This window comes from Berghia stephanieae, chromosome 5, assembly GCF_034508935.2.
Source record: "Berghia stephanieae isolate SIO BIC M18660-M18661 chromosome 5, UCSD_Bste_1.3, whole genome shotgun sequence".
Lineage (NCBI taxonomy): Eukaryota > Metazoa > Mollusca > Gastropoda > Nudibranchia > Aeolidiidae > Berghia > Berghia stephanieae.
In genome coordinates this window covers 36,231,794-36,303,882 of record NC_088364.1, presented here as the reverse complement: position 1 = coordinate 36,303,882, position 72,089 = coordinate 36,231,794, and the positions used below count along the sequence as shown (strand labels likewise).

Below are 72,089 nucleotides of genomic sequence, written 5' to 3'. Positions count from 1 at the left end.
GGAACTCTGTCTTGGCCTACTTGGACGACATCTGTGTACTGGGGAAGTCCTTCCAGGACCACTTCAACAACTTGAGGGAAGTGTTCACCAGACTTCGTGCCTTCCGGCTGAAGCTCAAACCCAGGAAATGTGAGCTCTTCAGGAAAGAAACTAAACTTCTTGGTAGAAGGTAGGAAGAAACCAGTTGTCTATGACAGAGGAATCAATTGCCACTGTACGGAATCGGCCAGCACCTACGTCATTAAGGGAATGGAGAAGTTTTTGGGCTTAGCTAATTACCACCGCTTCTTCGTAAAGGATTTTGCCGGAATATCAGAACCCCTCGCTCGACTTCTGAGAAAGAAAATTTTCATCTGGGGTGATGAGCAGCAGGCAGCCTTTGAGGAGATCAAGCTACGCCTTACTTCCCCACGGTCTTGGCCATTCCCACTACGACAGGCCACTTCATCCTCGATACTGATGCTTCAGATTGCGCCATCGGAGCCGAGTTGATTCAGATCCAAGAAGAGGAAGAGAAGGTGATTGCATATGGGAGCTTCACCCTGACACCCCTTCAGCGGCGCGATTGCACTACCAGGAAGGAGCTACTTGCAATTGTGCGCTTTACCAATCACTTCCGTCACTACCTCTTAGGCAGCGAATTCACTGTATGAACGGATCATCGCTGCCTTACTTGGCTCATGAACTTCAAGAGGATTGAGGGCCAACTGGCCCGATGGATCGAAGAACTCAGTCAATACAACATGAGGATAGTTCACCGCTCTGGTTCACTGCACATGAATGCTGATGCCTTATCTCGACCTCCCACGACGGACACTTGCCAACACTACCGTCCTCACAAGGCGTTATCAGAATTGCCTTGTGGCGGATGCGCATATTGCACCCGAACACAGGAGAGATGGGGAACCTTTGAATCAGAAGTAGACAACGTCGTCCCCCTCGGGTCCCCTGACACAATTGTCACTGGGTTGGATATTATAAACGAGGGCGAATGTAGGACACAGCTCAGAAGATTGGACGACACTGCCCGAATGACGTCAGGAAGGAACTGCACTATCCCCCTCGGGTCCCCTGACACAATTGTCACTGGGTCGAATATCATAAACGAGGGTGGACGCAAAGTGCGACAGATCAGAGGATCGAACTACTCTACCCGGATGACGTCAGGAGTGAGCTGTGCTGTCCCCCTCAGGTCCCCTGACACAATTGTCAATGGGTTGAATATTACAATGAGGGTGGACACAAAATACAAGTCGTAAGACAAGACGATTCGACACAAGTTGGCCTTGACGACATTGACATGGAGGATGTCAGGAAGCTGCAGTCGGATGATCATCACATGACCCACCTGCTATTATGGTTGAAATTAGGAGCAGACCCAGAAATGTCGGACTTGATGTTGCCCGGCCAGGAAGAAAAGTTCTACTGGGTGCACCGCAACCTGTTCTTCCTGATCGATGGAGCCTTATACAGAAGAGACGAAGGCCCACGAAACCTCTTTGTCATACCTACGCCTTTAACAAATTGATGTTAGGAAGGAATTGAGCACACCGGTGGAATTGGTTATACCAGGGAAACGTACAAACCCACAGTCTCCTGAAGATTATGTCAACTCTCTACAGCAGGGGTTAGAGATAGCCCACGAGACTGCGAGAACCACCCTCCGAACTGAGCTCAAGAGGACAAAGAGGGACTACGACATCAAAGCCCACGTCCATTCCTTCAAGAGGGGACAGGCGGTTTATTACCTGGTTAAATCGAATGTGAAAGGAAAGTCCAGCAAGCTGAAACCTGTATGGACTGGACCAGCCATCATCTCCACGGTCCTGACCCCCACCACATACATTGTCAAATTCAGGAACTCGGAGATTAAGACAGTCAACCATGACCACCTTAAGCCATGTTGGGACCGGACTATCCCAGCCTGGATCCGAAAGGAAAGGGAGGCCATCGAGTCTGGCCAGGAAATTACGTACTGTACTTGTGGAAAGCCGGACGATGGAGACCTCATGGTTGCGTGTGACAGGTGTTTCGACTGGTTCCACGGCAGGTGTGTCAACCTGACGAGGAACCAAGCGAGGCAACTGAACACTTTCATTTGCCCATCCTGTTCTCACTGATCTTTTTCTTTAATCTCCGCAGATGACCTCTTTCTCACGGGATGTGACCCTCTTCCGGATTTCCTGCGGTTCCGAGAAGAGATGCCGAGAGCGGCCGGCAGGCGCTCTCCTCCGGGGCGTAACCCGGAGCACGCGATTCGGAATCGCAGGCAGCCCTGGAGAAATTCCACTAGACGCTCGAGGACTCCTCCAATCACCTCGAGACTTGGGAATAGATCCCGGACCTCCGCCGTCGCCTCTAACTCTAACCAGGAACGGAGGCCCCGTGACCGTAGGAGACGGTCCCGCTCGCCCCGTCGGGCCCACAGAACTAGTACCCCGGCCTGACAGAGCCGCGATCGGCCTCCCAGCAGGCATAGGAGGGAGGACCAAGAGCAAGCCGACCGCCGAGACAGATCTCGCCGCCGCCGGGGGGACTTCCGCAGCCTGCGGAATCAGCTTAAGAGGGCCAGGCAGGAGCTGGCCTCCCTCCGGACCGAGGCGGCTGAGGTCACCCGTCTCCGGGAGGAGAATAAAAGAATGAAGGAGAGAAAGCCCTCGATGGAGCTGTCCCTCCACAGCTCTGTCTTAGACAGCTAGATGCTAGGGCGAGCAACCGTGCAAATAGAGTTATTTTTGCCCCTGCCCCAGGAAAGGGCTTTCCTTTTATTTCAGCCCTAAGTAAGGGCCTTCTTTATGTTTTGTTCGGCCCTAGGAAAGGGCCTTCATTTTTATTTTACCCCCCTTTTTTGTTGCTACGCCCTAGATAAGGGCTCCTCTCCTTTAGTTCACTGTAATACCGAGAGCTCCAGAAAGGTGCAGGTGAGTACCCCACATCCAGCCACCCTGCCCTTTTTGAGGGGGGAGCAGTGTAGGGATCTCTAGCCGTAAACAATCGTACGGCTAGTGACCTTGGCAATGGTCATTCCTACTTCCGCTCTGCCTCGTCCCGAGCTGACCCGGCTCATATAAAGCCAAGTGGACCTCGATTTAGACACACTTACCGACACACTTACCTACAGACTTACCTACACACTTACCTACAGACTACCTACTGCACACTTAAAGCTCTACACTAAACTATCTACCATACCATATCTGTTGCGACCATACCTATCTACCATTACGACTAGCTAGATTCAGGGTAAGCTATATTTTTATACTTTAACATTATCTATTTAATATCTAGTTTTAACTCAGTAATTCCGTGATTCACCGGCCATCTGGACCCATCCTAGCCATGGAGTCCTACAGCCAGAATACAGAGTTCTGGCAATCACGGTAGTTACTAAAATAACATCAACATCAATAAAATTTCACAATTTGCCAATCCTGTTGCCAATCTCCAAGTAATTCACGACAGCAAACATATAAAGATGAGCATTTTTTATTCATAGCCTGATTGCCAAAACGCAAAGTTGAGTGAAAAAGATTTAGTAGTGGTGTACTATCAAGCAGTTTTTAATTCTCTAGTTCCAAGTTTAAAGAAAAGCAATAAATTGGAGAAGCTAATAATACTAGATATAATAGAAAGTAATTCACTTGACTAGGGTCTTGGTTTCTGTTGCACACAAGAGAAACTAGAATCCAGTCTTTTGTAATTCATGTGTCTCAAATACCTTTAAAGATGAACTAGAGACTGCTTTGATTTTTCTATATTTGTTCCTTACAATAGATGATATGATAATCCAATGACTCCATACACTTTTAACTGAAGATATTGATACTTGGTCAAAGTTTTTATCAATATCTTTCTAAACAAATATGTTTGATTAGGATCTCTATTCATTGGACCACACCATTCCAAGAAAAGAAATATAGGAATTTTTTTTTTAATGAATATATTCTTACTTGAGAGCAGAGACTCTCTTGCTGTATTGCTCTCCAATATCTGAAGCCAGCTTTGTCATTTCAAGACCCAAAAGACTGTCCAAACTTCGACACGTGGGAACATTTAAGGGGCTGCTTACTGAAATGGAATGGATATGAAGTCTAGTTTAGGATCATTGGGACTTTTCAGATCAATAATAATAGCATCTGCTTTGATAATCCGAAATAGTAACAATAAGAAATGAAATAAAATAGTGATTTAGGGAAAGACATCTATTTAAAAGATTTATTGATTATTTGGGGGAATTAAAAAAAAAAAAAAACAAGTTCACTAATATTATCTTAAATGTGATTAAATGTATTTCAAACCGACTCAGACAAAACACTCATCGTTAACAACCAAAGATTTCTGAGATAAAAAGACATAAATGTTTAGAAATGTTGAGGCAGTAAACACTGGCAAACCAGCCTGTTTTCATTTCTTATCTCCTTCATTGAGTATTTATAAACGAATGTCTTGCACAACAGCAATACCAAGAGCAATTTCAAGATAGCAGTGGACCAAATGCAGTTAAAGGTAGTGCTGATCAAATCATAGAAATTACAGATTCAACTTTTAAAATGGTAGTAAATTTTCAAAACCACTTTAAATTACAGGGTACAAGTAAAAAATGTTTTACTCTCTACCTTTTAAAAAGTACTAAGCATAGTATTGTAATGTAAACATCATAATCAGATTACCCACAAAATTTTGTCACAATTGCATAAACTAAAGTCAAAGCTTGTAATTGAATGACACTTAATCGGAATAGCCACTTATTTGGGATGATCTGTCCTTGACAGAATTTTTTTTCTAAATAATTCCAACCGGCCGGTTAATCAAAGTTATTTCAGAGCTTTATCAATCGTTTCTTATTGCCCCCCCCCCCCCCCCTTTTTTTTTTTTCTTTTCAATTAACCTTTAACTTTAACATAAATATCTCTTTTGAGAGCAGTAATAATAGTGTTTTTGTCTGTTCATAGTAATCAGCAGCCATGACTAGACTTAACACCATATGGAATAGCAAAATTGATTTTACAGATCGCTGGTTCTATCCACCTTGCTCTATGGCTATGAAACATGGAGTCCCACTGCAGATCTAGAAAAACGAATATGTCCTTTTCAAAATAAGAGCTAAAGTAAAAACATGAGTTTCACATTTGGAGCACAGGACTAATAAAGATATATTATAAGAAGTAGAGGATTGAGCAGGAGGACAGGAACCACTGCTTTCAATAGTGAAAAAAAGGAAACTAACATGGTTGGAACACACTGTCCACCATGATAAAATGTGCAAGACTGTCATGTAGGGCACTATGGAAGGACAGAAAAGAAGAGGAAGACAGAAAAAAAACTATGGCAAGACAACATCAAAGAGTGGACAGGCCTGGATCTTAATTGCCTTCGAGAAAAGACCAGAGACTGTGATGAATGGTGTGAGGTTGTGAAGTCTGCATCCCTCATGTCCACCCCCCCCCCCCCCCCCCCGACCATCTGGTCATGGGAATGAATGAGTGAGTTAGAATGAACCAACAATGACATCGAGTTGCTTAGAATCAATTCTCTTGTATCATATTTACTAGAATTCAGAAATTGTTTTGGGAAAAGGCCATGGTGCAAATGTTTGTTTTTGACGAGCAAGTCCCAAGGAATTAAAGTGTGCAATGTGTGTAAACGATGGTGGAAGAAGTTTCATGTGCCTTTGATTTATATTGGATGTTTAAGGATTATGAGTGTAATCACAGTTTCATATCAATATATGCTTATTAGATGGTTACATTCCCTTTACATCTGTCTTTAGGACGACATGTATATAATGTTGAATATTGTGAAAAATGAAAGTCAAATTTTTAGACAAGGTCTGTATCACTTACTACAACCACTACAATACTCAAAATGTAACTAAAGTTTACTCCATGCTTAGTGGATTGTTTCAATTATGAAGGATATCCACAAAAATCAATTAATTGGAACACTTCTTAATTGGAACAATTTATGCAAAATGGTGCTAATCCCGCAGCTTCAACTGTATTTCAATATAAATTTTGTGTCACTTTTCTCTTCCCGAGTTATAAGACGATCAAATAATGTAACACAGTGAGGATGATGACAGTACCATTGACAAGAAGGCAAATTGTGGCATTCAAAGCTGTGTAAACAAGTAGATAACATTCCTCATCCACCTCCTCTGTGTTGACAAAAACTCTGGGTAACTTTCCCATGTTTTTATCATTGTTGAGATCTGGTGGGCCAGTCATGAATCTGAGCAGATGGGAGAGTAAAAAGTTTTACTTATAAACCAGCAAAATCAATGTGGAAACGCAGAAAAAATAATATAAAAATTAATTAATAAATTTTAAAAACCTACACAAATATTTTTGTTCTAAACCCTAGTACACAATTTAATAAAACTTACATGATTTTCATATATTTTAACTATTTCTCCATTTCCCCACCGTAATAGGATGAGAAGGACTATACCTGCTTAAATAAATCAATGTCAAGACTTCTTTAGTCATTTTTCAACCTCCAACATTAATTTATTATCTGCATTGAACTTTTTTCTGCTTTAACTGGTTGATGATTTTATCAATAAACGATTTGGAAATTTCTAATCTTATGGAAATTTCATGAACTTCAAGTTGTCTGTTCTTCTGAACCAGACTTGACAAGTCTAACACTTTCTTGAAAATGTGAAAGGCACATTTTGTTTATTAAATACATTTAATCGCGATGGAGGCCAGCAGTTATCTGCTGCATGTCTAAAACGTCTCTATAAATGAACAAATTAAAGATGGAATTTTCCTTAAGCATTGTATACTTGTAAGAATGTCTTCTTTTGATCACTCAGAAATGAGGGTAGCCATGATTGTGTACATGCATAATATAAGTACATTCATCAATATTTCTGAAATCTTTGGCATTGCTGCTAACTTAATAAGATCTTTAATTTACTTCCAATTGAGATGTACAGGTTATTAGCCAAAGCAGTTGTGGATCTGTCATCAACTTAATTGTTTCGATTTGCAAGTAAGACCTACTTCCCATAACTAAACCCGTTTGGGGTAGTTTTTATGATCACTAATCTATGCAATCCATTTCAAAGCGAGCAACAAGCAAACAATTGTACAAAATTAAATCTTACTGTATCAAGAAAAAAAATGTTCCTGTGATTCCCAAAACAATCGGAACATATGCATGTAGCTCAAGTCCAGAAAGGCTTTCTTGATAGCTCAGTTGGTAAAGAATTCTTCTCAAATCAAAGAGACCAGGTTAATACATGGGTACAGTCGAGTTTTGTTTCTGCCTCTCTGTTTACTTAACATTGATTGGGTATTTGGGTCTATAATATCTGGCAGAAAGTATTTTGCGATAAGACTAATGTCCTAACTTGAGTAAAAGTAGTCCTTTAGAGCCAATTAGCAAATGGAGCCAGAATTTATCCCAGTTTCTGTACAGTTAAATGGACCCTTTCAATAGGATGCTGGTTCTCTCCATTGGATTAGACAGACACAGCGACCTACTCACTGCTGGTTAAGCAGAGGACACATGCAAAAGGGCATTCCTGAGGGCAATAAGAAATTATTACTGTCATTTTAACACTGCAGAAACTCCAGCTCTATAAGACTATGAAGGAAAATTTATAAATTTATTGTTCTGCTTACTTTCCATAGTGTCCAAAACCAGACGAAGGAGGATTAGGCCTTCCCTGTCCTCCATGAATTTCTTGTTCCATGAAAGAAGGAAACAGACTGGATGTCAAATACTTGTACATAATACGCATGTCTTCTTGTTCTAGGCCACTCCTTGAAATATAAAAACGTAAAGTAATGAATTACTTGTCAATAAAGTAAATATGTGTAAGATGACAAAATATTAAGCCCAGAACTCTCAATTGTTCCAATTTCTCTTTCCAAACCATAACTGAAAATCTAAAACTAAAAGACGTGACATCTTTCTGGACCACGGACCTTAATTATATTTTTTTTTTTCATATTAAAGAAAGTTTTGAAGTTTTATTATCACTGCCAATTTCATAGACCTTCCAAGAATACAAACACTAATATGCATGTGACTATATATGATATAAGAAAAGATTAAAAAGACGCAAAAATTTTGCAAGAAGCAATAAATCCATAACAAAATTAAAGCATAGAATATATAAATCTTAAAAACTTAAGAAAGATAAAACACATTTTTTAAAAATGATGTTTGGGAGTTCCACTACAGTATCAAATTCCATTTCGTTTTTAATGGCACAAAGCTGATATAACTATGAAAAATAGTAATTTCCTCTTTTTAATCAAGTCAACATTTTGAAATGATTAGTCATATCTTTTTATGAAAATATTGAAACCCAAAATCTTAATTTTCACAATATTATTTGTTTCTATTTTTTTTCCAGTATAAGTAGACCTGGATACATGTTCTACTCACCACACTAGTTTTTCATTATAAAGGAATGCTGTGTATTTGATGATGGGGAAGCTGGCCTCGAGACGATTGATAAAACATTGGATTCGTAAGTATGTGTTTTTGTCAAGGGGAAGGAAATGAATGCCATTGAATACATCGAGGATGTCTCCCTGAGGCAATTTCAAAGTCAATAGGAACTGCAATATAGATTGGAAAAAAAAGGGAAATTAAAACTAAATTAAAGGAAGATTCTGAACACAATAAGCATATAAAAATTAAAGATGATTACAACAATTGTTCAAAGCTGGCATAGTTCGTTTCTCTTTTAAAAGGGGTGTGAGGAATCTTACCTCATAAGAGAAAAGCTTAGCTTTAGACTTTAAAAAGTTACTATCAAACCAGTTAAGGGTGATCAATCATAAACTCAAACAATTTTTGAACTATAATCAAAATGGATTCATACTTTATCAAATATCTAGAGTGCATTACGTGTGAAAAGAAAAAAATCTAATATATATCAAAACTTGTTTTCACTACATAAAAGATTCATAGTTCCATATCATTAGCCTGTTTTCGTTTTCTTAATGTTACATAATATGATTATTAAAATTCAATTCATCTTAAAGCTGTCAGTGGATTTTTATTTTAAAATGCTTCAATGCTTTATAATTTAGAACACAATATAAAAGTTTCAGAGTTTCCCCAAGTACCTTGCTGTAAAAATGATCCAATCTTTGTTTGAGGGATTCAACTTCACCATTTGCACGCATCAAAATCGTCATGAAAGTTCCATTAAAAAGCTGTGAGTAAAAGGAATGAAAAAAAAAAACACTTGAAAAATGAGGAAATTTTAAAAGAAAACACAAGAAGACTCACAATTGCTGCAGTTATAAATTTATGATTTGATTTTTTTATTTCTCTATTACATTTGTAAAACAAATATGTAACAGTCAAAATAACATACCTCATTATCTTTATCAAGCACATGATGTCATGCACTTATCTTTCAACCAAACGAGCACACACTGTTGCTATCAACCATCAAACCGTATAGGTGGTTGGAATAAAAAGGGTGTTTATATTATAATAATGCAGCCTACTTCATATTGCTCTGTTACTTTGTAATAAAATGTGAATGAGCAGGGGGAGGGAAGGATTATTGCACAAATCAATATAACGTGTTGTCAGCCACCATCTCCAATTCCTGCATCAACTCTTCACCACAAAAACAGCACTTTCAGTGGTTCTGCAGAGATACTGACTTAAATTTGTCTTGCATGAATTTATGACACCACTCGAGGAATTTCAAAGCGAAACTGGTATTTTCAGGTTTGAAAGAAACCTAATCATTCAATCCCCTAAAAAAGTCATAATACTAGGAAAAGTGGTGTTCGGGCTAGTGATGATGATGATAAGATATAGAGATGGTTGAATTAGTTGTTGTGGTAATAGTAGTAATGATGACGATGATGATGTGGTGCTTAATGTAGTAGTGGTATAGATGATAATGATGGTGGTGGTTGTGGTGGTATTGGCAGTGAAGATGATGTTGTGGTAGTGGTGAGTACACAAGAATGAGGATTAGGAGGAGTAGAAGAAGAGTCATTTCAAATTACATAAGAACCTGCATATTTACTAAAGGAATATCATTGAGATCTATGGTATAGTAGAATTATTCCCACCTTAAACATTTTATATGCTTGTTTTAATATTGATTCATACACAGAGTCTTGTACATTGTCCTGTTGATATTCTGTAACCGTCTGTCCATCCTTTGTTCTCTCTTTATAAGGCACTGACACCGTCTTGAAAAAAAAAAAAGTGGAAAATACATCAATTAGATAGTAATTATGTAATAAAAAGACGATTCTTAATTTTTAAAATAATATTCTAAAAACAAACACAGATAAGTAATTCCATCAGCAGTGAAGCTTTATTGTTTTTTAAAAAGGGTCCTGATACATCAAATGTAAATTAATCATATATTCACAACACCATTGCATGATGAAGAATTATAACATTAACTTTAGATAAACTAGTGGATAACCTGCAATATTTTTGGGGAAATAAAAATTATTACATACAGGCACTCATCTATTTGAATTATCATGTTACTGCATTGACATAGATCGATACAAATATTTTGAGCCATCAGTGATCAAAATCGGTCCAGTAATAAGGTCTGCAGGTGTGCACAAATAAATCTGGCAACAGGGCAGCCAGATGGTGACTCACAATATCAAATGACCGTTCATTATGACCTAGCAGATTTTTGTCACTTGAGTCAATGGGTGATAAAATTACTTTAATTTATAAAAGGTTTGCAAATTACTTGTATTTCAATCTGTACAAAATAGTTGTATAATTTTTAGATTTACCAATAATTCTGTGTCCGATGGCAAAAATATAACATTGTCTGAACGGAACAGTTTGGGTCAAACAGTACTGCCAACCCTTACTCAAGTAAATGTTTACAATGGAGAGTCAAAATGAGAGAGATTTTGAAAAAAATGAGAACAAACCTGAAAACCATAACAAGCTGTGATTCTGATGATGGGCAACAAGACCATATCAGCAATATTATAACCGATATTTAAATAATGAATAGACTTATTCTTCATAGACAATATAATAGTATTGGCTTCCAAAATCAACATATAAATCACATCCGACCCAGCCAGATAATATCTTATTAAAATCACAACATGAACGTCCAGGTCATATAACAAATCAAAGTGTTTAAATACACTAAAAGAGAGAATGACCTTAAAAAATTGTAGACATTGAGCAATGTGTAAGATCCTCAGCAAAAAGCGTAAATAAACGAAAATGCGTAAGAATACACATAATCTATGCAAGGTTGGAAGCACTGTGACCCCAAACTCTATTTTTATTTTAAAGAATAGATAAACAACTTTAACTATCAATTAAGCCATCAGTCTGACAAAAGAGTCAAAAGGATAAATATCCAGCCAATGTTTAAAACTTTAAAATCAAACAATCCACATACGTGTTTTAGGCTGTCAGAAATAGATAAAACTCAACATAATGACATACATTTTAGTAAAAATCCTGTACAGCAACAACATTATGGCAGTAATTGCCATCTTCAAGTTAACATTAAAGGAAAAATTTCCAGTCCACTCAGGGCCAGTTGATGAGAGTGTTTCACATAGGTGAGGTAAAGCGAGGCTATATCCTAGCTTACCTGGCACGTTGCATTGCACAAGAGAACACTTGATGATTGACAGCTTTGGTGCAAGCAAACATCTCAGTGGTTGTCCAGCTAGTAAACGCTCTACACAAACGAAACACGCCTCAATATAAGATACTGCGCTATTGACCTGTTATCAGTATCTGTGATCGCTGATCATATGCACAAATACAATACTACTTCTACAATGTTGAAGAGAAAAGCGCTGGGCGCTGACTATAATTCCTTTGATGCGTGAGCGACATGGCACCATTTTCATCAAGGTGGCCTATTTCTGCTGAAACGATCATTGTTGATGGTTGGGAAAAGAAAGCCATATTCTAGTACTTTACCCCCCTCTCACTTATTTTTGGTTGCCCCACTATAACGACAACTGTCTATAGATACTCTTTTTTTTTCCTGGTCCTGATGATGTCGGTATAGAGAGGTTGCACTGTACTCAGACCTGTAAATGAGCTCTATAAAAATTGACTGAAACTCTTCATAATTCGTCGTAGTGGGAAAAATCCAAAGAATCGAAATGAAAAGTAAACAGCAAGCTCGCTTGAGCAAAACAATGGCAGAAAACTAATTTGTGCGGGAATTAATTAGGCTACTTACCATTGTTCCTTATAATTAGGTACCCAATCAATTAAGAAACTAGAAACGTTCAACCAGTTTGTTTACAATGTGAGGCAATCAAGATATACAGTAGCAATCACTAACTTTTGATTTGAAGGTGTCTAGATAACGCACTTCCGGCTTTCGCATTTTTCTTTTTTCATACTTTTACTTCCCTCCAGGTAAATGTGGTCAATTTTGGCTTAGACAAAACAGTGAAATTTGTCGCTCAGCGGCTCAGTTAAAATTGGCTACCATTTAGATCACAAAAGGTTTGGAAAGTGAAAAAATAATTTCACGAAGTCTGTGTGAAAGTACACTGGGAGGTGTTCAGACATGGCAATTCTAAAAAGGGTTGCTTAGCCTTGGCAATATTATATCTATCGTTAATATAAACGGCCAATGAGCTATGCGTAGAGCTGTGGAACATTCCTTATTTACGGTCATTCGACTACGATTCATGAATTCTTTCTTTCTTTCCTTTTTTAAAATATTTGAATTTGACGAATTGACTGAGAATTTACAGGTCTATTTAACTTAAATAAATATTGAGCAAACTTCTTACAACACTTTTCTTTAGTTCAAATTATCCATTGATAGAGATCCTGATAGCTCAGTTGGTAGAGCACTCACTTCACATGCAAAGGGACAGAGATCAATCCTGGGTGCAGTCATGATTTTTTCTGACCCCCTTGTTCACCCAGCAGTGATTGGGTATCTGGGTCCGTTAGATCTGGCAGAAAGTACTTTGCAATAGGCCAGCAAAGGGTAGCAAGCAATTACTATCGTCTGTATCACACTATAGAAACCGGGATAAACTCTGGCTCCATGGGCCCTGAAGATATACTTTTTTTATATTATATATAGACAAATTTTATATTCCTATTCCTGTCTTTGTTCTTACCATAGCCATCCAAAAACATGTCTCAGGCTCAAAGAAAACTTGTCGAGTTTTTTGTGTGTGAAGGCTTTGACACGGTATTTCAGAGAATGTTCTGAAAAAAAAAAAAGAAGAAAATATGCTTATAATCAGTATAATGCTTTATAATTAGTGAACAATCATTTTGCTCTTTGGCAAAGTGAGGTCAGCATCTCTAGTCCGTGATTCCTCGTGTCCGAGATTTCAGGAAATAGTCACAATATTTTATGCTGGTCTTAAAACTTGTTATTGAAGAAATTTCAATAGCTAAATTATTGGTAGAGCACTTAACTCACAAACAAATGGAGCATAATTCAGAACAGAACAAATCATTTTTCTTCATTTGGTGCTAATTGGGTGGCTAGGCCTATTAGATTTGGCAAAAAGTACTAAACAGCCTTACATTATCCAAAAGGTAGCAAATAATCATACATGTTTAATGCTACAGAAAAAGGAATAAAATCCAGTTTCTTTGGATCTTATGGATCTCAAAGATTACTCTAATTTTACTACCACTTATTTGAGCACAATACCTCATTTGAATGAAGACTGGATCAAACGGCAAGAGAATCTGACTTAACCATGTAACATGTCTGAAAATCATTCATAATGCTTACCACCCAAAGGTGTTAATGACTAAATAAAATATGGCCCAAAGAACATTACAGAGCTTGCATCTCCGAGCTTTATCACTCAACAGGAATACAACCAGGGTATAAAAGAATTTGTGACCTAATACTGCAATCAGGTATTAGGTCGAAAAGATCCCCATTCACTGCAAATTTAACATAAAGTATTGAGATGAAAAAGCTCTCTAAAATGCACATCAATTAATTCCAATTATTTTTATTTTTACTCTGAATTCTATATCTACGATTGATTCAATCAATATACAAAGGATTGGGGTACTCTCACAGGCAAACATTCTTTTAAAAAGCATCACTTTATTTTGTATCTATTCCAGATTATATACTTTTCTGATCTTAACTTCATGTTCAAAATCAGAAATCACATACTCAGCAAATTTGATGATGGCTTCACTAAGACCAACTTTCTTGATTTTTGTATCAATGTCAACATCTTGAGGGTAGTAGAACAATACTTTTTTGTCCTCCTGAAAAAAAGAAAGGAAGAAATTGAGGTTACAAATACTACCTCTTATGCACTGTCATTTTCCCCTTTTCCAAGTTTATTACCACACCTTACATTTTCCAAAAACAAGTGTAGATTTTTTTGTCTTAAGTTTCTGACTGACAACATTATTAATTGTGTTATATCAAGATAAGCTTTAATCATTCTTAAATAAATGAAAGACCTCCTAAGGTCAAGATATGAAAGATGACTAACAATGGCACATTGTGTCATGAAAGGTAAAAACAATTAAGAACATAAAGTATCCAAAAAGAAGTGGAACCATCTCCAGAACTGTAGAAAAGTATGGGTAAAGCAATGGTGCCTGTTGATAAATATGGACTACTTGATGGACACAATGATAGCCATAAGAAGAATGAGATTAGACAATGTGCTCTGTTTGGACAAAACAAATTATTGAATTTATTGAAATACGAGTATATGTGCCATATGAGAGAAAAATTAAAGGGAAAGGAGATAAGAAAATACACCAGAATTGACAAAAGGAAAAATTAAGAACTCCAGTTTGAGTGGCTAGCATTGTGGAGTCAGCTTGGGAGCTCGGCAGTAAGGTGTCCTTGTTTTTTAACAAAGCCAAGCAATGTTGTTCAGGTCAGTGACAAGATGAGTAAGTAAAACTGATCGCAAAACTCTGGCCCAGTGTGATGTCCTTTGGTAAGGTACTTTACACATATCATCCCCCTAGCTTCTGGTGTGAATGAGTACCTGGCAAACTTGAAAGACATTGCAATAAAGGTAGGACAAAAAGGAAATATAAGACTACTTGCAGTGACAGCATGAAACTTAGTTTTATACGGCCTGCATAAAGTGAATAGAAGGAGCATGTGAAGGGTGAATATATCTTATAATATAGAAATAGAATAGATATTTTCATACTTTACCTTAATGTTAATTTTAGCCTTATTTTAAACAATAATAAAAAATGAAGTGACTAGCTATCGCTCTAACTCTAATAGAGCGAAACCTAATGCAACAATAGATATCACTGATAGAGCGACAGCGAACATAACACTAAATATCGCTCCACAGCAGTTTTAAATCGCGAAAATAGAGTCACTAAAATTATAAAAAGGAAAACATCTTTATTAAACCTTGTATTTTTCTGGTAATATGCAATTTAAATTTAAAAATAACAAAATAGAAGTGGCATAATTCATTTTTTTTTAAATTTCTTCTAAACAGACATGATCAATATCTCCACATATTGGATGGTTAAGCAGTTTGACTCTTGATCAACTTTTGTTTTTCAATATTAATTCCTTTCTCTTACTTCTTTATCTCTTTCCTTGCTTCTTCTCACTCATTAATTAGTTATATTATCATTTTCATCAGTACATTCTACCATGTTTTTTCATTATTATATAAACACAGTCAATGCGATCATAGCAACATTTTCTGAGCGATAACTAGCGCCACCGCTACCTAGCAGGTAACACTACTAGATGTCGCTCTAACAGAGCGACACCTAATAAAAACCTGCCTTTAAACTTTAAAAAAAGGAAACTTATACTTATATGACCTACATCAAAAGATTATGATTAACCTTTGATCAAAAGGCCTGAAAGTATTTTTTTTTTCTTTGTAAAAACCGTGGAAGATTATCATCATCACTAAAACAAAAATAGATCTAGAGAGCTGCGCCGGGGTTACCAATACTTAGCTTCTTTAATAATAATAATAATAATGCTGAAAACTTATATAGCGCTATAACTCCGAGACACCAGACTCTAAGCGCTTAAATTACAAATTACTTTGGCTGAAACATACTCATTCACACACACAAGCACACACACACACACACACATACACACACACAACACAACACACAACACAAACCAAACCTATCTTGCTTCTCATACCATCTACTAAAATCGAAACAAATATGTTTTAAGCGAACGTTTAAAAATAGACAAAGATTCTTTTTCACGAATGCTCTGCGGTAAGGCGTTCCAAATAGAGGGTCCGAAATGAGAAAAGGATCTCATTCCAGCATTTTTCCGAATTCGGGGGACAACTAGTTTTTGTGGAATCACTGGCCGAACGTAAGGGGCGGGGTTTTGAATATCTTTCAATTAGTTCTGAAAGGTAGGAAGGGGCAGTACCTTCAAGACAACGATACACTAAAACACAAGCTTTGAATTTAATTCTTTTCCCAACAGGCAGCCAATGCAGGTCATGAAGTAGAGGTCCGGCAGAGTCGCACCTACGCTTCATGAATACTAGTCTGGCAGCACTGTTTTGGACAATCTGAAGACGTTTCAGATTGTATTGCGAAACGCCAAACAACAGAGCATTACAATAATCCAATTTCGATAGTACGAGGGACACAACCAGGTGCTTGGTCACATCCTCAGATATGAACCGTCTAATGGAAGCAATCTTTTTTAGTTAGAAAAAGAGAGATCTAACCAAATTATTAACCTGATGCTCCATCGACAGTCCAGAGTCTAAGAATGTGCCAAGGTTTTTCACTTTGTCAACAATTTGAATAGAGGCATCCCCCAACTTCAAATCTGTTTCACTTTTCCACTTCCTGTTCCCCACATACAGCACCTCCGTCTTATCATCATTCAGTTTCAGTCTGTTCTCATTCATCCATAAATTTCTTTAAATTTACAATCTCTGTCTGGGGATAATGAAAATTCGTTATCCAAATTTCGTTATCCCAGACAGATATTTGAAACTCCGTTCTTTTAAACAATTATCCACAGTCCAGAATATGGAATGTTTCCGAATGCACATAGAAATAAGGAAAGTTAATAAAATATCTATAAAAACATAAAATTAACCAACATTAAATCAGTTGTTACTACATATACACAATATTCGTCGACTTCCCAGTGGATGTCATGGCCGAATGGTTTAGTCGTCTGTCCTGGAAGTTTTACCCGAATTGACATTGTGGGTTCGAATCCTGGTTTCGCCACTTCTTTTTAAATTTTTTTATTCCGTCTTCTTTTTACAGAACGTTGCAAGGGATAAATGTCCCATCCATCCCCCCCCCCCCCCCCCCTCTTTTTTTTACGTACACGTAAACTGGTTTACGGTTGTAACACAAGCAATAAATGGTCCTCGCTGTCGTGACCGCGTGCGCTCGTGTGTGTGTGTGGTGTGTGTGTGTATTATTTTTTTTAAAATCAAAACAATTTTAACCATTAATGGTGAGATTCCATCTTACACTCCCCAAACTCCAGATCTTAGTCTTAATGTTATCATTAAAAGACAAGCTTTGCGATTTATAGTTTAATTGAAGCCCGAGTCGAAATATACTCTTACTACTGCTCTCTTGGTGGAAACGATTTATTCTCTGGAGAAAAAAATCTGTGTCACTGTAAAAGGTTAAAATTTCACGAAGTACGCTCCGTGAACACCGCTGTAACAATCCTTTGATCTACGTCAGCGGGCAACCCATTGTTTCTTTCATCTTTTCCCATTCCCCCTTACTATCCCCCCATCCCCCCGCCCATCTCTCTCTCTCTCTCTCTCTCTCTCTCTCTCTCTCTCTCTCTCTCTCTCTCTTGTCATAGTGTTATCCCTTCCCCTTCCCATCTCATTGTAAAATGAAAACGTTCTGCTGTTTGCAGATACATGTATGATTGTTTTGTTTTTTCTCTCTCACTAGGCTAGGATTAAAAACCAAGACATCGGGTAATGGGTGTCTAATGCCAAAGTATAGATTCTCTCTTTGGCCAATTTAGTCACGCATGTGGCAGCCCAGCTATTTATTATGTTCTGCCTATAACACACAATAAGTGGGATTTTGGGGGGTGGGTACAAAAGAAATCAAGGTCATAAGTAACCGTGCACAAGAGCTGTATCAGGAATTGGTTTCTGGGGGTCTTGCAAATACCAAATATTGTATGGAAAGGTCTTTCAAACACCAAGACGCCTGGTTTGTTTTGCTATCTTGGAACAAACGAAACAGAGATGTCTTGATGTGTGACCTAGTTGTCTGATTTTGTGACCTGGATGTAAGGTTTTGTGACCTAGATGTATCTTTTTGTGTGTGCAAGCCATGCGGGTGAGTACAGTGATAGCTTGCCAGTAAGAAAAACAGAAGGAAACAGCATAGCCGCATTTGATTTATAAAAAAACGAAAAAACCTGAAAAGAAAAACTTAACCTTTCAAAAGCGAATTTCAATCTTACTTAGACCTAAAATAAAATCTCACCGTTTTCATCAAAAGACAAACAACAGTAATAAAATTTTAAAATGTGAGCTTTTATATGGCGCAATATCCACCCAACGTGCTCAAAGCGCTTTTTATCAATATTCTTACTGCTCTTATGGTGGAAACGTTTTTTTTTTCTGCGTTAAAAAATAATATAAATGGAGACTATTACTTGAAAACAAAAAATCAGTGTCACTGGCAAAGTGTTAACTGCAATACTCCAGCATCCTGTGAGATTACTACCGCACTTACTAATCATAAAAAAGGAAATAACAATCAACAATATTAAGTTGAAAATAAAGAAAAAAGAAGAAAAAAAAAAGGGGTGGGGGGGGGGCGGAGGGAGAGGGCAAACCCAGTAGCAATGTAACATTTTAGAGGCGAAATTCGATTTTTGACCTAACACCAAATCTTCTTTCATCAAAAGACAAGTAACGGCAAAACAATTAAGACAATTGAAGTCCGAGTTGCGATAGTCTGACTGCTCTCTTGGTGGAAACGCTGTATTCTCCGTTAACAATGATAAAGGTAAAAGCAAACTATTAGGAGTCTCACAGGATGCAGGAGTACTGCAATTAACCCTTAGCCAGTGACACTGATTTTTTTTGTTTTTCAAATAATAGTCTTCATTTATATTATTTTTTAACGCAGAAAAAAAAACGTTTCCACCATAAGAGCAGTAAGAATATTGATAAAAAGCGCTTTGAGCACGTTGGGTGGATATTGCCCTAAAGCTCAAGTTTTTAAATTGTAATTTGTTTTTTGTCTTTTGATGAAAACGGTAAGATTTTATTTTTGGTCCAAGTAAGATTGATATTCGCCTTTAAAAGGTTAAGTTGTTTTGTTTTTTCAGGTTTTTTTGTTTTGTTTTTCAAATGCGGATACGCTGCTTCTTCCTTTTTTTTTTCCTCAACTGGCAAGCTATCGCTGTACTTACCTGCATGGCTTGCACACACAAAAGGAAACATCAAGGTCACAAAACCTTACATCCAGGTCACAAAATCAGACAACTAGGTCACACATCAAGACATCTCTGTTTCGTTTGTTCCAAGATAGCAAAACAAACCAGACGTCTTGGAGTTCGAAAGAGCTTTCCATAAAATATTTGGTATTTGCAAGACCCCCAGAAACCAATTCCCTATACAGCTCTTGTGCACGGTTACTTATGACCTTGATTTCTTTCGTACCCACCCCCAAAATCCCACTTATTGTGTGTTATAGGCAGAACATAATAAATAGCTGGGCTGCCACATGCGTGACTAAATTGGCCAAAGAGAGAATCTATACTTTGGCATTAGACACCAATTACCTGATGTCTTGGTTTTTAATCCTAGCCGAGTGAGAGAGAAAAAACAAAACAATCATACATGTATCTGCAAACAGCAGAACGTTTTCATTTTACAATGAGATGGGAAGGGGAAGGGATAACACTATGACAAGGAGAGAGAGAGAGAGAGAGAGAGAGAGAGAGAGAGAGAGAGAGAGAGAGAGAGAGAGAGAGTGAGAGAGAGAGAGAGAGAGAGATGGGCGGGGGAATGGGGGGGGGGAGGGGGGGATAGTAAGGGGGAATGGGAAAAGATGAAAGAAACAATGGGTTGCCTGATGACGTAGATCAAAGGATTGTTACAACGGTGTTCACGGTGCGTACTTCGTGAAATTTTAACCTTTTACAGTGACACTGATTTTTTTCTCCAGATTGCTTATGCAGAATAGATCGTTTCCACCAAGAGAGCAGTATTAAGAGTATATTTCGACTCGGGCTTCAATTAAACTATAAATCGCAAAGCTTGTCTTTTAATGATAACATTAAGACTAAGATCTGGAGTTTGGGGAGTGTAAGATGGAATCTCGCCATTAATGGTTAAAATTGTTTTGATTTTTTTTTAAATAACACACACACACACACACACACACACACACACACACACACACACACACACACACGAGCGCGCGCGGTCACGACAGCGAGGACCATCTATTGCTTGTGTTGCAACGGTAAACCAGTTTACGTGTACGTAGATCCTGAGGCTAGATGCCCCGTTACCGTGTACGTAGGCACTCCCAAAAAAAAAAAAAAAAGAAAGAGACACACACACACACACATACACACGCACACACACACACACACAGTCTCGCATCCGCTACGCACTAATTTTGCGCACCAATTTTTACTGCACTAATGCACCAAATTGCATACCTATCTAGGGACACTTTTTTCCGTATCTTTTTCTCAATAAACTTTTTAAAAAACCTTTGTTTTGCGCGGCAGGCGGCAGGGCACTTGGCACTAGGGGGCACCAACCATTGGACAGACGAAAAAAAAACACGATTTCGCGAGGAATGACTCATGAAAATATTTAGGATATAATTTCAAACACAACTTTTGATATTCATCAAGGATTATCTAGTACCGAATGTTTTTTGATAGAAAACAAATGTATCTTCAAATCTAAACTGCTTTTGACGGTAAGCGGTAAGTTTTTTATTTATTTTTCTGTCCAAACGAATGATTTGTCCTGGTATAGAAGCTAAGTATTGGTAACACCGGCGCAGCTCTCTATATTACTAATAGTAATAGAGCCAGAGCATTTCGACAAAGCATAGGCTTAATTCAGTTATCAAATTGTGTAAATAAACAACAGAGATATCTCAATTAAATCAAGCTATGACTTTGTTTTAGCCTATTTACAAATTGGGAGAACTGATGACGATTGATTTCACAAGGAAAGGAAAGTGGAAAGGGATTCGGCGATCCGGTGGTTTGAGTTGAGAGCTTCAAGTTACAGTAAAAGTCAGTTAAGTTAGCCATTCATAAGCAACCAATGAAAAAGTGATATAACGATACCTACCAGAGTCAAAAGTTTGAAGGAAAAAAAACGTACCTCTCCCTCTCTTGGTCCATATTCGGAGTTGAACACGAAAAAGTTGAGCAGAGAAACAGATCCCTTCGTCGAAGATGCCATCTCGTTTCTATTTTTACTTTTGTCTCGTTAACTATCAGAAAAAATGTCGATTACTAATTTCAAATGATAAAAAGCAAACCATTGCATTGTGCATAGTCTCATTTAACTGAGTAGGTACACACGACTGAAGAAAACAAGATGCTTAGATCATAATCATAAGATCGATCATTGTTTTCTATTTTCTATCAGTGGGATGAACAATACAATTTGAGGGAGACCACTCTCAAAATGTTTTACATACCTTATCCTATTTCCATCAACAGAAAAACTACCCATAAAGAGAAGTGATTACATACTCATTTATTGGTCTGTTTTACATTGGAACCATAGTTTACATTAGCAACATCTCAGCAGATGAAAAGAAGATCACTCTCTCTTTCTGCGGCGATGTGGTCTAGTGGTACGCCTTCAGTCCAGAAGGTCCAGTGTTCCATTACCGCTTTGAGGGCGCACGGTTGAGTGCTTGGAAAAGACTCTTATCCTTTTCACAGTCTCTCACCTAATTCAGATGTATAATAATGAGCACACGGCCGTCAGCAGCATTGTACTTCGTGTCAGAAAAATTGTAATATTGTCTTGCTGGCATCATGCCTCGTTCTGTAAATTACGTTTCGTTGTAGATAGGGAAAGCGCCTTCAGTAAGTTTACTGGTTAATGTGCTATATAAATAGTCTTCTCTCTCTCTCTCTCTCTCTCTCTCTCTCTCTCTCTCTCTCTCTCTCTCTCTCTCTCTCTCTCTCTCTCTCTCTCTCTCTTTTTTTTTTTTTCTTTTTTTTCTCGTCTCAACTCTTTCTCTCTGAAACATAAGGTTAAATGGAGGTGTTATATTGATTTTGAGCAGAGAGGGCATTCCTGGAATGCATGGGATGAATTTTAATTGACAAACTGTTTGGCACTATAGAGCAGTAAAGTTAGGTGCCCCAAACGTAAACAAAGGTCGAGAAGCACGTGGCAAACCACATGTTCCTGTCTTGACAGCTCACGTTCCAATGTAAATAATAGAAAAAAAATAACCTTTAAAATTTGTCTGTTAGGTGGCAAAAGAAACACATATTCATAAATACTCGATCATGCATCAAATAATGTCTAGATATGGATATTTTATGGAACAAAAGGTAAAATTTTCTAAAATTTATCAAAAGTTACAGTCTATCTATTTTTAGACCAGAGCAAATTATTGCGCTGGTGTGAACAAAACGAGAATTATTCGGAGCCTGATTTTCATAATAATTTAGCCTTATATTATTATTTCTGCAACTGTTAGATTTTATGTAAACATATTTTCAATACTGAAAGTGTATTGCCTACAACTCAAACTACAAAATTGGGAGACCTATATTGTGCGTAAATTATTCCGGTCCCTAACGGAAATCACTAGCAACTTGTTATTGTTTACATTTGGGGCACCTAACTTTACTGCACTATATGATCCAACACATACCAATATCGAACTCGAGTTCGTTATATTCATTCTGCTTTGTCTGGTTCTGTTTCATACATTTCTGCTTTGTATGGTATTGTCTCAAATAACTGCTTGGTCTGGTTCTGTTTCATACATTTCTGCTTTGTATGGTATTGTCTCAAATAACTGCTTGGTCTAATACTGTTTCATACATTTCTGCTTTGTATGGTATTGTCTCAAATAACTGCTTGGTCTGGTTCTGTTTCATACATAATTTCTGCTTTGTATGGTATTGTCTCAAACAACTGCTTGATCTAATACTGTTTTATACATTTCTGATTTGTATGGTATTATCTCAAATAACTGCTTGGTCTGGCTCTGTTCCATACATTTCTGTTTTGCGTGGCATTGCCTCAAACAACTGCTTGATCTAATACTGTTTTATACATTTCTGATTTGTATGGTATTATGGTATTGTTTTAAAACAACTGCTTGGTCTGGTTCTGTTTAATATCCTACATCTTTTGCGATCTTAATCTCACATTAGGGAATGCCCCAAATGTTATTCTTTGTTTGTTTTATTGGGTTTTCGGCGCTTGCGACACTTTTATGCCATTTCAGTGCCTGTAAAAAGGAAGACGATGAGAGAAAGAGGTAAAAGCACTTAAGAAAAAGTAAGACAAAGGGGACTAATTCAAATAGGAAGTAGAAGAAAGCCATGAGCAATATATCAATGTGCCTATTTTATCATTACCTAAAAGCCACATCCAGACGCAGGTAAAGGATCCAGCTATGAAGGATACACTCAAATGTTTACAAAATTGTAGATTCAAAACTAAAAACAAAAATCAGTACATAACAGAGAGATGATATATAAGGAGAGAAAAATAAATAAATAAATAAAAGGAGCCACACATTCAACTGCCGCCCTCTCAGCTAAGAATCCCGCCAGGACCAAGAAAAAAATACTAGCTATGCCAAATCAGAACAAAGACGAGACCAACGTGGACCGAGAAAACAGATAAAGGAGGATAGTAGGTAGCAGCAATAGTGACCTCTCGGCCCACCCAGGGAGATCAAAGACCACACCCAGAAGTGTTTAACTTTCATACTCTTATGTTCAAAATGTAAGTACAGTGGTTCCTTCCCTTACCGACCATTTCCCCGACCGATCAAATAAACAGCACACGAGAGTTTTTGTTTTGTTACGTCTTTAACTTTTCATGATTAGAAGCGTGGGTCAGGAAAAGGTAAGCCTTGTCTGAACGCCGGGTTGTATCATCCTTCGTCTGGTCCCTATCCTGTTGCCGATCCAGCACGATTGCATCCAAGCTGGTATCACCTTCAGGGTCATTGGGGCATGCAAGCTCCTGCACGACGGCAACGTGCTGATCCGGTAGCAGGAGAAACTGGGAAGATATAGAAACAACTCTTAGCAAAGACACCACGGCCATGAAAAGGTATTTGACAGATGGTATTTAAAAATGAATACGACAAAAACAGTTGCAACTGCATTTCATCTTAACAACATGGAATCACAACGAAAACTGATGATCAAGATTGATGACACAACACTACCAACTGATCAAAATCCAAAATACCTCGGAGTGACACTTGATAGACAACTGACCTATAGAACCCATCTTGAGGGTACAGCAAGAAATATGGGGAAAACTGGCAGGAACAACATGGGGAGCATCGCAAACTCTTCTCAGAACATCAACCCTGGCTCTTTGCTACAATGTGGCAGAATATTGTGCTCCTGTTTGGACGAGAAGTGCCCATACAAACCTTGTTGATGTGAAACTAAGAGACTAGATGCGAATAGTGACTGGATGCCTGAAATCAACCCCAACACAATGGCTGCCAGTCATGAGCGCTATAGCACCACCCCACTTGAGTAGAGAGGATGCAACACAGAAATGGATATCCAGAGCTGAAGAAGATAGTGGAACTCCTCTGCAAACCATATACAAAACTGCGCCCCCAACATTAAGACTAAAATCTCGTTCACCTTTCTACCTATCAAAGAAAGAAAACTACAACACACAAGAAGCATGTTGCGAGGAATGGAAAAGGAATAAGCCCACAGGAGGGGAACTAATTGAAGACCCATGTAAAAGTCTCCCAGATCTACAGGATCAACCAAGAAAATACTGGGTAGCTGCAAATAGACTACGGTCAAAACATACAAGAACAGCTGCCAACATGCACAAATGGGGGCTCCAAGAATCACCAACATGCCCAAAGTGCAACCAAGCAACACAATATGCAAACCACCTCGTACTAGATTGCCCAAAGACAAAACTGGAAGGGGAATTTGAAACCATCAACAAATATGATGATGACTTCCTAACCTGGATTGATACCTTGAACATAGAAGTGTAGCCGAACGATACTACTACTACTACATCTTTAACTGAATGACTTTAGTTGTAATAACACGATTACATCATCTACGAAGATTGCTTCCGCCACTACAAACTGTCAAAATAGCAAGTTGTAGCGAAAAGTACTCAAATTGACAACTTTTGTTTAGGTAAGATGAAAATGATTGACAAATAAGCCAAATGTAACTCTTCTAACCGTAGAAATACATTCAGTGGCTTAAAACTGCCTCCTGGGATCTAGGATTTAGAATTACTAGTGTCAAATCGGTGTTGAATATCCATTGTGCCCTGAAAACAGGTTGGTCGCTGAGGGAAGGGCATTCTCGCCTGTCTCTTCCCTTACCGACCAAAGACTTTAATTGGGTCTTTTAAAAACTCGACCAAACACCTTAAAACGTTTTATGTTGTTGGGTTTTTTTTCTTCATTTCCCAAACCTATATGTAAATAGTTGCTTAACCCTCTCCTTACCATCCACAGGAAAATCGTCACAGTCGTTACGATGCAACCAACAATTTTCTCATTCTGATATCCTTTGTAGATCACAAATTATAAAGAAAACACTTTGTTATAGCGATAAAAATTAGACACTGGACAATATTATGTATAGAATGGACATGTTCCTTTACTGTTTGAGTAGAAAAAAACATATTTGATTCTTGGATGGGTGTGAAGTTTCAGGTAAAATTCTGAAAATGGCTGGTAAGGAGAGAGTTAACAGTTTGACGTTTAACAGTGGCTGCTAATAGAAAAGGCAGGAAAAGAGGCTACAAAGAAGGCCGAGCAGGAAGGGAAACGTCAGGAGAATGGGGGAAAATAAAGCAGAGAGATTGGCACTGAAGCAGATAGGGAGAGGGAAGGACACTAAGAGAAAGACAGAAATTATCCTCGACGAAACTAGTCAGAGACTACAGAGGTTATTCTGGACGATGATTCATCATGTTCATCAGATTTCTTCAACAATAGTGAATACAATGGCCGGGTCCGTTGCAACCGGTGCAAGCGCTGGTTATATATATACTTGTTTTTTTGTTTTTTGTTTTGCTTTTGTTTTTGTTTTGTTTTTTGTTGTTGTTTTTTTTTTTGCTTTTGTTTGTTTTGTTTTTTATTGTTTTTTGTTGGTTATTTATTTGTTGTTGTTGTTGTTGTTGTTGTTGTTGTTGTTGTTGTTGTTGTTGTAGTGCATAAAAGTGGTAGTTAGTGGTAACATTGGATGGTCGGTAAGGGATCGGGCATTGGTGGTTGGGGAACGATGGAAAAGTATATGGTCGGTAGGGGAAATATATATCACAAATCTAACAACACTGGAACATGGATAATATTTCTTGCCGCGGAAAAGTCAGTTGACAACCCAAGCCTACCATCATGTCTTCAGATTAAGCAACATTGCTCTTTGAAAACGGTATTATTTATGGTGCCTGTTTTGGACATATTATTTTCCTTGTTCTCGTAAGGCGTGACAAGGCTCTTAGCGGACGGTAGGGGACGGAACGAATAAAGCAATTTTATTTCAATGTGGGTGATAATCATGAAAATCATAAAATGCAATTTAAATATAAATATAATCACCAGTTGTTCCCCTTGTTAATTATTAAAAGGAATCGCCAAACAATCACGTGCTGCTTTTTGTGTTTGTTTTGCATGATGCGTTTCATGCTACTCAAAGGGTGAAAAAAAATGTACAATGTTTCTGCAAGGATTAGATTTTTGATACATATTTTTTTGCACGTTTAGAGGATATTGTGCTATTTTTATGCTCAAGTTTTTCAAATAATTTTTTTTTAAAATCTGCTCTGTGGCTTAGTAGTCTAATGGTATGACACTCGCCTTCGGATCTGAAGGTCTTGGGTTCGACTCCTCTCTGAGCGGCGTACAGTTTAGTCCTTGGAGAAGGCTGTTTACTCACATTCTCTCACCGTATTCAGGTGTAAAATGAGTACCCGGTCGTTAACAGCGTTGTCTCTGTCGAAAAAAAGTATAATATCGCCAAACAGGCGTCATGTCTCGTCCTACATGTAAAGTGTTGCTGTTGGCTAGGGATCCTTTGAGCACGTTGAATGGATGTTGCTCTGTCTAAAAGCTTCTTTTTCTGTAAGACGCCTTTTTTTTTCTTTTTTTTTTTTTTTTTTTTTTTTTTTTTTTTTTTTTTTTTGTTGGTCTTTTCTTTAAAAATTCAGTCTAAAATATGATATTTCTTATTCGTTATATCGCTGTTTTATTTGAAAATTATTTTTTAATTGAATGGAACAGATACCACAAAGGACAATAATTTAAAAAAAGAACAACAAGCAAGCAAAAAATAAAAAAAATAAAAAATGTTTTTGTTTTCATTGTAGACGAGCTCGTAAAATGCATGTTTGTAAAATGCGAGTTGGAATGGATTAAATTGTGTTCATTTTGCAAAGGATTATACGTAACAAAACTTGTGATATGAATTTCAAATTATGTCTTTTTTTTTAATCGTCTAACATGGCGCAATTGGATGTCTGATGATATCTATTTAAGCTGTCTACTTAGTTGGTAATTTCTTTTTGAATGGCCTTAACGCTAATTTATAATTTGAGTTAAATCATAATTGGAAACAAAAGCAATGTCTCTTGATTACATGAGCAATTCACATTGTGTTTGCAACGATTGAGAGCATTGTTTATTTTTTGTTAAAAGTAAGCCAAGCTGAGCTGTTGACAGTAAATCTCTTTTGTATGAAGTGAATTTCAATGACAATTATGACCATGACATAGCTTTTAAGAAAAAATTGTCATCAAAGTGTTCAAAGCAACAATAGCTGAGTGATGTCAGCTCGGTAGTAGGACTTGTCAGCAACATGCGATTGCGGTATATTAAAATGACTTCATACTTTCATTAAAAAATTATAACATTAAAAAATAAAAGCAATTTATTTACTGAGTTTGTTTGTCAAACTCCTTTGCCTCAAACAGTTGTAGTTATGTTTGTATTCTCTGAGATTTACTAGAGGACGTTTCGGAACATCAAGCGATACCACATAAAAGCTGCCTCTGTCCGACAAACCATCGAGAGTCTTATCGTACTAAGGGTTGCTTATACCAAAGTATCTTTGAATACCCTGCGGATAAAAAAGGGAGATTAGAAATATTCAGGTCAACAATTCCATGACGTGGTCGTAACATTTCGAGGATAGGACTTGAAGCAATTTTTTAAAATGATATGAACAGACAGGCGCAAGGGGATCGTGTGGCGATCTGATAGCTAGTCTACGAATACTTGTAGAACAGTCACTTGAGTGGAACTCACAACTCTGTAACATTAATTTTATTGACTATGAAAAGGTATTTGACTGTGTGGACAGAGAGAGACGGTTTGGAAACTACTAAGGCATTATGGCATACCAGAAAAGTTTGTCTCCCTCACCAGCTGCACTTTCAGGGAATGGCATGCCGTGTAAATCATGCTTATAAACTGTCAGAAAGCTTTGAGGTTCAGACGGGAATCTGACAGGGATGTCTACTGTCATCCTTCCTTTTTCTACTGATTGTCGACTGGAACATGAAGTCGACGACAAAAGGAAGAAACAATGGAATTCAGTTGATACTCTGGGCATAACTGGACGATTTCTATTTTGCAGACGATATTACCCTCTTGTCATAAAACCGCAGGCAGATGCAGGATAAAACAACGTTACTAGTTACAACCTCAGCAAGCACAGGGCTAAAATAAATTACAATAAGACAGAGTTGATGAAATTAAACTGCCGAAACCCAGTCACAGTGAGTGGTGAGCCAACCAGAAAGGCGAAGTTCCTTTCCTCCTTAGGGGGGTAGTGGACACATAAAGACGGTACAGACGAAGATGTTACATTTAGGATCGGTAAATTTCGAGCAGCCTTTGCTTTGCTTTAAAATATAATTTGGATTAAAAAATGATCCAAGTAAAACAAAATTCCGCATCTTCAACACAAAGGCAAAATCAGTTCTCCTTATCGGTCTGAAATGTAGAGAACAACAAAAACGATGCTCAAGAAGATACATACATTTCTGAACGCATGTCTGAGGCGAATCTATAAAATAAGGTGGCCAGAGACGATAACAAATGAGGAGCTAAGGAAACCTGCAGGATAGGCGCCAGTCGAGCAGTAGATCCTCTGAAGGAAGTGAAGCTTCATAAAGAAGGGCACATGCCACGATATCACACGCCTTCATTCCTGTGAAATCCACGGGAAAACGAAAGAATGGAAGGCCAAGTATCAAATGGAGGTGCAACATAGAGACAGAGCTGAAGAAGAAAGGGGCAATGTTACATTGGTACTTTTCCAATCCCCGGGTCCACCTTATACCTCGTGGGTAGTTTGGTAATATATATATATATATATATATATATATATATATATATATATATATATATATTATTATTATTATTATTATTATTATTATTATATTATTATTATTATTATTATTTATTATTATATTATTATTTTATTATTATTATTATTATTATTATTATTATTATATAATATAATAATAATATTATATTTATTATTATTATTATTTATATTATTATTATTATTATTATTATTATTATTATTATTATATTATTTTTTTTTATTATTATTATCATCATCATCAGCAGCAGCAGCAAAGGATTATTATTATTATTATTATTATTATTATTATTATTATTATTATTATTATTATTATTATTATTATTATTATTATTATTTTATTTTTTTATTTTTTTAAACATAATTTAGCATGCTATTTTATTTCCTCTGGAGCATTCTTTTGGCAAACACAATACCAGCGCAGATCCTGCGATTATGTCAGGTTTTCTTCTAGCAGGCCTTATGTAAAATCACAATTTTCATTGTTGCGTGACCACGCAAATAAACCGGATATAAAGTATCGTGTATATTTTATGCACAAAATAACGATTGATAAACATGCTTGATACACCCGCGTTTCTATTTTTAACCATTTGGAAAATCTGCCATGGTTGCTTTGTTACTGATAAGGAATAAGGAAGTAGACCGGCGAGAGGGAGTTATGAACATGGATTTTTATTTATTTTTCATAATAGCTGTTTTGTTTTGTTTTTTTTTAAAATAAAATAATAATTAAAAAATTGCCGCCGCCACTCTTTGCGGTCACAGTGACTTTGAAGATCGTGTTGAATGTTTACACTTGCAGTTCCATTGGTTCGAATAATAATATGTATTTAGTTTCAGTTTGGATTCATTCATCCTAGAGTAAGCCGTTACCGGCTTCCGTTTCAGGTCAACCTCGTGTTGTCAACAACAGGTAAGCGTCAGTTTTATGATGTAATGTGCACGTTGACTATAGTTAAATACATTAATTGTTGATGACTTCTTTTTTTATGCTCTGATGTGTGGCATTAAAATTAATGTGATTGTGATTGTTAAGTAAATTACGCATGTTTCCCTCTACAATGCTAAGCTTTGGTAAGCTTGTTGTCTCACGCATTTGTAAATAACTTATTATTACACGATATTTATATCATCATCACCATCATCATCATCATCATCATCATCATCATCATCATCATCATCATCATCATCATCATCATCACCATCATCATCATCATCATCATCATCATCATCATCATCATCATCATCATCATCATCATCATCATCATCACCATCATCATCATCATCATCATCATCATCATCATCATCATCATCATCATATTATTATTATTATTATTATTATTATTATTATTATTATATATAATATTATTATATATTAATAATAATAATAATAATAATAATAATAATAATAATAATAATAATAATAATAATATGATTATTATTATCATCATCATCATCATCATTATTATTATTATTATATTAATATTAATAATAATAATAATAATAATAATAATAATAATAATAATAATAATAATAATAATAATAATAATAATATCAGAATCTATCTGTCTTGTTTGCCAGTTTGCATGCTATATTATGTATTATTATTGTGTAACTCTCTATCCACCCATCTCTTTTTATCCATCTCTCGCCAATTTGTCTATCTATTTATTTATACACCAGTCTGTCTGTCTGTCTTCTTCTTCTTTCCTTCTTTCTTTCTTATTTTTTTTTTTGTTCTTTCTTTCTTTCTCTTTTTCTTTCTTTCTTTCTTTCTTTCTTTCTTTCTTTTCTTCCTCTTCTTCTTCTTCTTCTTCTCTTCTTCTTCTTCTTCTTCTTCTTCTTCTTCTTCTTCTTTTCTTCTCTTCTTCTTCTTCTCCTCTCTCTCTTCTCCTCCTCCTCCTCTCCTTTCCTCCCCTCCTCTCCTTCTCTCCTCCTTCTCCTCCTCTCCTCCTCCTCCTCCTCTCCTCTCTTCTTCTTCCTTCTTCTTCTTCTTCTTCTTCTTCTTCTTCTTCTTCTTCTTCTTCTTCTTCTTCTTCTTCTTCTTCTTCTTCTTCTTCTTCTTCTTCTTCTTCTTCTTCTTCTTCTTCTTCTTCTTCTTCTTCTTCTTCTTCTTCTTCTTCTTCTTCTTCTTCTTTCCTTCTTTCTTTCTTATTTTTTTTTTTGTTCTTTCTTTCTTTCTCTTTTTCTTTCTTTCTTTCTTTCTTTCTTTCTTTCTTTCTTCCTCTTCTTCTTCTTCTTCTTCTTCTTCTTCTTCTTCTTCTTCTTCTTCTCCTCCTCCTCCTCCTCCTCCTCCTCCCTCCTCCTCCTCCTCCTCCTCCTCCTCCTCCTCCTCCTCCTTCTTCTTCTTCTTCTTCTTCTTCTTCTTCTTCTTCTTCTTCTTCTTCTTCTTCTCCTATAATATATATTTTATATATATATATATATATATATATATATATATATATATATATAATATGTATATATATATATATATATATATATATATATATATATATATATACGTGTGTGTGTGTATGTATGTGTGTTGTATATGTAGTTGAACCTATTTTCCCATTTATTCATTTATCTTGCATGATATTAATAATAGAAGACGCGAGAATCGTTCAGCTGTCGATAACTCACAACACAATCAACGATAAGGGTATGAATGACTCGCCAGTTCCAGGAAAAAACTGCCACGTCAAAGGCAACGGTACGAGTCAGTGATTATTGATTATTGATTGCCATCGATTAAAACGGGACTCAACATGTTGATAGCGTCTGTGGCTAAGCGGTAATGTGTCTAGTCTTGCAACAAATTCAAACGATATTCAGTGAATTCATTGAAAATGATTGCATAACTTTGGATATAGAATTAGCCTTTGGTTTGGGATTGATGGGATTAAGAACAACGTGGTAGATGTCTTAGATTTTATACATGTCCTCATGCATTAAATTAAAGAGCCAGGGCAATACGCTTAATAAGTAAAAAGATTTATGTAGCGCAATATCTACCAAACGTGCTCAAAGCGCCTACAGCAACACTTAACACGTAGGACGAGACATTGCTCCTGTTTGAGCAATATTACATTATTTTTCGGACAGAGCTTTTGCATTTCATACTTGAGTACGATGGGAGAGTGTAAGTAAAGAGCCTTTTCCAAGGCCTCAAACTATGAGCCGCTAAGCGCGGAACTCGAACCCTGGACCTTCCGATCCGAAGGCGAGTGTCATACCACATAGCCGCTTTTAATAAAAGGCTTGATATCATACCATATATCAAACAACAAATCTTTCATTCCCATGCTCCACCTTATCATCTCGAGTTTGTGGACTATAGAAGGGGAAAAAAAACAACAACTTTATACACAATGCCTCACTCGATTTATGTGCGATTAGGATCTGACTATAAACAGTAACGTATCTATATTGTACCAAAAACATGTCAGTCAGGTAAATGGAAAGAAAACTGGATTCCTTGTGGCCTGCTTGGGTAATATATGAAGCGTTGTGAGGCACATTGAATATGGAAATCTGTTGTATTTATTTGCAGGCATGATATTCCAAATTGTAATGGACGTTTTCTTTCCTTGTAATGAAAATCAACCTCAAATATTGTCCATTACTCATGTATGCATTTACAATAAAACGCGGTTAAGCCGAGACGGGCAAAACCAAACAGATCGAATAAGATCGATATCTTATGTGCGGCTATGTGGTCTAGTGGTATGACACTCGCTTTCGGGTCGGATGGTCCTGGGTTCGAGCCTCGCGCTCGGCGCATAGTTGAGTCCTTGGAAAAGGCCCTTTACTCACATTCTCTCACCGTACTCAGGTGTAAAATGAGTACCTGGTCGTTAACAGCGTTGTCTTTGTCCGAAAAATTGTAATATCGCCTAACAGGCGTCATGTCCCGTCTTACATGTTAAATGTTGCTGTTGACCAGGGACCCCCTGTAAAGCGTTTTGAGCACATTTAGTGGATATTGCGCTATATAAAGCTCAATTTTCTTTTTTTCTTTTTTCTTTGATTTTGTCGATTTTTATTCTCTTTGATTTAGATTGTAAGTGATTCAAAATCAAGTCAGTCTTTATTCCCAAAAATTCTTAACTAACTCTTATTTTATTAATAAACTTAAATGAAATTGCGGTTCCCATTAACTGTTGAAACATCCAAGTATTTGTTTTCTTATACCTACGAGTAGATGGTATGTGTGTTCTTGACATTTTACATCCCACTTATGTTGAACTATATCATTACCCAATGGGTTAATTGTTAAAGTGCAAGATGTTACATTTCCTGTTTTTGGCACGAGAGGTAATTCTTCAACAACTTTATTCGTGAATATATATATATATATATATATATATATATATATATATATATATATATATATATATATATATTTGTGTGTGTGTGTGTGTGTGTGTGTGTGTGTGTTTGTGTGTGTTTGTGTCCGTATGTATGTTTTCCAGAAGATTGTATTAAACAAGAAACAGCCTCATTAAGTGAACAAAAATTACACTTTAAATATTATGTAGCTACTACTCTTTAAAAATCTCATTATTTGAGCTGTGGCATCATCATTGACTGTGTCAACAAGTTACAACGGGTGCTGCAATTAGAGCAAAAAATTTGTAGTTTTGCGATTTTTTTCTAAGTAAAAGACAGGTCTGTTTTATAACAGATTTCATTTTAGTGATTTCTCCTTGGTGGTTCTAGTTTGTTCTAATTATTATTGTTATTTTCACCATGATTGTGCGAGTTTGTGGCTTAGTGATTTGACCTCGATCTGTTTCCAGTCAAGGATTGGAGTCCATAAATGAGAAAAGTTGAATTCTTCTGAGAAAAGAAAAAGCCTCTTTATTCCTATTTCCTCTTCGTATTTAGGTATAAAATGACTGCCTAGCTGGTAACAGCGTTATCTTTTACGAAAAACAACACAAAAAGATTCACAATGTTTCATCCTAGACGGGTTTCGTCCTTTGTACATGTTAATTATTGCTTTCGGACAGCTTGTAAAACGTTTTAAGCACATTTAGTATATGCTGTGCTGTACGAGAGCTCACATTTTCAATAACGATTTTTTAAAAAAGTATTTTAGGAGAGTGGGTGGGTCAAAAGGACGATTTATTTTTTAGCGCCGAATCAACGATCCATTTAGTGCAAAATTTGTGAGAATGATATTGCTAACAAAAACCAAGTGTCATTGAAAATTCAAGTTTTGAATACAGCGCTCGCTGAGATAACGAGATTATGGCGATAACGCTTGTAGAAACATGCCACCAATTCCAAGAACTGAGCTCCATGCCTCACCCCTTTTCTAAGAAATGGAAATGATTCAAAATCCTCAGTACAGTAGGCAGGCATCGACGTGCCCTGCATAACAGCCTTGGCTAACGATTAATTGTGAATCATATCGTTACCGTAGTTACTAATATAACCGTCACATTAGAATCTCTTTAAGTGGTATATGACCGTATGACGCTTAGATGCCAAAAAGAAACTGAAACCGTGCCCCCCCCTCCCCCCCCCCACACACACACATACACACACACACACACACACACACACACACACACACATACCTTACACACACCACTTCCGACAGAAGACTTCTTGAATGATACAGAGCATGCATTTATTTATATTGACCGAGTACAAGATCATTCGACTTCGTAGTTTCTTTCGTTTTCTTAATCTTTTTGTAAACTTGAACATTTGTTATAGCGCAATATATACTAAACGTGCTCAAAGCGCTTTACAGGGGGTCCCTAGCCAATAGCATCATTTAACAGGTACTCCATTCACACCCGAGCACGGCGAGAGAAATTTGAGAAAAGACCTTTTTCCAATAATTCAAATTATGCGCCGCACAGATCGGAATTCGAACCGTCAGATCACAGATCCAAAGCGAGTGTCATACCACAAGACCACATAGCCGCACAATTTCTACGGTGAAAGCAGACCAATAACCACAATCTTATCTTATGTTTGAAAATTTCAATCTCAGTTCGAGTTTTAAGTTTTGTGATGCCTGATTTTCTTTAGACAACCACTTCATACATTTGTTTTATTATTTGCGATCAGTCGATTGGATTTCCTTAAAATCGGTGCAACTATCAAACTTTTCAAAACATTGACCAATAGTCACATTGGTATTGCATTGGAGCAAACTAGATAAAGAAAATATAAAGTTTAAAGCCTAATAGATCAAATTTAAGAAATTCAATTCTCTTTCAAGTCTAAATGCAAAACTCACTCCCCAAATGAAGTAATTAATTTAATCTCGAATTTTATAGGTGAAAGGGATGCTTTCAAAACGCGTTAAGTCACATCCAACGAAAAAGAAAAGAATCAATACTCTCTTGGAATATACTGGACACATTGAAATCATCAGTGAAAACTTGGAACTTTTAAAACGCCAAGGCGTTGTCTTACAAGGCAAAAAGAAAAGTATTTTCCTCTTAAACTCACCTAATAAGTGGGGGGGGGGGGGGGGGGGGGGGGGGGGGGGGGGAACCCATAAATTTCCTCTGAATGATAGAAAAAAAGAGAGAGAAAAAGCAGCTTTTGAAAGTTGCCTCTTTTAGTTAAATTTGAAATTAAATTTAAAGCATCAGGTTGACCATGACATAATATGACCGTTTTTAGACCGTTGGTCACAAAGACGATTTCATGAAGATATCGTCATTCGTTATCTTTCATTCTCATTCAATTTTCATTACTTTTCAAAAACGTCATCTTTGCCTTTGGTCGAGCACTAGAACTCATACTATGCAAAAGACGGGGTTTCCAGTCAGGTGTTAATTCTGAGATATTTGTTTTGTTGTGTTTTTTTTAACTTATTATTATTTTTCTTTCTTTAAAAAAAATTGCTTTATTTCTTTCTTTATTTTGGGTTGTTTGTTTGTATTTTGTTTTTGATTTTTGTTATTTATTTTATTTTATTTTTTAATTTTGTATTTGACTAATCTGTCCACCCAGTAATGAGTGAAAAGATTGGACAGTTAGACCTGGCGGGGGAATTAGCATGAATCTGCTTTATGTCTAAACGGTAAAAAGCAATATTGATTATCGATCGCTGCCGAAATCAGGATTAATTCTCTAAGCCTTACGACTCCCATGGACTTAATATCTATTTTATTTTATATTTTGTTTTGTTTGCGTGCGAGGATGGGTTCTTTCAAACTGCATCTGCCTGAATATTTCTATATATTTTAAAAGGAATTTTACGATTTTCTCTTTATCTTTATTTTCACCAACGGCTACTCAGGTAAACACAAATTAAATATGGCCATATTGATTTCAAAATGGTAACTTAAATTATTTGAGTGCATCTTGAAGAATAGCTAACTGATTGTTTTTGTTTTAAAAATAGATAATCAATATTATTGTTATGTCTATATTTTCCATTTCTGCTCATCCTTTTCACCATTTCTTTTGTCTTCAAACTAGAGATATGTTCATGAGTAAAATTGAAATTTCTGTAAAACAAGTTTTTTAAAAAAAAAATTTAAGGTTTCTGTCTTTTTCAGACAACATTCTTATCTATTTGATTTACGATGCATCTCTCCATTTTCTAAGAAATATGTACCAGTTATATTGTTGTTTTGTGTTTTTTAACTGCTACATAATGAACAAATTTAACTAATCTCAACTAAGATTATTTTGCTTTTTTTTCTACTTTTATTTTAATTCAGAAAATGAATTTAGCCATATCTTTCTATTCAAAATTATAATTGCAGCAGAAAGATTCAATCATTGAATTTGTATTTATTGATTATGTTGATTTCCAAGCATTGGTAACAAGAAATGACATGGACAAAGTGAAACAGAAGCATATCAAGTAAAGCTGCCTATTCATAAATTCTATCAAGATAATTTCAGTCCACCTATCCATAGACAGAGTGGAGTAAACTTCACACTTCTGAGAGTGCCCTTTTCTTAGGCAATAAAGTTATGTCATCGGTTCTTATAATGTTCTGCCTCATAGATCATAAAAGCGGCCGGGGTATCATAAGTTTGCGTGTTGCTTGACTTCTTGCTGCTTACCTAGCTCGATTAGTAGGTACTCAAATAAGTAAAATTAAAGTTAAAAGATTGAAAAAAAAATACTCGATCAAAGCATGTAAAGCAACATTGGACAGATGGAATTCGGATATGACTGAAAGACAAGATAAAGATAAAAATATTTGTCACATACGTTTAGTTAAAATTAAACACAGTTTCACAGATCGAATCTAAAAAGTGAAGAAAAAAATACACCATGGTTTAATATACGCCAAACGCAACTTGTGTATGAGTATAATACAGAATAGAATCAACGATAAGCACACCCGGTGTTTAATTCCTTAGTTTAATTAAAAGCTCTTCTCAACTGATTTTGGATGATGAAACCGAACACTTTTATAATTTATTATTTTCTTCAAGTAGCCGAAGTATTGGGAACGATTTCGGTCTTTTAAATGCAGGACTTCGAAACATTATCATTATACTCATCTAATTACCTCACCTATATTATTATGTATATATTTTAAATCATAACGCATTCTTTTTTTTGATGATTGGTTCTCGAATTTAACAATATCGCATTAAGAATTATGATTGCGATCAGCATATCAATAGGCGTCAAAATTTTTCTTATTATAATTATACAACTGTACTGTGGAATTTAACATAGATCGAAACGGATCTTTTGAGCCACCAACAATATAATAAAGTTTGTAGCCGGTGCTCGCAAATGAATCTGGCAACAGGGCCTATCATTATGCGCAAACATATTTTCTAATTAATCCATTTGAGTCAACGAGTAATAGAATTACCTTTAATTTTTAAAAGGTTTGCAAGTTACTCATAGATCTATATTAATCTGTAAAACAAAAAGTTTTATAATTTTTAGATTTGCCACAATTCTGTGCTCGCCGGCAAAATTTAACATGGGCTTTACGGAACAATTTTCACCCCCAAACTTTTTTTTTTTAATTTTTATTTGTTTTTATTTCAATAGATCGATGTGTACATATGTGCCGGTCTGACAATCAAACCCACTTTTGGGCCTAGTTTAACATTGTTGTAACGGACAATGTTTTGCGTCATTTATTGAGATTTCCATTACACCAATGAGCCCATAAGGAATTGGGTTATCAGACCTGCAAATAAGTGCATAGATAATAAAGACTCCTCGTTTTATTTTTGCTATTCCGCTATAGAAAAATTATGTTTTCCCCAAAACGAATGGATTATAATTATTTCTTTTCATAGATTGGCTATGTTGCGAACTTATCTAAAATAGTATCGGATTCTATTCACGCAACAAATCTTGTTCTGGGTGGGTTTTTTTCCCTCTTTTATTTAACTCCTTATTTTCTTTCAATCTTTTTTTTTTAATGTCCATATATAACATTTAAAACATCTCAATATGTTCTTTTCACCTTATAATTGGCCACAAGTGTCTTCAATGTTATCTCACATTGAATTCTTACGAGGACTTAATCTAGGGGATAAGTGACCCGCCACTGTTCGCCCCCATGTTCAATATTATGGATTTTCCAAAACTGATAAGTCAATTTTATATATCTATCTCTTAACAGGCGGGGTTCAACTTAACTCTAACCAGATGACACGTGTTGGTGTCATAGAAAAGAGAACAGTAATAATTAGATTGATCTAAGCACGGGCTACATATCGCTGTAAAGATTCTTTTTGTGAAAACTGGTCTTCAGATTCCCGTAAATTAATGGGGGATTGGGGTGGGTTAAATATTGTCACAAAAGGGTTAAGTAAGAAATCAAAAACATTGAAATTAGGGGCAAAGAATATATTGAGGAACTCTAGTAAAAGATTTAATCCGATAACAACATGTCCTATAAGAACGTCTGCAATCCGGGGTCACAACAGTCAGATTGTATGCCCTATGTGGAGTTCCAGACAGGACCTTGGTTTCAGATCAAAACCAATCAAACGGACTACAGAGCCCACTGGAGGATCCAGATTCAGACTCTCTCTCTCTCTCTCTCTCTCTCTCTCTATATATATATATATATATATATATATATATATATATATATATATATATATATCGCTATCTCGCGATCTCGCTAACGCCCTAAATTTCTTTATTTTAGCTCCTTTTAGAGTTTACCTAGGGGTGAGACAGATGGTTTCAGATAATTTATTATGTGTTCAAATCCTGTTTCCGATTCTTCTTCATATTCACATCCTATTACTCCTTTTTACTCCTCCACCACCACCACCACCACCTCTTCCTCCTACTCTTCTTCCTCCTCCTTGCCAGCGTCCTCCTCCTCTTCCTCATAATCCTCCTCCACCACCTCTACCACCATCACCTCCTTCACTTTCTCTTCCTCCTCCTCTTCCTCCTCCTTTCACCTCCTCCTCTCTCCTCTCCTCCTCCCCCCCCTCCTCTCTCCTCCTCCTCTCCTCCTCTCCCCTCCTCCTCCTCCTTCTTCTTCTTCTTCTTCTTCTTCTTCTTCTTCTTCTTCTTCTTCTTCTTCTTCTTCTTCTTCTTCTTCTTCTTCTTTTACTAATTTTTATTTAGCGTTATTGTATAAATTGATAACATTAATCGTCAGGGCATGTCGACAGTTGCATCAAATTTTAGGACAGCGGCGCGTTCAAGCAATAGATATGAACATTCCAATGTATTTCCAAAAAGTATGTATATTATTATTATTATTATTATTATTATAATTATTATATTATATTATTATTATTATTATTATTATTATTATTATTATTATTATTATTATTATTATTATTATTATTATTATTATTATTATTATTAGCATTAGCATTAGCATTAGCATTAGCATTATTAGCATTTGCACAACTATTAAACTTTCACTTTTGCACATGACTATATTATCATTGCATTGAAGTGGCAGACTCTGAGTGTTATTATTTTGTTTTTGTCCTCTTGGGTCACTCAGTTGGCTAGATTGTCTTTCCTTTATATATATATATATATATATATATATATATATATATATATATATATATATATATATATATATATATATATATATATATATATATATATAATACTGTTGTTGTTGTTGTTCTAATCGCGTTATTTATCGGTGACGGGCTTAAAAAATAATGAGGATAACCCCGCATAGAGGACGGTACTTCAATTACAAGCCGAATGAAATTCTGGGGGCTGTTGTACTTAGCTTCACTGACTTTGGAATGCGACCAGATGGAGGTCGATTGGAAGAAGACGGTTCCTCGGGGAGTGAACATCGTCTCTATTCTAAACAGAGATAAGAGCTTCCCGGATTAAGTACCTGTAAGATGAGATATTGGGTAGCAGCCAACAGTCCAGGGCCTACGGCAGCCATTCCGCATAAGTAGGGATACGCGGGGTCGTCCATCCACTTTCTTTCGCATGATAATGATAACAGTCAAAAGACTGCGGAACATCTGGTTGAACATTGCATTGTGACCAGTCTACTTATAGTACTTATAGATGTCATGATTGTGACACCAACTCCTGGGCAGGTTCGTGACAGTCCATGAATACGGTATAGTCCTCAGAGACATCGTCATAACATTGTAGCAGCAAAACTATCAAAAGATGTATCTTCTTGTCTCCATTCATATTATTCAATTGATGATCCGACTGTCTTGTATTGACATGTTTTCATTCGTGACATTAAATTGACCAGAATTGTCTTGCCTTGGCATTTTTGCCACGTCTTTATTATTATGAATAATTTAGTCTGCCGCGCTCTGTAGAAGACACATTATGTTGTAACATTGTGGCATGTCTTTCATATTATACTTACATTTACAGTTTAGAGGACATTGTAATTTTGAAAATTTGAGATTTTTTAAGAATGGATTCATTATTTTGTATTTTATTAAACATGCAAAACATTATGTATTGTGATCAGTATTTTATTACAGACGTAGACACAATTATTAGGTGCACGGTGACATTTAGACACAATGTTGTGTGAAGATCATTTTTGATAGCATGCTCCAGTTGAGATGTGTGACTGACCCATTAACAGCGGTGCAAATTTTATTTCATGTCATGATCTTACCGATTATTTATCTGGTTTTGACTGCAGATAAAGATCTGAAAAAGAGTGTATAAAACAGTGCCAGACAAAGCAAAAATATGATAAAATTACAAATAAAATACCAGCTCCAAAAATCAGGATATTTTTTCTTGTATTTTTCTTTCTTCTTTTCTCTGGAACTTTTCCATGCATTCTTTTTCATTGCTTTATCTTTCATGAGTAGTGCTAATCCCCAATTTGTAATTTTGACTGCATACCTAACCATTGTCATCAGGGAACAGTGAGTGACAAACACACGGGGCAGCCTCCATTGAAACCGGTGTCCTATCGCTTTCCTTTAGTAGTGAAGACGGTAAGGTGTGATGTCAAGTTAGAGTAGAATCGAACCTAGTCTGTAAAGAGTTAACAATTTTTTTTTCTCTTCAAAATGTTAACTTTGTATAATTAATGCACGATATCTTATATAACAGGTCCCACGAGGAAGATTAAAAAGATCGTCATTATTTTCGGAGAGACTTGATTAGATTTTATTCATATTTTACTATATAATTAAATAAAAATCAGTGATTCCAGGAAACAGGTCCCAGAGTAGCATTCGGCGCAACAGATAAAACATTTTAATTGGTTTATTCAGACAGATTAAATTATTGACTTATTGAGAAATTATAATGATTTGTTGTCAACCCTAGATTTTCATAATTAACAGGAAGGCTGATGATCGATCTGAATTGTTGCAGGTAAGCAATTAGATAATGTCTTGGATTATATCATGTAATAGATAATGTTAAAACTCATACCTTTGAAATTACGACAAGATTCACGCACTTTTCTAAATACCTCAATAGTTTTATCTTTCATTTATTCATCTATCTTTTTCATTTTTAAACTTTATATATATATTGTTCAATTCCAATGGATGACTGGAGTAACACAGGCGTCAGCCGCAGTGCAGCGCCGCAAACTGAGTAGGGCCAGGTGACTCGCTCAAGGCCACACAACGCAACAAATCTTCAAACTCTGCACTTTTAGGATACGACGCAAAAGACCGTACCGCTGACCCATACTGTTGCCTGTTTACTCTAAACTACGTATATTGGAATCGGATAATTTACCACTCTCACTGAGGTTTTGGTTGCCAGACATGTCAAGATATTCATACTGGCCCTCAAAACCCCAAAAGAGGAGGTATTGTATACTTCACCCATGTACAAGTAAGACTTACGAGAGTTGCCCATGAGCCGTAATATCATGAAAACCATCATGAAACGACGAATCTGTCGTTATACTTCAGCACCGGAGTGACTTGAAACAACATCTGAAAGTGACGACAGTAGTAATAGTCTACTGCTACTACTACTACTACTACTACTACTACTACTACTACTACTACTACTACTACTACTACTACTACTACTACTACTACTATACTACTACTACTATATATACTTATATAATTATTATTATTATTATTATTTATTATTATTATTATTATTATTATTATTATTATTATTATATATTATATTATTATTATTATTATTATTATTATTATTATTATTATTATTATTATTATTATTATTATTATTATTATTATTATTATTATTACACATCGATAAAAGCAGGGGCATTTAAATGTGACGAAAAGATGGGGAAGCTAAGGAGAAAACAAAAGGGAAATAGAGAATAATAGATAAAGAAACGAAGGACAGGACGAGACAAAGTGAAAGAGAAAAAGGCGAGGGAAATTATAATTTATCTGTTTGTATCTTTTCCTAATATGCTTTAGTGTCAGAAGAAAGCGTATGACAAGATAGAGGAAGAGGATTCCCTCGTCCCTGTTTAGAAAGATTTCCCTTACTCACTGAGGTTTTGGTTGCCAGTCATGTAGATTTAATATTCATACTGGCCCTCGAAATCCCAAAAGAGGAGGTACTCAGTACGTCATGATTGTCGTGTACAGACCGAGACAACACCTCCAAAAAAGGGATAAAGCAGTAGTGAAATAGTAATTAGATGACCAACTGTTTTCTCCATTCATTCTTAAATCTTCTTCATTATCATCAACGTCAAAAGTACCAAAAGTAACACCATTGTGTCTTACCATCAGCATAATCATCACCATCATATCATCATCATCATCCTCATCATTGTCATCGTCGTCGTCGACAACAAATAATTTCCTCAGCCTCCATTTCAATCTGCCATTTATCACACAGCGTGATTAGCTATCACAACAGTTACTAATCTTCAGGTTTCCGTCAACTTTAATGTACCTACTTGACTTTACAATCTACACAATAGAATCTAATATTCCTGGCATCCATTCTGTAACTTTAGACAATTGTGACTCACTACATGTCTCTGGTTCAATGTCGAAAACAGAATTTAGTCGAGCCGGATGTTTATTTTAGGTTTCTGGAGCGTTAAACGAACAATAACAATTGTTTACTAACCGTGGTTAGGACTCTTAGTCTATTGCAAAGCATTTTCCACCAGATCTAGTAGACCCAGCTACCCAATCACTGCTAAGTGAATGGTGGGATCAGAAAAAAAAAAGTCACACACACTAGAATGATATTGATTTTTTTTTTCTCGTAGGACGAATACTTATCATTGAGCAATTGGGGAAACCGAATTTTAAGTTCTGTTATTGGTCTTAAACTTGAAATTTCAGCTATTTGCAGTTTAAGATAATCACATCAGCAAAGTCAGGTTTTGTTGTTTTTTGTTTGTCTTTTTTTTAAACAATAGATTCAATCTTTTAGTTTCCAGTTCACATCATTCAAAGTGATACTAAGCTGCTAGAAGCTGTGGACTGTAAAAAACAATCAACAAATACGCATATAACAGCTTCAAAAAAGAACAAAATACAAACACGGGTCGTTTTGGGATCAAATCCTTTCCTCAGCCAATTACTAAAAAAGAAACCCCCCAAAAAAACCTCTAATACACCATTTAAAATCCAGACAGACGACAGAAATGATCGTCCTGGCCGGCAAGACGTGTCAATAACGTTTCTATCCTATTTTAGATTGTAAGTAATGTGTTCATGTTTTTATCCTTTTTGTTATAAGCTGAAGAAAGTTTTGAGCCCCGAAGCGTTCTACGTTTGGAATTTTATTCGTTTTCAAAGCTGTTTTGTTCTCATTTTTGTGAAATACTTTTTATATAGGTAAAAAAAAAGAACTTTTAACAAGTGGCGGGGCGTGAGGAAGGGGAGGGGGTTGGCGTCTTCTACTCGAAATATGCGATGAAAAGAAAAATTGTCTCCAAAATGTTTTAAAAAAAAATTTTTTTTAAAGACATTTAGTCTCACTACGCCAGTACATAAATCGAATTATTGATAAATCCATTCTTTTAAAAAAAAATTTTTTCGTTTGACGAAGATACTTTTTTTTTTTTTTAATGCAGGGAACGGTTCGTTTCACACGGGTGGTCATAAACCCATTCTGCCTAATTTCTTGCCACAAACACAACATCCTGTTGCGGAGTTACATTTTTTTTTTAATTCGTTATATTATGCTTTCATAGAAATAGATCAATGCTTCGAAGCGATTCTGGGAATTTAGTTCTTTTTATCCTCCTTGATATTTATATAAAGTATAAAAACGCCTGACAAAACTGGCAATTCTGGCGTCTCCCCCCCCCCCCCCCCCCCCCCCCCCCCCCCCCCCGCTTTGATTGAAGCAAATAGACTATGCAATTATGTATTTTGTCCTGAATGTATATCATAACAAGTTAATGGCAAAAATTGAATGGCACAATTTACGTATTGCCGGTAGTTAAACTACTGAAGAGAAAAAATAGATAAATTTTACAAAAAACAATATATATATATAGAATAGTGTTTGATACAAATATGGTACGGATTGTGCCACACAGTCCTGACGATGGCTAAAAGGCCTGAAACATCGATGTAGACTGACTCCAACATTGTGTTAATTTAAATTATAACATATATATATAATATATATATATATATAATATAATATATATATATTATATATATATATATATATATATATATATATATATATATATGGGCAGCGTGGCTCGGCGGTATGGTCATTGCTTCGTACCCGAAAGGTACCGAGTAACACACAGTCCTGACGATGGCTAAAAGGCCTGAAACATCGATGTAGACTGACTCCAACATTGTGTTAAATATTAAAATTATATATATATATATATATATATATATATATATATATATATATATATATATATATATATATATATGGGCAGCGTGGCTCGGCGGTATGGTCTTGCTTCGTACCCGAAAGGTACCGAGTTCTATCACCTGCCACTGCGCTGTGTGGCCTTAAGCAAGTCACCTCGCCTTAGCTCAATTTGCGGCGCTGTATTGCGGTTGACACCTGGGTTATTCCAGTCTTCCTTTGGAATAGACCCTGGAGACAAATTTCCCCAATGGGATGAATAAAGGGATTTTATTTTTATTTTATATATACATACAATTTATACATGATTCGGTCACCCAACTCCAGCGTGTCGCATTGCAGAGCGTGCTGGAAATCAGTATCCACTAGATGTGCTCAAAATGCTTTTCCAGGCAAGGGATCCCAGGCCAATAGCAGCAATATACACGAAGGACGATACTGGACGCCTTTAATGCGCGACTACAATACTTTTTTTTCGAGTGAGTCAAAGTTGTCAATTAGTCATGCGCTCATTTTACACCTGAGTGTGGTAATAATATGTGAGTAAAGAGTCTTTTCCGATGACTTAACTTTGCGCTGTCCATGCAGATTCGAACCAGGGACCTTGAGGTCACGAGCTGAGTGTCATACATCTAAACCACAAAACCGCACAAGTACGACGACAATGCCAATAATAATTGTAGTGAAAAGTAGATACTAGATTGCTCTCCGACATGGAATGAAGTTCGCAAACTTTGGAAGGACATGTTAATGAGGGGACATGTTAGAAGACGCCTCTGCTAATTATTTGACAATACAAGCCCATGCTTGCTTGATATTTTAGCCGTACGTTTTTCCGGCTGCTTGCTAAGGTCATAATATACACACACACCCACATAATTTTAATATGCATTAATATGCATCTAAAATATCGTCTTTATCAATATAATATACATTAAAAGAACTCTGAGCTGTAATGGCAATCAAGCATGAAAAACATCCGCACCCCCCCCCCCCCAAACTGTTTACCAATAAACATTGCCGGCCAAGAAAAGTTGACGACATTAGTTGCGATTTGACATGACTGAGCTTGGCTCGATGGGGAAGGTTCGGGAGAGTGAGGATTTAACTTGCTATGTTCACGAGCGAGCATGAGTGTGTTTTCTTTTTCCTTTTTTTGTTTCTCTTTATGATTTCTTGAAACATTCGACATAAAAATCCCCTGGCAGAAATTATATCAAAAGTGAATATTCTACTCGAGTAAGAAAATTGCGTGTCCACTGTAAATAGTAATAGTTGCCGTTACTCCGGTCAGAAGAGTAAGTTTAGTGTACACTTTAAAGTTATTTGTCTGCAGTCTGCGTTAAGAGTAAAGGTCGGCATGCGTAAGTGATGCTAAAATACTCACAACATCCGCCAATAAGATATAGATAGTATGCAGATGACGTCTCGCAGGCCTTTGTTATTGTTTTTGCCATCCGCGTTTGTGAGTTGTTCTCACTAAACTGTATTAACCAGACTATAAAAGTTCATGGTTACACAGAGTTTGTGTGTTGGCGTTTATCGGATCGGCGAGCGTTCATCTAACTTCACATTGGAGTGGCGCATTCTATCTATAGATAGTATGCACTTGGCTAAGAAGTTCACAACATTGACATCCGAAAGTATAACTGGCCATCACACAAAACTGTGTGTAACCATAATCGTTTATAGTCTGGTTAATACAGTTTAGTGAGAATTACTCATAAACGTGGATGGTAAAAGTCAATAACAAAGACCTGAGTGACGTCAACTTCGAACTATCTATAGATAGAATGCGCTTGGCCAAGGGGTTCACAACATTGCCATCCGGAAGTATAACGGACCAACACACACACTCTGTGTAATCATGAACTTTTATAGTCTGGTTAATACAGTTTACTGAGAACAACTCACCAAGGCGGATGGCAAAAACAAAAACAAAGGCCTGAGTGACGTCATCTTCGAACTATCTATAACGTGTGTAACCTTTAAGGCTTAGGGTCAGATTGATATAATTTAGTGAGAACTAATCACCAAAACAGCAGTCTGAAACAATAACAAAGAGCTGAGTGCCGTCATTTTCGTGCGAGTGGTTTTGAAAATATTATACAGGAGAGACAAAAGACATCATAACACATGTTCTTGATGCAAAGAAATAGCCGTCAAGTTCTGATGGTATGTGCTGACATAGAGTGTATAATAATATCGTAAAATATCATCGGCACTATTTATACTGCACCAAGACGTCCCAAATGAGTAGCGAACTATCGGAAAGGCATGCTCTTAACATTACTCGCTAAAAAATAATAATAAAAGGACAATAAAGAAACAAAATGTTATCCAATGCAGAAAAGTGTTAGTCCTAGATGTTGTATTATTTGATAGTGTGACATTGACTTTGAGGAAAAGGAAATTATGGTATCGGGCGTGAATAATGTGCACAAAATCAAAAGGGGGGGGGGGGGGGGGGGGGGTTCGCGTTAAAGGTTTGTGACAGAGACAGATATCACAACCCTACTGTATAAAATCGTGAATTATTATACTATCGGGACAAAAATAGACGTCTAGATAGTTCGAAGTTAACGTCACTCGGGTCTTTGTTAATGTTATTTGCCATCCGCGTTTGTGAGTAATTATCACTAAACTGTATTAACCCGACTATAAACTTAAACGATCAAGGTTACACAGAGTTTTGTGTGTTGGTCCGTTACACTTCCGGATGGCAATGTTGTGAGACGCATACTATCTATACACTTACTTGTGCTGTGCTGACTTTCACAGCCTTGACGATAGAGAGAGAGAGAGAGTTACAAGTTAATACCATAATATGAAAGGGTTTAAGTTCTGCAGATTTCGAAAGGTTGCTAGCGTGGTGAGGGAATGTGAGTAAAGAGCCTTTTCCAAGAACTCAACTTTTCAGGGGCCTCCCGTTCCGAAGACGAATGTCAAACCACAAGACAACAAAGCCGCAAAACGTTGAGTTTGAATTAGGTTTTGCATGCATACTACAAATGAGAAATAGCATGAATGCATGTGATCAATGTGGCGGCAGTGAATTCAAGTATGAAAGTCAATGAATTGTAGGGCGTAATGAGGGAGTGGTCAGAGGGCACAAGTTTTGAGTATTAAATATTTAAACAGCCTCAATCTACTGACTTGTGTGTAACAATGCAGTTTGTCAAGACCTTGTGTAAAAGAAAAAAAAATCCGACCAAGTAGGTCCAGTGCAGCCCACTCATAACGGCATTCATTATGATGATACCCTCTCTATAGCGACATGGAGTTCCAGTACTGATCCGCCCCCACTCCACCCCCTATATATCATCTATCTATTAATTTTTTGTTAAGAGAGCAAGTCTGTTCGTGTGTGTGTGTGTGTGTGTGTCGGCTACAGGGAAAACCAGACTACTCTCTGCTATGAAAATTAGCCAGTTCGTTAATACTTTTATCCTTTTAATACAAGACGTCAAGATTTTTGTAACTTAGATCGATTTTTTTTAATGGCCATATAAAATTTTTAAATCAATTTTCTTTGTTCCCCAAGAATTATGACGCCGCTTTAAATTCACAACAAACGTTGCTCAAACTAAACACATACGTACCAACGGTTAAAGCACAGAGTGAACATAGTGCTTTGATGCTTTGAAATAACGATTACAAATTTACCAAGACTCATTCTGTCCATGACGTGATTCTGTCCTATCTCTCCTCTAATCAACAAATTGTAGAGAAAAGAAGAAACGAAGTTGACTTCATTCACCTCTTTGTTATTGATTTTGATCCGCGAGTTCAGAGATTAGTTCTCCCAAAAATATATATAAATCAGACTAAGAGAGAGAGAGACAGAAAGAAAGAGAGAGTGTGTGTGTGTGTGTATGAGCTAGATAGATAGATAGATAGATAGATAGAGAGAAAGAGAGAGAGAGAGAGAGAGAGAGAGAGAGAGAGAGAGAGAGAGAGTGGGAAAAACTATATAATGCTAATCAGTAGATGTTTGACCAATAAAAATACGGGTTTAGTCAGTCCCCAAAGCTTGCTCTGACAAACATTGCTGGTTGTTGACAAACAAGAAAATGAATGAAGTTTATGAAGTTGATGTTACTCTGCTCTTTGGGTTTTTTTTTCTTAAACAGCTACTTGGGTGAGCATCACACGATTCTTTTGTTCAGACTATAAAGATTAAATGTTGCACATAGTTTTAAGTGTTGGTACGATTGATTACACGTGGGAATTATACTTTATATAAATATTTATTTACATGTATATTTCTTTAAGTGAGATTCTAATTATTTGGAAACATGCAATTCTCCAACCAATTTTCAAAAAGGGACAGAGAAGTGAGGCTTCCAACCATTACCTTATTTCTCTAACTATTGGTTGCAAGCCTCTGGAACACATCATTCGAACGACAATAATATCTCTCATCTTGAGCAAAATAACATGAAAAAATCCTCAACATGGATTTTGAAAAAAAAAAAAAAAGGTTGTGTGAGACCCAGCTCAATTCAATTATTGACAACACAACAACTGACTAAATTTGACAAATGTGGACAAACTGATTAAATATCACCAGATTTTGCCAAAGCATTTGACAAAGTGTTTCATGAAAAGCTTTTAAGTTAAGAAAACTGGGATTAGTAAAACCATACTACGTTAGATAAATCACTTGCTCATGGTAGAACACAAGAGGTTGTTGTGAGTGGTGACAAATCTAACATTGGTAATGTGATATCGGTAGGCATTAGAGAGTTCTAGGGTGTCACAGAGCTGAGGTGTAAGGCAGAAGAATCTTGGACAGAGTCATTGTATTACCAGAAAAGGGAAAAAAGACAAGATATCAATTTTCTGATCATTTATTTCATCGCATTGGTTTAAATTTTCTTGCTGATTTCATCTCTTGCACCCGCTTCTTATCTTCCTCAAATTTCTTTTGAAGTTCAGCAATATCTGGAATAAAGAAAGAGTAGCAAATTAATAAAAGAATCAAGATAGTTTAATATTATTGCCTATATTTGCTTAAATTCATTTCATCTTAACACATCTTATTTAAGAATAAAACTTATTCTTTAAATGCCTTATACAACAGCACATAAATACATAATCTCAAGTAGCATTGGTATGAAACAGTTACAGTTATTTTTTTGTTTTTTTTTCACATCGTAAATGTAATGGAAAAATATTATATCCAAGTGGCAATGTGAAAAGAAAAACAACTAACAATTATAGAGTACTGAAGATATCGAAAACTGCTCATAATCAAATCAAAAGTGAACAAGACCCGTAATTAAATGAAGAAAAAAAAATCGTATTTATGTAAATCTCTAGGAAATCAACTCTTTGTCATCAATGATTATTAATTGAGATCATTAAAAAAAAAAAAAAAAAAACTGTAATAAAATATCGACATGACAAGATAAACTCAAAACCGACAATTTTATAGAATAGACTACTGAAGGTTTTGAAAACTGTTCATTATTTAATCAAATTCTGTAAAAATTTCACAGAATAATGAACAAATCCATCATACATAAATCTCAGAGAAGTTTATATTGTGTATTATCTTTTAGAGCTGCATTAAATGTCCCCTAACTCAAACCTGCCACTAATACCAACAAAAAAAAATTTAAAAAATCAGGACCAAATAAGAGAAAAATCAGGATCTGAGAGATGAAATTGGGATCAAGGGAATTGTCAATTGACTATGACATGCATTGCTGCAGTTATTATAAGAGGGATGCCACCAGGCAAATTTAAAAAAGCCTGAAAACTTGGGCGGACGAGATACAAATCAACGTCAAGGGCTTTGTAGGGATTTGAAAAATATCAAATATGGAATACTGTTTCAGTACTTATTATTGCAATTGAGAGCAAATAACACACAAAAGAAAGGAGAGTTAACAGTTTTCAAATTGATAAAATAAGGTGCTAAAAACAAAATATAGACAAATTAATATCAATAGCTATCAGGGGTGAGAATGACTGGTGACATAAAAGGAGAAAATTTTTCATTGTGAAGATCATGACCACCCATGCAACTATAACCTATTCATTTAAACTTCACTCAAATTCACTGAGATTCGATCCAAAATTTGTCTCGCAGCAATTTCTGACACGACTCGGAGAATTTCAAAAGTTGAAAGTGTAATTAAATTTGGGGGTTGTAGTAGGGATGATGATGGTGGTGGTTGTAGTAGTAGTGGTGGTAGGGATGATGTGGTAGTGATTATAGTAGTACTGGTCGTATGGATGATTGTATGGTGGTGGTTGTAGTAGCTGTGGTAGGAATGATGATGTAGTGGTAGTTGTAGTAGTAGTGGTGGTAGGGATGATGTGGTGTTATTTGTAGTAGTAGTGGCGCTAGGGATGATGGTGTGGTGGTGGTTGTAGTAGTGGTAGTAGGGTTGATGATGTGGTTGTAGTTGTAGTAGTAGTGGTGGTAGGGATGATGGTGTGGTGGTGGTTGTAGTAGGAGTGGTGGTAGGGATGATGATGTGGTGGTGATAGTAGTAGTAGTTGTAGTAGTAGTAGTTAGTAGTAGTAAGTAGTAGAGTAGTAGTAGTAGTAGTAGTAGTAGTCTTAGAGATGATGATGTGATGGTGGTTGTAGTAGTAGTGGTGGTAGGGATGATGATGTGGTGGTGGTTGTAGTAGTGGTGGTCTTTTAGAGATAATTGTGTGGTGGTGGTTGTAATAGTTGTGGTAGGAATGACGATGTGCTGGTAGTTGTAGTAGTACTGGTGGTAGGGATGATGTGGTGTTATTTGTAGTAGTAGTGTTGGTGGGGATGATGATGTGGTGGTGGTTGTAATAGTAGTGGTGGTAGAGATGATGTAGTGGTTTTGGTGAGTGTTTTTTTTTCAGTGATAATAATAGCAATTTGTCAAAAAGGAGGAAAGTGTCTCCGTCTATCGGTCAAACGCAAGCAAAGTGTAAAAATAACAGGAACATAGTTTTGTATTGGTATTATGTAATATGTTACTATTACTAGTATAAATCCATTCTTATCATTAAACATAAATTTAGTTCTTGTAAAGATTTAATGGATGGTTGCGAGAGAGAGAGAGAGAGAGAGAGAGAGAGAGAGAGAGAGAGAGAGAGAGAGAGAGAGAGAGAGAGAGAGAGAGAGAGAGAGAGATATTTGTCCCTCCCCTTCCCTTTCAACCATCAACTTGCTAATCAAAGAACACCACTGGTCGTCTGTGTCAATTGTGACATCTGGTGCCATTCAGTCTGGCCCGACGTCATAAAAACGGGACCGTCACTAAATTTCGCGAGACTATTGCACTGGTGTCAAAATATGACATAAGACATAATGGTGATTTTGTGGTTTTGAGGGAAATGTTTGACATGGCAAATTCAGCGGAAAAATTCTGAGAAATTCTCAAAATCACTGTTTATTTATCAAATTTTTTTTTTAAAAAGGAGGAATTGTGATGGGGATGGGCGGAGATAAACTACCATTTAGGTGCCCAAATATTCGACCGGCGGTGACAGCCCAAATTATTCACCCGGCGAAAAAGTTCCGGCTCAAATCTCGATTTTTTTCTTCTTCTTTAAAAAAAAAATTTTTTTTTTTTTTTGGAATAGTGACGACGGACAAAAACCGGAGGTTCCGGATTAAAACCGGCTGGTGGTAAAAAAACCGGATTTCCGGCTAAAACCGGAAAAGTGGCATCCCTATTATAAGAGACAGTCCAAAAGTTCTCAAATGATACAATATAAAATGTTCTGATTGATTAGAGACTAACAAGGGGGTCAAATAATAATAGAGGACACAGGCCCTGGGAGTTTAGAGAAAAACAACGAATGGATGGATTTAATTAGCCTTGACAGGATCCCACAACACACACACCCAATTAAACACACACACGGCCGGCACACGTACACACACACACAAATACACACCGCCAAAATTAAATAGGGACAGTGCAGCCAACAATACACAATAATACTACCAATTAGAGGTCATTAGCCCTACCTATTGGAGACAACACAAAATAATTGACCCTCCTAAAATAAAATATATTCTGACATCAACTAGATTTCAATTCTCGCAGCCTTGTATCACAACTACATCATACACTTTGAAGGCACTAATCAGACACACAAAAGGTTTATTGATTGATCATAGAAAATGAAAACGAAAAAGACCATAACTTATACTTTTTAAACATTTTTTTTCCCATTTTGCATATTTTATCTAGTATTCCCCTATTTGTTAACAGAATCCAAACAAATAGACAGAAAATAGGCCTTATAATAAAAAAACGGGACCCAGCGAAGGACAATCGGAAATTGGGATAAAATGAAATTTCGGGGGAAAATCGGCGGGTCTGCCTAACTCTTCTGTATTTGAGATTTAGTTAGATCAAGGTACGCTGCACTCAACGTCTGACATGTTCCAAAGCCCAGGAAACAGTTATGCTACTCGTCATTAAGTATATTCAAATCTTATCAACTGTCTCACATACATGGTGCTCCAAACACTGTTCCAGTACTCAAGAATAAGTCTTATAATAGATATAAACAACAAAGGAAACATACTTTTATCCAAATGACTAAAACTCCTGTATATGATTCCTGACAAGCAGTTAGTTTAGTTATAACTCCAAGATCCCTCTCAAAATTTGTATCAAGCAAAAATTTGAATTAGGTTCATTCTGTACCAAACACTGTTTGATTTATTTTCATACAAAATACAACCACAAGTACTTTAGAGTTTGATGTTACAAGAAATCAATGTCTTAAACTGTAAAACCACGTTGACTTTAAATATAAATAATGAATTAAAATGAACAATAGCAATTGCTTACTATCCTTTGGATTGGATGCTAGTCTATTGTAAAGTTCATTCAGATAGATCTAACAGAAGGAGCCACCTAATCACTGATGGGTGGACAGGAGGCTCAGAAAAAAAAATCAACTTCACTCAGGATCGATCTCAATCCCTAAGCATTTGAAGCGAGTGCTCTACCAACTGAGCTGTTGGTACCCCTTGGCCTTATATATAGATAAGATTTATTGGTTACCAACAGTTTGAGTCAATGCTACAAGTATTCTTGAAAGTGAATTACCAATAAGGTTCTTAGAGGTTTTCTAGGAGATTATTTATTTTCAAAATCGTTAAGTTTCAATGATAACTATATAATACTTAAATCTGTTACGAGTGAGTGGTGCAAGTTATAATTTTTGTAATGTGAAGAAATGAAAATCTGCAATGTCAGAGTATCTTAATAGAAACTGGATTTCAAGAAATATAAGATCTCTTCATCTAAGAGATTCTCAAGTGCTATAATTCTCGCTTTAAGCATTACATCAGATTGATCAACATCCAGGAATTAAAAAAAAAGAAAAGAAACCACATGAGCTATATTAATTATTACAGACTGATTCATTCTCTTCATTTCAAATAATTTCTTTAGAAATTTCAAAATAAACATTTATGACAATAAAATATATGCCTACGTTCTCTCTTGGTATCTCTTATTTGGAATCTGTAAAAATCTTTCATGCCCTGGAGAAGAAAAAGAAAAGAATTTATTATGTAAATTGTTGATAAAATCAATAAGTCATCGCCTATTAACTTTAACAGATGGGCAAGTTTTTCAAACAGTACCTACTTAAAAGCAAAATATAATTGTTGGAAACATCTAGAGATCAACCATAATTTTGGATAATAATCTATAAAATAATACTTTTGCTCCTCTGTTTTGTATTTAGGATTGCATAACTCTTAGACGATCTCAGCCCCAGGAAAATGAGAGATAATAAAATGGACACAAGATCATAGGTATAGATCACTTATCAGAGAGAGAGAGAGAGAGAGAGAGAGAGAGAGAGAGAGAGAGAGAGAGAGAGAGAGAGAGAGAGAGAGAGAGAGAGAGAGAGAGAGAGAGAGAGAGAGAGAGAGGGGAGAGAGAGAGAGAGAGAGAGAGAGAGAGAGAGAAGAGAGAGGAGAGAGAGAGAGAGAGAGAGAGAGAGAGAGAGGAGAGAGAGAGAGAGAGAGAGAGAGAGAGAGAGAGAGAGAGAGAGAGTAGAGAGAGAGAGAGAGGGAGAGAGAGAGAGAGAGAGAGAGATGAGAGGAGAGAGAGAGAGAGAGAGAGAGAGAGAGAGAGAGGAGGGAGAGAGAGAGAGAGAGAGGAGAGGAGAGAGAGAGAGAGAGAGAGAGAGAGAGATGAGAGAGGAGAGAGAGAGAGAGGAGAGAGAGAGAGGAGAGAGAGAGAGAGAGAGAGAGAGAGAGGAGAGAGAGGAGAGGAGAGAGAGAGAGAGAGAGAGGAGAGAGAGAGAGAGAGAGAGAGAGAGAAGAGAGAGAGAGAGAGAGAGAGAGAGAGAGAGAGAGAGGAGAGGAGAGAGAGAGAGAGAGAGAGAGAGAGAGAGAGAGAGAGAGAGAGAGAGAGCAAAGAGACTAGTTCAAAGGAAGCAAGGATGTATCCTAAAAGCAGCATGTCTTTGTGTCTACCTTGATATTTCAATAAAATTATCTGACATAGGCATGGACCACTTCCAAGGATATATTCAAATTTCAGCAACCCATAATTATATACAATACCCTCTCCCACTTGAAAAAGATCAAGTTCTCCGAGCAACAGTTCTTCACAAATTAAATTTAAGACAACTTAACATCTACACAAATCTGATGAAGTAAACAGCTAAAGACAACAAGACTCACAAGCTTCTCTCTCCTCCGATGATGGCGTTCACGTCCCCGTTTGTCAGACTGTTCTGTGCGTCTAATTCCTTTGAATTTACCACGACGAGTCACTTTGATAAAGCCATCTTCATCCGGCACTCCTTCCATTGACTTTGCTAATTCTTCTTCCTGGTCAGAAAGAACGAAACATATTCAAAAAATAAATACATACATATATGTAGCAATTAAATACAATGCATCACCATGTTTGTTCTCTTAGGCAATGAACATACAGCAGATACACACTTGTCAACATCAAATAACAAAAGCAATCAGACCCTTTGAAAATAGAAATTTGAGGCAAAAGTTCGGAATTCGGGCTTGCACTTACAAATAAATAGAAGAAGAAGAAGAAGAAGAAGAAGAAGAAGAAGAAGAAGAAGAAGAAGAAGAAGAAGAAGAAGAAGAAGAAGAAGAAAAGAAGAAGAAGAAGAAGAAGAAGAAGAAGAAGAAGAAGAAGAGAGAAGAAGAAGAAGAAGAAGAAGAAGAAGAAGAAGAAGAAGAAGAAGAAGAAGAAGAAGAAGAAGAAGAAGGAGAAGGAGGAGGAGGAATGTTGTTGTCAGCTGAAGATGGGTTTTGAGTCCAAATAATTCCGTTACAAGTGGAATCCTGATTAAGCCAACATTGCCGGACCGGAAAGATTGGTTAACTTTAGGCAAAGGTTGAATTTACCCATTATCAATGAAACATATTAGGAGAACAGAAAATTTCAGACCATCAACAGGTATTGACTTTAAGCAGAAGTTTACTTCATGTGGATTGCAATGTATTTCGTTTTCCTACTAGAGTTGTATAAATAATTTTTGTTTTACTTATCATTCACTTTCAATCATTTATTCTCCATAATGTTGATGAAAGGGAACTCCATGACAACCAAATTATTCGTTTTTGTTGATTAAACTGAAGCTTATACTCGACATTCTGATTGTTTTTACGTTACACCATTGATGAGGTATCTTAATCTGACCATTGATACATGATTAATATGCGATTAGCAAACCCATAAAATAACAAATATCATTTTTAGTTGAATATCTATTAATTAGTAAGAAAAAAAGAGAATTGGGTTGTTTTAACAAGGGAATCAAGTGGTCTTTGATAGATGGCAAATAAACAAGCTGCTCAAACAGTACATTATTTTTAAAGAAAGAATATAAACAGAAAAATAAAACGGGAAAAAATCTGTTATCAGTAATCTGATTTCTCTGAGGACATAATTTAATTATGTACAGCGTTTAGTTGTTTTACATTGAGTAAGTCACAAGAGAGCACAAAATACTTCTGCAGATTTAAGCAAGGCAAGATCCTGGAAAAATGGAAGTAATAAAATATAAAATCAAATAAAGGAAAAAAATCAAAGGACTTAAAAATAAAAACAACACAAAGGATAAAAAGAAAGAAAAGAGTACTTAATACAGGCAACATTACATTCTCATTATTAATGGGGCAAGAAATAAATTAAGTTGAGTAGTTATGTTCCATCTAAATATTTTCTTACTTAAGATAATTTAATTTTCTATGATTTTTTCTTTTTCCTTTTTTTTTGTATTGTTGTTATCAACAGGCTCACCTCGTCCTGTTTCTTGTAATATTCTGTCAAGTAGTCGTTTGCAGCTTTCTCCAATACAGCTGGATCGAAGACTGAGCGGCTGTATTCTTTGATATATGCTGTGGAGTAAATAACACAAGTTTAAAACATCAGCACAATATAAATCAATTTTTAAAAAAATATTAATAGAAAACAGGACTTGCAAATCGCAAGGAATTTATTAAATACACTTAAAATATTATCTTTTAGTGATATGAAAGTCATCCTTGGAGAATTTCAGGTAGAACATTTATATAAAATAATAAACTGTCTACTTTTCCTTTGAAGAGAATCAAAAATTATATTTGCTAATTAGTTATATAAAAACAAGATAAAATTCATAGAGGAAATCACCTTCAACACCAACATTGCAAAGGGGAACTTTAGAATTTGATAAGAGTCGAACTTTGTTGTAACTGAGATTACACGCTTTCTTTACATCCTCCAAATGTTTGAATACAACATAAGCCACCTTGTAACTCTGGTTTGAAGATATAAAAAAATCTATTAATTAAATCGAAACTTGGAGAATACATATTAACGGTTCACAACATAGATTTTTGATCATAATTTTTAATGTATTACTCAAGAAATAAAAAAAATAAAAGATATATAATATAAATAAAATGACTTGCAATCAATGATTGGTTAAAATTGTATTTTGTCACTGCTTCGTTAATTGAACACAAACATTAAGTTTTACATTCATCATACAACTTGCTGTGATGAAAGTATGCATGTATCAAAACAGGGCTACAGGATGCTCTTAGCTCGCTTGAGTTCAAAGTAGACATAATCCAAAGATATTCACGAATGAAATTTCATGAATTATTTCCCTTTGTTAGTTTATTACGGCGCACAGCACCATGCAATCGTGCTGCATCATCAATCGTTGCCCATCATAGTGGGGTTTGCTTTGATTTTATTTTTATAAATCATCACAGTAAAAATGGAACAAAAACCCTCAATTTGAAAAGTATGGAGACATTTGTCATGGTTAGAAAGTTGGTGTCAGGGAGGGTAGTCATTTTGGTGAAAAGAATTCAGTAATTGAGCTTTGTTATCAATGTGAAACAATACTCTGTTGCTCAGCTCTTGCAATTCTCTCGAATTCAGTTTGAGATGTGAGATGGGTTGATTCCATTAAGGGAGCTCGATACTAAAAATACAAAAATCCTTAATTGGAACTATTTGATCAAACTAATGATACATCAGGTATCTTGTAAAAAAAAATTATTGAAAATCTCTTCATTGCCATGGAAATGGTGGCCATCTTAGAAAATAAACAAGTTTTTTGGGACTCCACGAAGTTGTTATGTAAAGTTTAAGCATAGTTGTAAATAGCTGGCTACTTTGTTTTAAAAACATTCACTCTCAAAGGCTTTTTAAAAAATTGTTTTGAAATGTGAATAAAATTCCTTCACTATTATGACAATATTTAAAGAAAAAATATTTTTTACCCCAAAACTATTCAATAAAAACAAAATCAAAGTAGCCAGTTATTTGTAGTAACATACCAGCTATTTTAGTTCCAAATTTAAAGCTCTAGCATTAAAGTTTTAAAATGGTCAAGTCCCAAAAAATGTTTATGGTGATAAGATAACAGTTTTGAGAAAAACGCAATATATTTATCAGATTTTGAGTAAAATAACGTTGGGTAGGGTTTTTTTTAAATTGCAATTTTTGACTTTTTAAATCTATTCATTCAACAAAAATACGGGTATAAATTAAATAAGGAATGAATAAATTAATAAAAAACAAGTCACTTCCAAAAATTTATAATTTTCATCCAAACTGACCCAATTTGCACCTGCTAGCCCCCTTAAAACATGAATAGTCTTCAAGCTTTAAATCAGCCCTAAGGAAGAAGTAATTTTGGTCATCACTTCTACTGGGTCATCTTCTTCTTCTTCCATCTCCACATGGGGTCGCTTCCTTTTCATCCAGTTTTGGACAATTTCACTGTCAGTTACATTACCGGTCTATGAAAGTGGGCGAACACAATAACAATTAACAATTAGAAACAGATGCTGATTTGTAATGAAGCGTGCCTGAAGCCGAAGTTACCGTGCTTAAAGAGGATGCTTTATATTGCAAAAATTTGATAAGAACCATTTAACTTGCTTCAGTCTGATATATGCTTAATGATGGTATGTCTGTACTGTCAAAGTGTCTCACCACAGGTTTGAACCCTCAGAACCAATTTAGGTCATGTTGCGAGTGTAAGAAATAATAATGTGATAATTCAGAGCAAAAACTAAAAACTAAAACAATGTGCGGTAACTTAAAAACACAAACCTTGGTTGACAAATATAAGTGTTCTGGACGCGTAATTACAACATTAATATATTGAAATGATTTCACTATTGCCTAGTCATTGAAATAAATGAGGAAATGAGTCCAAATTTACCCAGACCAGGGCGAAAATGTGAATTTGAACTTAAAGTCACCATTCCTCATTGGTCATGGTCAAAGTGGATTGATCTCACAAATCTTAAAACATGGTCTACAAACGAAACTTTTGCGATTTTATAATAATCATTTTTTTCACTGTAACATATCGCATTAGAAAAATCTGTGACAAAATGGGACCCAAGCCCAACAATGAGCACAACTTACACCTAACACATGTTTAAGTACATGAGCCGGCTACAAATGAAAAAATACAAGCATAAGAATGAAGCCATTTGAAGAAGAAAAAAATAATTATTATCAGACAGTCAAACGTCTTATATCAAGAGTATAATATGGTTACAATGGTGCTAGAGGTTATTAGAAGTATGTGTAGTTACTAATCTGCCTGCAACAAAAGGAGAATCCTCACTTACTGTTTTAATAATATAATATTACTGGGATAACTCATCAAGATAGCACAGCCATTGGTGAGAATGACTGACCATAAAAGAGATTTTTCTCCAACCATTGTGAGAGAAAATAGCTTACCAATTTCCAAATTATATGGTTTGTTGATAGCTGATGATCTGGTGGTGGGGGTGGTTGTAGAAGTGGTGGGAGGGGTGATGGTGTGGCGGTGGTGACCGTTGTGGTAGTGGTGGTAGGAATGATAATGTGGTGGTAGTTGTTGTAGTAGTGGTGGTAGGGATGATCAACTGTAATAGTGGTGGTAGGGATGATGAGTTGTATAGGTAGCGGTAGGAAATATGATGTGGTAGTAGTGGTAGGGATGAAGATGTGGAAAGTTGTTGTAGTCAGAGACGCCAACTTTAAATTTGGCTCACAGGAGTTTCATACACCACTCGTAGGAATTTCAATGCCGAAAGAGGAATTTCCGCACACAAGAAAACGGAATTGGAATGGTATTTCGCATTGTGTTTACATATTGTATAGTTCTAAATAGATAACTGATTAGAATTATACTATGATACATAACAATCCCAAAGTTTCCTTATTTTAAATGAAGTAAAGCGCTAAAACCTAATGGTAGAGATTGTAGTACTGGTGGTAGTGAGGATGATGTGGTGTTAGTGGTTGTAGTAATAGTGGTAGTGATGATGATGATGTGGTGGTGGTGATAGTAGTAGTAGTGGTAGTGATGATGATATGATGGTGGTGGTTGAAGTAGTAGTTTTTTCCAGTGAAACCGGAGTTTTGGCATCACTGTGTAGTAGAGGTGATAGGGATGATGATGTGGTGGTGATAATTGTAGCAGTTGTGGCAGGGATGATGAAATGCTGGTACCTGTTGTAGTAGTGGTGGTAGGGATGATGATGTGGTAGTAGTAGTGGTGGTAGGAATGATGATGATGTGGTGGTAGTTGTAGTAGTATTAGTAGGATGATGTGGTGGTAATTGTTGTAATAGTGGTCGTAGGGAATCTGATGTGGTAGTTGTTGTAGTAAAGGTGATAAGGATGATGATGTGGTGATAGTTGTTGTAGTGATGGTAGGGATGATGGTGTGGTGGTAGTATAATGGTCGGTTGTTTTTTTTAAATTCTAGGACAAAAAGTAAACTTCCTTTTTTCCTGGGACAGTCACTATTTTTTTACAAATTTCTGGAATGGTAGACATGCCTGCCTATGTCAAACCTTTTACCCGAAATGCAGATAAAACACAAAACAAATAATCCAAAATACAGACAGACCGGCATGCTGGCATTTTTGGACGATCCTACGTCCATACAGGTATCATAATACACTTATATGCAATATTATTTAAATTATAACGGGAGTAATTCTCACCCTCCTTCTGTGTCTTCTTTAAATCAAATCAGATATAAAGGAGGTCTATAACAGTTGATCCGAATGAATCAGGGATTACATTACATTACATTACAAAATTAATATAGTGGACAGAATATAGAATTTAGCTCTGTCAAGTTTGCAAACAGGAAATGGCTGGTTGTTATTGATGTAGGACAAATAAAAGTAAAGACAGAAGATCATACAATAATGCATTCTTAAAACCCTGTTGATGGCCGAGGGGAGAGTAGTTATTTATTTCAGACTTTAAAAATATAACCACCTTTTTGGATGCTGTTTGTAGAAAAGGTAATGCTGTCTCCGGCAGAGATGTAGGCTTGTCTTGCAGGTATACTTTAACAATCTCGCAACCTTCAAAAAGCAATTTTACATTGTCCTAGAACAAAGGGAGGGACATAAAAAGAAAGTTTGTATCAATTGACTCATAATGAGAAAAATAATATAAAAAAGAGAAAGAAGGAAAGAGAGCAAGAATCGTTGTCCCTTTATCAATGGATGATGATAACAACAACAACAACAATAATAATAATAATGAAAATCTATCCATGTCATTCCATGTAAATAACGCCTGCAAATCTTAGAGTTTTGAAATCAAAATAATATTATAAATCCTCTTCAAAAAATTAACCTTCCAAGGTGTCTGCCTTTTATTCTATTTAGTGGTGTACTATTAAAAAAAGGGTTGATTTAATTTTTTTTAAAATCTTTTTGATCTTCAGACTAATGTCAACATTATCTGCCTACTCTTTCTAAACCCATGATTGTATTTATTATGACTTTGATATACACTGTATCATTAGGACCTGGATATATGTAATTTGATCATACATTACAATATCGTTGTTTTATCTAGACCACTGTAGTTGTGTAAAGTCATGAGGCCAGCATAACTGGCATTTGTTTACTTCATGCTATATGGTCATTAGGATTATTTATTTTACTTAAAATATTCATGAGTCTATACTTGTAATGCCCACACAGTAGACTATTTTACTATAATATTAATATAGCTTGTTTAGCCGTTTGTACCATCTGAACTGGTTTACTAGGTCTGACTTTAGACTAGAGTTGAAGCAAACATTATCTTTATCATAAGATTAGGACTTCACTACTATTAAATATAATGTATATGTATTTATCAAAATGTAAACTGTCTGAGGGCAGACAATTCCTTAAAACAGGCCAAGGAGGTTTAACACTGAGAAATCTGACACCATGTATATATTTATCATATCAAACCAGATTTCAATCCCTTCCTAGGCTAGAATACGAAGAGGAATTCCAGCTTGACATCATAACATCAGCCCAGTACAAAGCATTAAGTACCAGAGAGATGGCCAGACTGGCTAAGAACCTCGGACTCCATAAAATAAGCTCTTCGCAAAAAAAAAAAAAAAAAACCAACAAATACTGTGGCTATATTTAAGTATTCAATAATGTCATAAAACAAAAATCTGTAAATACATACATTAATAATTATAAAACAGAATAAATCAGACTAACAATTATTGTCAAATATAAGTGGGACTGGAACTTTGTTCTTTTTCTCATCCATTACTTATTTTATTGTGATGGTTGTAATCTAAGACAGCTATACGAGCCATTAATTATTGCTGTTTATTATTATCATGTATTATTATGTAACAGGGAAATCATAGGAATCACAGACCTCTAATCTATTAAACTAAATTAATAGGGCGATGTAGAAGCTGACTGCCTATGTAAAACGCCTGAGTGGTCGGAGTATTATCACCAATACTAATATTTTTTTTATTAAATAAAATTTTATCTCCACCTTAAACCATACATTACAGACTATACATAGCATTACTTATAATATAATATCATAAAGCATTACTAAAACAACAGAGATTTCTTTTTTTATGTTGATCATCAAAATGTGAAACAACGGAACAAAATATACCCATCCACTGTTTTGTCGTGTTGTCTGTCGACAATCATAATTACCTCATTACAATATGGTGGTACATTGTAAACTTGAAGAGTTTTCCCTTCTCTCCATTCAGTTGACTTTAAATTACTTGTATGTGGCTTGAGGTACAGAAAAACGCATTCTTTGCACTCTGCATGACCTTTTGCTTGAAGTACTGGAATGAAATTTGACAAAACCAACACACTATATGCCTCTTAGATTCACCTCTTTCTGTTGTTTTTAAAGAATTAAAACAGGTCATAAAAGATATGAGGTCATCACCAGGAAAATAATTAACTGGTATGCATATTCTGTATATTTCATATACTAACCTACTATCTACCGATTGATTTATTGTTAGTTAATTTTATGTTTTTATTAATGTTTTATTAACTTTACTTATTTCTACGTGCATTTCAAAACTTTCCATATTCTGGTTTTGTGTGACTTAGAATTGAGATTTTTAACTTTTCAACTTTTCCTTCGTCTGAAACTTGGCAAGATCGTGTTTTGTTTTGTTTTTGTTACTCCAATCCAATCCATGAAAATTTCCCCCTCTGCACCTCTCCAACTTGATCATTTGTTCATATCTTGAAATCTAGCAGCTTATCTGTCAGATTTAATGAGAATAGTTCCATCCTGTATTATTTACAGTTAGTTAAATATATTTTATAAAGTTCCAGGAATCTTTATCTCTCTCTCTCTCACTCTCGCCATTGCTCGACTCATATCTCAGTACTCCTGCAAATAATAGAAGTTACCATCAATAAACTACCTCTACTACTACAGTCACCACATCATCATTACTACTACTACCACAGCAACCTCCACATCATTATCAAAACTACAGCAACCACCACCATCTTTACATCATCATCCTCCTCCTCGTCATTATCGCTACCACTGTCACTACAACCAAACCACGACATCATCATCATTACTACCACTATCACAGCTATCACTTCATTATCAAAACTACAGCAACCGCCACCACTATTACATCATCATCACTACCACTATTACATCATCAACACCACCACTATATCAACACCACCATCACTACTCACTACACAACAACAGGCACACCGTCATCGTCAACGAAATGCAAAATAATAATAACAGTAATAATTTTATTAAAATAAATAAATAATAATAAATAAATTTTAAAATAATAATAATAATGTAGTATATTTATATTTTGCACCCAATCCTCTATACAATAAAGCTCTAGCCTCGAAGGCTACTCTACTACTACTACTACTACTGCAATAACTGAAATGAATGATATCTTTTGGTTGCAGTACGACTGCGAGTAACGAAAACGACCCCTGCCCCTAGGTATCTACTATTCGCAGAATAGAGGAAATCAGTATTCGCAGTACTGCTGTGAATAGAGGAAATCTGCGAATAGAGGTGGCCATTCTGGAATGTGGATAAATGTAAAGAGCGGAGTTTCAAAAGAGTGTCTGTATAGCCGTCCATTGTTATTGGCAGACAGTGTCTGCCAATAATCAATTTTCTTAATTCTCAGACTCAGACATATCTGAGTCTGAGAATAATCACAGCGCTCATCATCAGTCACTCACCACACTCACACTCCTGGGTACTATCGCAAACTTGGGGACCCAAATAATTTTGGGGTTTTGGGAGGAGGGAAACTTTTTTAAAAAATAATTTTGGGGTTTTTGGAGGGGGGGAAACTTTTTTTTTTTTAAAGTCTCTCCCCTCCCAAACCCCCTACTAGACTTTTTTTTTAAATCCCCCCCTCCCCCAAACCCCCAAAATTATTTGGGTCCCCGAGTTTGCGGTAGTACTAGTACCCACCCCTGACCTGAATCTGAGAATCATCAGAATCAGAATCACACTATTCACGATTCACACCCCAGTGAAAAATATATCAGAGTTTTGAAAATGCTCCTGATATTTACAATGCAACCTTATATTGAGCCTTTAATTAATACCTGTGAACCCCTTTATGAGAAGAGGAGATTCCGTGTTTGAGTCTGTGTTGGTAACCGAATCCATTTTCCTTGTCTTCTATTTCTAGTGTGCTCGCATTGTTTACTTCTCAGTTGTCCAAAATGAAAGTGTAAGCAAAACCGGAAACAATGAATTCGGCTAAAGAATTGTCGCGAGTGACGATTACAGTTACAGTTGTAGACAGATAATGTGGACGTTTCTGGTTACCCCTTTATCAACAAAACACGATGAATCGTCATCGTGTTTTGTTGATAAAGGGGAAACCCGGAACGTCCCAAGTGTCTGTCTTCGTTTAATAAATTGGAGCTTACATTTCAATACTACATCGATATTTTAAATGTTTAGAGTGTGATACGATGCCGATGAAGAATTTGAAGGATTTTAGAATAAATCATGAGCTAAATTAATTATTATGATGGGCTTCACTCGACCAGACATAAGATTAATCCGACGTACATATATTATGTATGTAAGTCTGACATCCGAACGCAATTATGGGCCTAATATTTTATTCAATTTTATTTTTTTTTTTTTTACACTACGATGTCCACAATCGTGCACTGTCATGGGCCACCTTCCAGTCTTGTCACCAAGCAGTGCAGCGCCATGGATGTTTGGACCCACCGGCCTTTCTGTGACTCAGCATCGTGAGCAAAGAGGGTGAGATGATCACGACCCCGTTTGAACACCATCTTCCCAAACAGAGTGCTTGATCTTTGACTACGAGGTTCAGTCCACTAGTTTGCGTACTGGGGGCTACTGAGTTGGTTAAAAGCATCATCATAGCTTGTCGCTCCAAACCTGAGCATAGTCGAGTCCTTAGAAAAAGCTCTTTACTCACATTATCCCACCGTACTCATGTGAAAAATGAGTACCAGACCGTTAATAGAGTTGTCTCTGTCGGGAAAAAATGGTAATATCACCTGAAAGGCTCACCCTACATGTTTAGTGTTGCTGTTGGCTAGATATATATTGTACAGCGCATTGAGCGCGTTTAGTGGATATTGCTCTACATAAAAGCTCAAGATTAGATAGAAGATTACTCGTATGGTTCGATTTCCCAAAGGCGACTTGTATTTCTATAATGATAATTATGAGAATATTTTTTTAAATGATTTTATCCATGCAGGTCATGCTCTCCGAATAAAAGTCTTTCATTTCCGTTTCATCGACCGTCATAAATGATGATCATGAGTTCCCATGAATATTACAGGTAAAAACCTGGAAAGGTGTAACTTGATGGAGCAAAGGTTGATTTTTTGGAGGGTTTTTTTTCCCTTGTATTTTTCTTTCTGCTATGCTCGGCACTATTTCATACACACCATTACATGTTTTTATCTTATGTCAATGCCTGTTCCTCAATTTGTCACGAATATTATAGGGTAGCCTACACGAGAAAATTGATTTACAATGCTAATACATACTAATGTGTACGTAAGTCGTGGGAACCCAGCATATTTCTTCATCGATCGTAGTCATGATTTCATTCTCTTGAGTTGGAGCTTTTATACAGAGACAATAATATCAACTTAATGTGCTCAAAGCGATGTATAAGAGGCCTAGGCCACCAACTATTCTGAACAATTATAATACACATAGGACGAGAAATGACGTCTGGTAGGGCGATATTTGATCCTCTTTTCCATATATATTTTACACATGAGTAAGGTGAGAGAATGTGAGTGAAGAGCCTTTCCTCACGGTCCACCATTGCGACATCCACAGCGATACTCGAACCAGGGACCTAAAGGTCTAACGGCGAGTTTTACATTGCGGAATCGCGTGAACACCTTCATCCAGTATTTCCAAATATGATACAATCAGGGCTGGATACAATGCAACCGAAGTGTACATAAATGCAGTTCTGACAACCGAACGCAGTTTGGGCGTCATTTTTTTTTTAGATTTCCATTGCAACAATGAGCCCATAATGAATCGGGTTATCAGACCTCTAAATAAGTGCACGTCGAATTCAACCCATTTATAACGACATCAGTTGTAACGATATACTCCTCATTTCGTCGTCCTGTCAAAGACATGTTTCCCCTACATTATATTATACTCGTATTAGTAATAAAAACATGCTATAATGACAAATAATCTTTAAAATACCACATTTAGCGACATGCCGACTTGAGACAGGTCTGAAAATTTTTATCAAAATGTAAACAGAAAGTCGTATTTGTCGATTAATGAAATCAAAACTGTCAAACTCGCCGAGGACATATCAATCAATACGATCGTCTCTGCCATGAGAAAAACGAACTCACTTCAGTCTGACGAGGATGACCATAATGACTATTTGGTTTCCAGCGTTGAAGCAAAAGAGGCCATGTAAAAATATAGACGCTTTTCGGGGCAGCACGCAAATGGAGAATCTTGCTTGACGTCACAGCACAAACACAAAAGAACGTGTGAGACATAATTATTAACAAGAAAAAACAGTCCACGATTAAGGATCCCTTCATATCATCAACCTAAGGCAATGAGGGAAGTTACAAGTCCCTGTCCCTAAAACGGCCCTTTTAAGGGCCACCAAAACCCCAACCTCTAAAACGGCATGTTTAATGGTCACTAAAAACGTAGAATTGATTGCCTCTCATTGCCTTGTACTATACCTTTACTTTTCCCTTATTTCATATATTTATCGGACATATGTTTATCGGGCACAGCAGGATATGGTTATAACAAGATAAAATGTCATTATAAGCGGGTTGCATTCCATGCAAGTAAATAATTATATGATTCAATCTCATTCACCGTTCATGTGTATTTTTATTCTAATTTTCGAAAATAGAAAAACCTGAAGATTTATAAGGCTAAAAAAGAATGAGTTAATTCCATTTTTGTATCCCAAATTACCTTCCAGCTTCCAGCTGACATTTGCTTAAACCAACACAAATTACAACGTTAAATCAAGCCCATAACTATTGCGTTCGGATCTCAGACTTGCTATCATATGCTTCTGATGTATCCACGTTGTGTCAAAAGAGTTATCAGAAAAGGAGAGAAAAAAAGAAGAAAAGAATTAAGTTAACTAAAACAAACAAACAAAACAAAACAAAACAAAAAAAAAAACAAACAAACTTATCGGCTTACCAGCGAATAGACGAATTGACCGTCGGTTCTTAGCCATGGGATCTTCTATTAACAGAAAAATGAATTGAAGAAGAAGAAGAAGAAGAAGAAGAAGAAGAAGAAGAAGAAGAAGAAGAAGAAGAAGAAGAAGAAGAAGAAGAAGAAAAGAAAGAAGAAGAAAGAAGAAGAAGAAGAAAAGAAGAGAAGAAGAAGAAGAAGAAGAAGAAGAAGAAGAAAAGAAGAAGAAGAAGAAGAAGAAGAAGAAGAAGAAGAAGAAGAAGAAGAAGAAGAAGAAGAAGAAGAAGAAGAAGAAGAAGAAGAAGAAGAAGAAGAAGAAGAAGAAGAAGAAGAGAAGAAAGAAGAAGAAGAAGAAGAAGAAGAAGAAGAAGAAGAAGAAGAAGAAGAAGAAGAAGAAAAGAAGAAGAAGAAGAAGAAGGAAGAAGAAGAAAGAAGAAAAGAAGAAGAAGAAGAAAAAGAAGAAGAAGAAGAAGAAGAAGAAGAGAAAGAAGAAGAAGAAGAAGAAGAAGAGAAGAAGAAGAAGAAGAAGAAGAAGAAGAAGAAGAAGAAGAGAAGAAGAAGAAGAAGAAAGAGAAGAAGAGAGAAGAAGAAGAAGAAGAAGAAGAAGAAGAAGAAGAAGAAGAAGAAGAAGAAAGAAGAAGAAGAAGAAGAAGAAGAAGAAGAAGAAGAAGAAGAAGAAGAAGAAGAAGAAGAAGAAGAAGAAGAAGAAGAGAAGAAGAAGAAGAAGAAGAAGAAGAAGAAGAAGAAGAAGAAGAAGAAGAAGAAGAAGAAGAGAGAAGAAGAAGAAGAAGAGAAGAAAAGAAGAAGAAGAGAAGAAGAGAAGAGAAGAAGAGATAGAGAGAGAAAGAAGAAGAGAAGAAGTATAGTAGTAGTATAGTAGATAGTAAGTAGATAGTATGTAGTAGTAGTAGTAGTAGTAGTAGTAGTAGTAGTATAGTAGTAGTAGTAGTAGTAGTAGTAGTAGTAGTAGTAGTAGTAGTAGTTAGTAGTAGTAGTATAGTAGTAGATAGTTCAGTAGTAGTCAGTATATAGTAGTAGTAGTAGTAGTAGTAGTAGTAGTATAGTAGTAAAGTATAGTATAGTATAGTATTAGTAGTGGAGAGAGGAGGAGAGAGGAGAGCGGGGTGGGGAGAGAGAGAGAGAAGAAGAAGAGAAAAGGAGAAAAGAAAAGAGAGAAGAAGAAGAAGAAGAGGGGGATTACGTTGAAGAGGAGTGAGTATGAAGAGAGGAGGAGGAAGAGGTGGGAGAGAAGATGAGGAGGAGGCGAAAGGGTGGATTAAATAAGATTTATTTGTAGGTATAACACACACACACACACACACTCTCTCTCTCTCTCTCTCTCTCTCTCTCTCTCTCTCTCCCTCTCTCTCTCTCTCTCTCTCTCTCTCTCTCTCTCTCTCTCTCTCTCTTTCTTTATTTATTTCTTTTTCCCTCTTCCTCATCCTCTCTCTCACTCACTCACTATGTGTGTTTATTTGTGTATGTAAGTGTGTGTGAGTGTGTGTGTGTGTGTGTGTGTGTGTGAGAGAGAGAGAGAGAGAGAGAGAGAGAGAGGGAGTGGTGGTGTGAGATCATTGTGTTTCAATCTTGCAACTGTAGTGGTGATGGTTTGACCTGTGCATAATCGATTGTCCTTTTAACTGTGTGTTGACTCAATCTACACAATACAGAACTGAATAGTTCACGATTTTCGAAATTGAAATAGTTCTATAACAGTACTCTGTACTTGTCCTCCGTGTGTTCAAAGGGAACTGATTGTTTAGGCTTTGGATGTCAAAATCACTACGTTAGATATATTTCTTTGTTTATTGGTAATCTTCTTTTGCCAAAACAAATATATTTTTTTAATAAACAAAAAGAATGAATGAATGAAATGGGGGAAAAAAGGATTTATGAGAACGTGTAAATGAATAGATATTGAACATTTCCGTGAATCGACAGAACTTCCCCACCGCAAACGAAAAAAACCCAAAGGACCTAGTTTGACATCTTTGATAGATTGCAAACATAGTGACATTATATTATGGTTTTATTCCAATATTATTTGTTGACATGGCTCATTTGATTACAAATTATCAGCGTATGATTATGGTTTAGTTTTTTTTAATAAAAAAAAAAAAGAAAGAAAACAAAAACAACTAAACAGGGTCCGATATCACGGAGCAGAAATGGATGATTTTGTCAAGTTTCTTTTGAAAGCATCTTTACTTATTGGAACATTTCAAACAATCAGAGGACGGGAAGGTAAATAAAAAATGCAGAAAATCACTGTTATCATTTCTCATTTCTCAACATGTTGAAAGAGGAAATAAAAAAGATCAAGTTGACTGTACAATGAGTTTGTAAAATATGTTTGTAAAAAAACATAAAATGCATAACATGTAAAAGTCAATCTGTATACACACCATCACCACCATCACCCCCACCACCACCACGACCATCATCATCATCATCATCATCATCATCATCATCATCATCATCATCACCCCCACCACCACCACCATCATCATCATCATCATCATCATCATCATCATGATCATCATCATCATCCATCACCCCCACCATTACCATCATCAACATCAGTATCCATCAGAGAGATTATATAGCTAACACTATAGCGTTAGCTATATCATAATCTCTCTGGTATCCATACATTAATACAATGTCGAACTACTTAAAAATACGCATGGAATCGATCATTCTGAAATCATTGTTGTTTTTTAAAACTATTTACAGTAAAACCAAACATCACTCGAGGACCATCCTACGAGCACCCACTTCGAACATCAAATTTGATGTGCTATGTGTGTTACAACGAGGCC

The 72,089-nt window shown here is 36.1% G+C and overlaps 3 protein-coding genes across 3 annotated transcripts in view; 1 reads left to right on the top strand and 2 right to left on the bottom strand.

Annotated features, from left to right (window-relative positions):
- Positions 1-21,623, bottom strand: part of LOC144972842 (vacuolar fusion protein CCZ1 homolog) — a 30,508-nt gene extending 8,885 nt beyond the window's left edge. The window contains exons 1-9 of the mRNA XM_078914548.1: positions 21,324-21,623; positions 14,135-14,232; positions 13,104-13,194; positions 10,068-10,190; positions 9,096-9,185; positions 8,407-8,582; positions 7,635-7,775; positions 6,086-6,231; positions 3,951-4,068 (exon numbers count right to left, since the gene is read on the bottom strand). Coding sequence (XP_078770674.1) covers positions 3,951-4,068; positions 6,086-6,231; positions 7,635-7,775; positions 8,407-8,582; positions 9,096-9,185; positions 10,068-10,190; positions 13,104-13,194; positions 14,135-14,232; positions 21,324-21,404 — 1,064 coding nt within the window. The 5' untranslated portion in view covers positions 21,405-21,623. The remainder of the gene's footprint in view (positions 1-3,950; positions 4,069-6,085; positions 6,232-7,634; positions 7,776-8,406; positions 8,583-9,095; positions 9,186-10,067; positions 10,191-13,103; positions 13,195-14,134; positions 14,233-21,323) is intronic.
- Positions 21,624-50,598: 28,975 nt separating this feature from the next.
- LOC144972840 (ribosomal RNA-processing protein 7 homolog A-like) lies at positions 50,599-66,289 on the bottom strand. The gene is made up of 8 exons (XM_078914546.1): positions 66,153-66,289; positions 64,227-64,366; positions 62,521-62,634; positions 58,393-58,519; positions 58,021-58,118; positions 56,430-56,579; positions 55,226-55,274; positions 50,599-50,708 (listed from the first exon to the last, which is right to left on the bottom strand). Exons 1-8 carry the CDS (start codon positions 66,214-66,216, stop codon positions 50,620-50,622), a joined length of 831 nt encoding a protein of 276 aa, XP_078770672.1. The 5' UTR covers positions 66,217-66,289; the 3' UTR covers positions 50,599-50,619.
- Positions 66,290-71,007: 4,718 nt separating this feature from the next.
- The window catches only part of LOC144972836 (prostate stem cell antigen-like), a 2,773-nt gene continuing 1,691 nt past the window's right edge, over positions 71,008-72,089 (top strand). Inside the window, exons 1-2 of the mRNA XM_078914536.1 lie at positions 71,008-71,511; positions 72,004-72,089. The exon at positions 72,004-72,089 is cut by the window's right edge and continues 90 nt beyond it. Of these exons, the coding sequence (XP_078770662.1) occupies positions 71,436-71,511; positions 72,004-72,089 (162 nt within the window). The 5' untranslated portion in view covers positions 71,008-71,435. The remainder of the gene's footprint in view (positions 71,512-72,003) is intronic.

Coding starts and splice junctions, on each gene's coding strand:
- LOC144972840 (XM_078914546.1), bottom strand. CDS start 66,216: ATGGATTCGGTTACCAACACAGACTCAAACACGGAATCTCCTCTTCTC. Junction 64,367..66,152: donor TCTCATAAAGGGGTTCACAG/GTATTAATTAAA, acceptor ATTTCATTCCAG/TACTTCAAGCAAAAGGTCAT. Junction 58,119..58,392: donor TTGCAATGTTGGTGTTGAAG/GTGATTTCCTCT, acceptor TTTACTCCACAG/CATATATCAAAGAATACAGC.